The 67500-nt window shown below is 40.2% G+C and overlaps 5 protein-coding genes across 8 annotated transcripts in view; 2 read left to right on the forward strand and 3 right to left on the reverse strand.

The window, feature by feature from the left end:
- Positions 1 to 11415, forward strand: part of gng12b (guanine nucleotide binding protein (G protein), gamma 12b) — a 35847-nt gene extending 24432 nt beyond the window's left edge. Inside the window, exons 3-4 of the mRNA XM_068319618.1 lie at positions 9511 to 9625; positions 9717 to 11415. Coding sequence (XP_068175719.1) covers positions 9533 to 9625; positions 9717 to 9842 — 219 coding nt within the window. The 5' untranslated portion in view covers positions 9511 to 9532 and the 3' untranslated portion in view covers positions 9843 to 11415. The remainder of the gene's footprint in view (positions 1 to 9510; positions 9626 to 9716) is intronic.
- Positions 11416 to 14909: 3494 nt separating this feature from the next.
- gadd45ab (growth arrest and DNA-damage-inducible, alpha, b) lies at positions 14910 to 16835 on the reverse strand. Its single transcript, XM_068319271.1, has 4 exons — positions 16676 to 16835; positions 16169 to 16270; positions 15873 to 16080; positions 14910 to 15672 (listed from the first exon to the last, which is right to left on the reverse strand). Exons 1-4 carry the CDS (start codon positions 16723 to 16725, stop codon positions 15559 to 15561), a joined length of 474 nt encoding a protein of 157 aa, XP_068175372.1. The 5' UTR covers positions 16726 to 16835; the 3' UTR covers positions 14910 to 15558.
- Positions 16836 to 18671: 1836 nt separating this feature from the next.
- On the forward strand, positions 18672 to 29438 carry sec16b (SEC16 homolog B, endoplasmic reticulum export factor). Of its 4 annotated transcripts, XM_068320254.1 has the most exons (24): positions 18677 to 18952; positions 19183 to 19477; positions 19715 to 19809; positions 19919 to 20021; positions 20590 to 20774; positions 20862 to 21013; positions 21100 to 21161; positions 21771 to 21909; positions 21994 to 22209; positions 22584 to 22681; positions 23342 to 23423; positions 23513 to 23630; positions 23710 to 23821; positions 24928 to 25033; positions 25144 to 25281; positions 25374 to 25487; positions 25666 to 25747; positions 25895 to 26042; positions 26145 to 26305; positions 26406 to 26434; positions 27156 to 27248; positions 27332 to 27452; positions 27719 to 27757; positions 27835 to 29438. In XM_068320254.1, the coding sequence occupies exons 2-23, from the start codon at positions 19212 to 19214 to the stop codon at positions 27733 to 27735; spliced, it is 2637 nt and encodes an 878-aa protein (XP_068176355.1). In that variant the 5' UTR covers positions 18677 to 18952; positions 19183 to 19211; the 3' UTR covers positions 27736 to 27757; positions 27835 to 29438. The 4 variants fall into 4 exon arrangements, with proteins under 4 accessions (XP_068176359.1, XP_068176356.1, XP_068176355.1 ...); XM_068320256.1 differs by lacking the exons at positions 18677 to 18952; positions 19715 to 19809 and having other exon boundaries at positions 19220 to 19477; XM_068320255.1 differs by lacking the exons at positions 27156 to 27248; positions 27332 to 27452; positions 27719 to 27757; positions 27835 to 29438 and adding an exon at positions 26925 to 27149 and having other exon boundaries at positions 18674 to 19477.
- A 1787-nt stretch (positions 29439 to 31225) lies between these two features.
- Positions 31226 to 32629, reverse strand: znf648 (zinc finger protein 648). Its single transcript, XM_068319302.1, has one exon. The coding sequence runs from the start codon at positions 32627 to 32629 to the stop codon at positions 31226 to 31228; it is 1404 nt and encodes a 467-aa protein (XP_068175403.1).
- A 16678-nt stretch (positions 32630 to 49307) lies between these two features.
- On the reverse strand, positions 49308 to 52130 carry glulb (glutamate-ammonia ligase (glutamine synthase) b). Its single transcript, XM_068319338.1, has 7 exons — positions 51897 to 52130; positions 51311 to 51493; positions 50887 to 51048; positions 50657 to 50803; positions 50451 to 50578; positions 50156 to 50355; positions 49308 to 50074 (listed from the first exon to the last, which is right to left on the reverse strand). Exons 2-7 carry the CDS (start codon positions 51474 to 51476, stop codon positions 49756 to 49758), a joined length of 1122 nt encoding a protein of 373 aa, XP_068175439.1. The 5' UTR covers positions 51477 to 51493; positions 51897 to 52130; the 3' UTR covers positions 49308 to 49755.
- Positions 52131 to 67500: the final 15370 nt, after the last annotated feature.

Raw genomic sequence — 67500 nt, forward strand, 5'->3', positions numbered from 1 at the left:
GATGAGATGTTTGTGTTTATTCTGAAGCAACAGACTGTGTCGAGAAAGTGTTTGGCTTCTTGGATTACCATGTCAGTCAAGGTCCAACACCCTCCACAAAGCACTGTTCGCTTCCCATATAACTGATTTTAAACGTAATGTGAAGAAAGGTAAACATGAGCAGCGTATGTTGCCGTTTAAGGTGGAATGAGAGGAATTTTCTGCAGCCAGTTTGACGTTCCCTCGTAGTGTCCAAAGGGTGGTGAAATGCAATGAATTTCAGTCATTTCCCTGAATGTCAGGGTGGTGCATTTAGCTGTAGTATAAATGCTGGATCTTTGTAACAACGAGAGCTGTGATTTGGTTGTTTGGTGCCATGTGAAAGAAGCAGGCTAAAGGTGGTGTGAGAATGAGGGGCTGTGGGTTTACTGAATTCCTATCCGGTGAGCAGAGCGTTGGTTTCTGTCTAGACAAAGCTCAGTTGTCGGGGAGACCCATGCAGATCCAGGACAGCCCCGGGCTCCAGGAAGTATTGGTGGGAGAGATTTTTTTCTTCCTGCTCACTTTTCCCTCCTTCTGGGATTTCAGCAAATGCAGTCAGCTGCTGAGAGCGGGCTTTTTTTGTCATTGGTGGGAGTTTTTCTCCCATGATAGGGTGGAGACAGCTTGTGTGGAAATATCAACTTTATAAAACTCTCACTGCCTTTATGTCTTTGTCTGCTAGTCAGCAGAAGAAAACCGCCTGGCATACAAGCTATCATAACCACTGATGCTCACATTGCGACATGCACTCACTTGCTTGTGTAAGTCATAATGTAGGACCTATCTAATTTGAAACTTTGACACCAACCCTAAAACCCAGTTCTCTGAGCTGTTTATTTGTGGAGCCACTCCGTATGACTCCATTGTCTTTGAATGACTGTGTTCAGCAAGATAAGGTAAAGACAGGCAGCCTGACGGCTCTCACAGCATCGGACCAGGAGTCAGACGGGACGGACTGAGGGCTCATTGCTGAGGTGTGTCCTGAGGGCTTTTTCTTGGAGCCATATTTGCTGTTCCACTGGAGCCAAGATCGTTTAGTCTCTGCAGAAGATTTTGACTGATAGCAGCAACGTGTCATGAGTTTCATTGGCTAAGTGAAGAGTAGGAAAAAGACAGAAACTTCATGCAAGTACAAGTTCAATTTGGCAGTAAATGGCCTTCTAACATTTGAACGCTACAGTAATGCCTTTACAATAGACTGAAAACATAATGTCAAGGGTTGTTTTTGCTAAGGATGTGAGGCTCAAGCCAAAAATTAAGACCACAGGTGCTTACCGATGGCTTGACACAATGCAATCAGGCTGTCATCTCTTCACCAGGCCTTCAACCCTTCACTACAATTGTGAAATAATGTCCTAAAGGTAAAATCTAGTCTTGTTGGATGAACAGATTTTCTTACTTGTTTTCATGCTAGTACCTGGGCCTGTCTAGGACTGGCATGAACAAATGACTCGAGAAGATTTTTTACAAACTGAGTTTGTGGTGAAACAAGTTGATTCTTAAGTCGTCTTCAATATCAAGTAATTGTTTAGCAACCTTCCTCTTTTTGAATATAAATCCCAGAATGCAAGTGAGGTTGATCCACATCTTGAAATTAAGTGGTGGTCTCCTTTTTTGTTTCCTGATGCTGTTTGTTCACTTACTTTCCGGCCTAATTTGACTTCATGATCAGTTACCATGTAAGCCATGTAGCATTTACTACATTAGTATTCTCAATGCACATGCACTATTGGTATTTCTGTTGTTTCATGCACAGGAGCATGAACCCTAACTATACTTGTTTTGTCTAATAATAAGGCAAGAGCAATACACAGTATACGAACTATGGATATGCCCAATAACAGAAGAATTCTGGGATTCATTCCCTTACGAACACACGTTGCAAAATGATACTACCAGTTTGGATCACTTTTTAGCTCCCTGTCACAAATGGAGTGACTGTCAGGCTATTTGGAGGCACAATTTGGCTTTGGGTTCCGTGATGTCTAGAACATCTAACTGCCTCATCCCACTGGATAGACTCCAGCAACCCCCGTGATCCCTGAGAAAATAAAGCGGTACGGAGAATAAATGAATGAATGAATTAGGCTTTGAGCTAAATGCTATCATAGTTATCATAGTTACAATGCTAATATACCCTTCTTAAACAGACATGTTTTCCATTGCCATGGTCTTACTGTGGCATGCTAACATTCATAATCAAAGCCACCATAAAATTCCCTATTTGTGGATTTCAAAATCAAAATTTTGGACAAAATTGATGATGATGAAGTGTTGAGATATATTCCAGCAGATGTGGAAAGTCCACTAGTGAAGATAAATTGTGGAGCAGGAGAGACAATAGAATCTATCCTCTGAGGGCCATGAATGTCTGTTCAAGGTTTCATGGCTTTCCACTGAACATTGATGTTCCAGTCTGGACCAAAGAAGAAGACACCAGGGCCAACACTAACAATCCCATATTGCCTGAAAGCATGTGGTGCAACCTCGTCTATTTCCTTTCACTGGAAGAAGGAGATCTGGTCCTCCTGATCTATCTCCAGATAAGGTGAAGCATTTTCTATGTATCAGTTTTTCATTTATCCTTTGTGTGTCATCTCAGAGAAAGAACTGTGAACCCATTCAGCTTGATGTGTAGTTAGATGACTAGAGCAGCACCTGGCTCCAGGCTTTTTTTTAGGTGCTTCTACTGCTAAAAAAATGTGGCTTCAACTTCAAAGAGAGCTGTAATCCATGGACGTTTTTCCCTGTGCTCACTGAAGGATGTACATGAAGGGTGGTGGATCAACCTACTTCTTCTGGAAATCAAAAGCACATTACTTAAAGCTTTGAACGTTTTAATGGCAGTCTGCAAGCTGTGTGACTAGACACACACCAACGTGCCCTCAAAGGAACCGGTTCTTCAGCACATGAGGCCCAGTTCCTGAGTGAAGGGCAGAAACTGGTGTGGGAATCTGGTATCCAACGGTTGACCTCACCTTAAGCAAATGTGCTGCATGCTGCTGCAGAGCTCAGGTGAAAGGTGTACACCGCAGAGTGAAACTCATAGCCTGTGACTCAGCACGTTGTAACCCTCGTGTCTTGTGTTAGTCGGCAGTGTAATCACTAATCCTCTGTGTTCCTTTTGATGTCGGCTGACTTCACACAGAAGGCCCTCAGAACACTTGGATAGCACCCTCGACACCTTTAAAAATCTATCATCAAAGCAAGTAATTGATTATGTTACTGCACAAACAGGAATGTTTCAGCATTAGTCATATAGTTTGTCTCCTGCTGAAGCAAGAATTGAGTGATTGTGTCTGTTTGGGAGGCCCCTGTCTCTTTCCTTTGCATGCCTGATTGGACAGTCTGGCTCCTAGATAGCATCAGGCTGTCTGAGCTTATCGCTCATGAGGGCACAGTTAAACTTGTGAAACCTCCGCACTCCTGCTCCAGTGTCTCCGTTCCACACAATGCCAAATAGCCATAGTGAGTATGTCACAAAACTGATGGTCTGTGTGCATTGTCACCATGCCTCTCAAATGTGTCTAAGCTTCAGAGCTTATTGCAGAGGCAGCCGCAGACCCTGAACACGGAGGGGATGTGGAGGTGGCTGAGGCTGTTGCCAGGCAGTTTAGCAGCAGTGGACAGATAACGGAGCTGCTTAACATCCTGTGGCCCAACATTTTAGAAACTAAACAGCTGATAACTAATCACAAATGAGGCAGCAACGTGCTGCCTGTTAATCACACTCTAACTTTAAAATCTTTTGTTAAACTGGCTTTCATTGGGGAAGGGATGTCAGATGTACAGTGTATGCATAATATAGTAATTTAGAGGTTTAAGGTTTTTTTTAAAAAGATGACTTTAGTACTTATTTAAAAATATTTAGTCTTAATAAAATAAAGTCTTTATATGCTGTCTTTGTTCCTTCTCAGTCCTTGTTCCAATCTAATCAATAAAATGGCAGAAAATGCAGTGTTCAATTTGTAAAAGTATAAAAATGGAGCTCATCTACCTGGAGATTCTTTCTTAATCAATAACTAATAGTTTTCATTTTCTGTCAGTCAACTTTATCAGCAAGGAATAACTTATAGAATAGAAACATCTGCAAAATGCAGTGCTGTAAGAGTAAATTCCAGCATGAACACTGGCTCTCTAAGAATGTAGCTACCATTATTTCAATAAAATATTATTAGGATCACCTGGTTAAGTCGCTCGGTCATCACAGGAAAACATAGAAAGACAAACACTCATTCTAACCTTCATGCTTGGGGTAATAAATTGACATTCATCCCATGCTTTTGGGCTGTGAGAGGAAACCCGAGGAGCCATGACACAGAAAAGAACCAGTAGTCAGACAGATATGATTGAATTTGTTGGGCTTATTTATTGACAGATTGTGAAAATCTCAAAACATGTCCAATCTGACAATTTCATAGCAAATGAATCCTTTTCCATCTTGGTGAATCTCAAAAATAACCTAGCAATTCATCAGTCTGTTTAGATTTAAAATAGATTTTGACAAATATGTCAAACTAATAATTGAAGACTGAAAGTCCTTTCAAATTGACTTGATGTTTATTTTTGTCATAACAAAATTAATTTAAAAAGCATTTCTGAATACTGCACGTTGCTTGTTGCTTGTAAATCTACTCTGACAGTCAATGTAAATACTTTTTTTTAATTTTTCTCCATTGCAATCTACTTGTGTAGGTTTGAAAATGAATTAGAAGACATCAAAGTGACTGGTTAGCACACAAATGCACCAGTAATCCCTGTGAAACCCTTTTGAATCCACTTACTAATTGATTTGGGCAGCAGATCAAGCTCTCTTTGGAGTTTCTTTACATATGACCCTCTGGCTCGGTGGAGCTGGAGTCCACCTGTGTCAATCCCTGCAGCTACATGAAAGAAAGACATCAGCTCTGAGATTTCAGATACTTTTTTTTTTCAGTACTTTCTTTGAATCAGCCGCATGTTTACCATCACACATTAGTGGCTATACTGGATGCACAGACTCTACTACTCAAAGCATTACTCATACAGTATTCCTTTGACATGTCTGATTTTAAACATTTGCTTTCAAAGATCTAACAGATTTGCAAATTCTCTTCTCTTGTGTTTGTTTGACTGGAATTATGACTTTTCCACACATGCATCCTGTTTACTGAGTCATTGATTCAAAATGAACCACACAGCAATTGGACAATAGCTGGAGGTTTATTTTAGGTTGTCATTACACAGCTTTGGAGTTAGCATATTTCTTATTAAAATAACTGTAAAATCAGTCTATGTAGATCACTCTGGTCTGAGCTGCAGAGACATCTGCCTTCTCTCAAATATAATTAAAGCAGATGGCCTTTATGTGGTCAAAGAGTCCAGAAATACACTTGAATAACTCTACAGCTAAGCATCTTTCCAACAATAGTCACATGTTATGACCAGGAATGGTTCTGGGTTTTTTTCATTTGACAGAAGGAAGCCCACATCTAATCATGTAGAGACTAGTTAACTAGGTTAACTACACCAGCTAAATTTACAGCTCTGCTAAGGATCTTCTAATAGGTTGACGTGTTTGTATCTCATCCTGTCACAAGCATCTATCAGGAGGTGCTTGTTACCTTCTGGGTGGTGATAGGGTTTTGTTCGGCAGAGACTGAGATGAGATCATTGTTACCTACCTCATATCTATTTGCTTCATCGAAGCTAAATGAGGCTTGTAGACTGAAAAGTGCTGATAAATTAAAAAGTAATTAAAAAATTTTTTTTAATTAAAATTAAATTAAATTAAAAAATTTTTTAAATTAAATTAAATTAAAAATTAAATCTTCAACCTTTTGTTGATGTTATTTTTAAAGATTTATTGCCAGATATAAAAGGTGACAAGCATTTGGTTTCAAATCTTTTTGGATGCAGACTTTTCAAACTTTCAAAGAGCCAGGGGAGCTCTTCCCTCCCTTTTGGTTGTCTTTATAGTAAGGTAAGCTAACCAACTGTAGCTTCTTCTGTGTTTGATAAACTCTGCAAGTGCTGATGACTCAGCTTTAATCTTTGCTTAGTCAATATTAGTGGAGCTGAGACACAGAATCATCTAAGTGTAATAGTTTTAACATGGTTTCTGATTCCACTGCATTCAACTTGTAAAGAATGTCTCCTCTGCTGGCTCAGGCCCATGTCTCCAGAAAGAGGAAAGAAAATCAACCCAATCTGTATATATTACTGCATAAAAATAAATAGCATGAGTGAAAATATGAACTCCTTAACACAGGTATCATAAGACATAAAACTGAATAAGCACATGCCTCAAAATAATGAAGAATATATTAATTTATAAGATTTTAGTAGGCAAAGAAGGAAGATAGATGTGTGTGTGTGTGTGTGTGTGTGTGTGTGTGTGTGTGTGTGTGTGTGTGTGTGTGTGTGTGTGTGTGTGTGTGTGTGTGTGTGTGTGTGTGTGTGTGTGTGTGTGTGTGTGTGTGTGTGTGTGTGTGTGTGTTGGGGGGTACAAAGAGAGAAATGGGGGGGGGTTACATTGACAAGATGGATGAAGTCAGTAAGAATATTATAACCCCTTAGAGTTGCTGTAACGCTGTCACTACATTTCCCTGAAACAGAGTATTACTTGAAATTCAGCACATTTAAAGCTTAGGAACTTACTGGATCAGAAATCCGTGTGAGAAGAGCTGAGTGTACCCACACCAGGAAAAAGAACCAATCCCTACACAAATGTGTGAGCTCTAAACTGGTTCACCCCGCTGCTCCGACTACTGCAGAAGACAAACCACATCTGTGGCCTGACAGGAAGTCTTCCCGGATTACTGGTGGAGAATTCTGCAGCAGAACATTACCTATCTGTCTCATGTTCCTGCATCCATTCTTAAAAGGTATAATGTGAGCACACAGTTTATGGAAGTGTATGCATTTTATACACCTACATGATACAAAACAGGTTGTTTAATTCTAACTTTTAGGTTTTTGCTGCAGCAGGACTTTGCATACATGGTATTGGAGAGCAATACCATCAAGGCTCAGTGTGCATGCAAACTGCACAGCTACATGAAGAAGAAAGAAAGTAAATTAAAACTAGAACCATCTCTCATTTTCATCCCCTTTGCCGCTCGAGTAATGTGCCTTTTGTTTTATCTTTCTATCTGCAACGGTTGCGAAGGTATTTGGTGGACTAACAAATGGACGGACGAACACACGAACTCTGACAATTAAAATACGTACCTCACCACTTTGAAGCGGTGATGTAAAAAGAAAATTAAAAGAAGCTAAATGTATGTTTAGAACTGCATCTTAAATCTCTAATAAACACTGTATGTGTGTGTGTGTGTGTGTGTGTGTGTGCGTGCGTGCGTGTGTGTGTGTGTTTGTGTGTGTGTTTGTGTCTGTGTGTGTGTCTGTGTGTATACATATATGCATCTTTGTGAACAACAGAATCTATCCACTATGATCCAGTGCTGTCAGGTCAGTCTTCCACTCCAGCTTTGCTCTCTAGACAACAACAGTACAACAGTAGATGATGGAGCTGTAAAACAAAATTGCTTGTTTGAGTCTTTTTTTCAGCTCATGAAGCCTGTAGGACCTCCTCCTTACCGTAAAGACCTCTATAGGAGCAGCTGCGTCACACGGAGTCCTTGCAGACACTTGGGGTGGGAAGGAACTCCCCTGTGACGCATTTCTCCTTTTTCCTACCCATTCATGCTTGGCTGGAACATCTTAGAGCCTAAAAACTACAATTGTGTGGACAAGAGGGCCATGAGTGATAAATAATAAGTTCTCTGAAACAATGAGTTCACGGGTTAAGAAAGTAAAAAAAGCTACAAAACCAGCTCGAAGAAAAGTCCATCTGAGTCATGCTCCTTTTCTTAGAAGAGCTTCAGATATTCCCTCCGCAGCTACGTGTTGTGTTTCCTTGGTTGCTCAACTTTGTGTGGAGATTCTATTTTTAAAGCCTCCACCCCATATTTTATCATTTATGCTTTAGAGGCTGGCTGGTGATACAATTTCCTGTGGAGGAAGCGGAAGGGAGTGTGTGGGGGGATTAAAGGGGGTGCATGGTTTTGTCTTCCTTCTGTAGTTGGTTCTGTACTCCATGCTTTGTTTTTCTTGTCAATGTGTCCTCCTCTGTAATATTCTGCACTAAAGCACAGAGCAAACATTAACCACCACACATGTCAAAGATTATTTTAGCCAGTCCCTCAAAGCCACTTTCTGGTGTGTTTTCTTTGTGTGTTCAAGGAACAAGAGCTGCTAGCTATCAGTGCAGAACAATTGCTGGGTACACATTACATTTTTTTGCTCAACACCATGTTCACTAATATACCTTCAACACAAGGTGTTCTTCTTGCATGAGGAATCTGTGTAGCAAGTTGGGACTGTGCAGCCTCTCCTCCACCTAGTTGAGCGATTGACATCATGAGCTGATGAAAAAAACCCATCATGTCTTGTAAGCAGGAATTGTGAAACAAAAGTCAGGTTGGGCCAGAGCTTTTACGCACATCCAGTCAATTGTTGATTAAATCAACAGTCAGTACTGGGAAGTTGCGCAGCTATAGACATCAGACATCAAATAGGCTGTTAGCTAGCAGTCCTATAACTTATCATGCAGCTATTAGTTTAAAAAAATAAATAAAAATTTATTGTCCTGTGATATGGTGCAAAGAATGGTGATAACAGTTAGTCCAACACTTTGAGTCCAGAATCAAATAAAGTTGCATTATCAATCAATCAATCAATCAACTTTTATTTATAAAGCGCTTAATCACATCTGGAAATATTTCAAAGCTCTTAACAGACAGAAAGCCAACAATGCATTACTGTTATTTGAGTGTGCAAACTTTTGTGCTGTGAGACATCTACCAGAAAGATATAGGACTAAATTTTGACACTAAAATTCATATCCACTGCAAAATTAAAAAAAATTGGTAATGCTCTGACTTTTCAGTTAAAACAGTCTTCATGTTTAACTTGTATTTTGTCTAATATTTTAGTTTCAATGAGTCTGGCAACACACAAAATATAGTGCTTCATTCCTGTTTACAAGATCTTCTGCTATTTAACAAATTTGAACAGACTGCATCATTAAAAAGTAGAAATTAATATAATATTGTCATTTTGAAGAGAACGCATGAGAATTGTAAAACTCTACTTTTCAAGTTACAAAAATATCATGAATCTATATTTGATATTTATAATCACAGTATAAAAATTCTTTAGTATGAAGCACAATTTAAATTGGATGGATTCTAAACTTTATTTAGCTTACCTGCTAAATAAAGTTAATTTGATAAGTAGTTCGTTTTTTTAGGTAGGAGTGTTTTTAGCAGTGTCCTTTCCTTCCCTGCTTCTCTAAACATAAGGATCATGTTGCTGACAGGAATAGTTTCAATAGATTTACCATCATCAAGCCATGTTGTCTCCACTTCTGCAAACATGAACTGCGAGACGACATCACAATCTCTATTTTAATTGGATTAACAGTTTTTTTTCTCCCTTATCCAGGTTTGAGCACAGCTATCCGAAGATGTCATCCAAAATGCAGAACGCCAGTAGTATAGCTCAGGCCAGACGGACGGTGCATCAGCTGAGGATAGAAGCTGGCATTGAGAGAATAAAGGTACTGTTATAGTCATTCACATGCCACTGAGTCGTCTCCTATATACAGTATACGTCAAGATGCATCAGTGTGTGCACTGATTTCTTTGCAGGTGTCCAAAGCGTCCTCAGACCTGATGCGCTACTGTGGAGAGCATGCCAAGCATGACCCGCTGCTCATGGGCATCCCTGCCTCAGAAAACCCTTTCAAGGACAAGAAGCCGTGCACCGTTCTGTAGGTGAACGCCCTGACCTTCTGATTCCTACGTGGGAACAGGCTGATAGTAATGCTGTACGCCCCTAAACTTTTCACATATTTGCTGCAATCAAGGAATGTCTTTCAGTCAGATAGTCGTTACACCAAAGTGCAGGTAGAAATCGGCGGCTCCATAAAAGGTTCAGGTGGTGTCTCCTGCTTCTCTGCGTTGTTATCTCAAAAGATGCAGACCAAAAGCTCCCACCCTCTAATTATCATGGCGTCCTGACGAGCCTCTGCAATCATTGGTCAAATCAGATTTAGGCTTGTAGCTTTCACCTCTTACTTTCATCCAGCTTGCTTCAGGAAACAGTTGTTGTTGTTTGCGTTCCACTGATAATGAGCACCGACATAATGACATCCTGTCATTTGATGTGTCCATCACATGAAGACAAATGGAAGGAGCAGGGGCCTCACTGCCACTGACACACATCTCCTGCTTTATAATAGTTGTAGAGTCGCAGTCAGAATGAAGAGCAAATAAAGAATTGAAGAATCCAATTAAAATCTTGAGTGGATCATAGTGTCCTGACATGATGTAGCTGTTGCAAAGACCCAAATGTCCATTTTAGATATTTAGGATTTCTTTCACCGCTGTCAGGATGTAGTTTAGGTCTCCTTCACATTTCTTGGGATAAATTGCCCCTGAATTCTAAATTCCTGTAAATTTCTTTCATGTTATTTGCTTTTCTGCTACAATATAGACTTTCAGCATCTACTTTACATGAAGTTTCAATAACGGGGTGAATTCTTGTGGAATAACAGCCTGGAAGTCTAATTTTGTATTACGCTTCTTGTTTGCATTTGCCTTAAAAATGAATGCAAAACACTCATTCCAACTTTATGGCGTTGTGAAACACAAGTGTACCAGTATGAACTCTTGAGGTTAATTCATTATGCATGAGATATTCCTTGGTTTATACAACTAAATACGGTATTAATTATGATGCCATTATTATTGAAAAACATTCAATACCAATCTGTGCCATCTTATCAAATTAATATTACTATTAGACTTTTGTCTTCAAATCATTTTCTCTCCTCAGAACTGAGGCCTGTTCTTGTACTCTTCAGGCATTTTGAAACCTGTAAACAACAGATGACTGTTAAACTCTTGAATCTGAAACATTCCATGTTTACAGCCGCTCTTAAACATATTTAGTTTTTAATATGAGAATGTATTACTGGCTCAGAGTGGCTCTAACTTCATTATTTGTGTTTTGGTGCTCATGCAAGCAACTCATTTGGTAATTTTACCAGCCAGGGCCTTAAAATGAAGTTATCCAGCTTCAGACTCCACACTACCCTTTAGTCACATAAGTGCTGTTGTCTAATACTGTGAATAAGAAAGGGAGTATATCTTACATTTGGCTGTTGACTCTGTGTGTGTCATCATGTTTGGTAATGGATTGCTTTAGGATATGACTCATAAATCAATGAATAGTATGTTAGTGCTTTCTCCTAAGTGTAATGTAGTGTGTAGGATTGTACCAATTCAGTCAACCCTTAAATTTCTGTTTTAAGACATTAATTCATCTTAATGAATTAAAACCCAGTGTGTCATTTGTGTTTACAGTCTCTTTGTCTTCATTTTATTTATGTTTTTACTAAAAAAAAAAGTAACAATGCTGGTATATTAAAAAGTAATTTCTATTTCTTCAAATGTAAGATAAACGAAAATGTCCCAACAGTTGTGGGTCCTTTTTCTTCTAAACTACAGCATCTAGTGAGTTTAGAAGTATCTGAACAACACTGTCACATGAATGCATGATGTCATTTTTATTAATAAAAGGCATTTATAGGAACAAGGAATCAGGGATAAACACTTTAATACTAACAAGTGGCCATGTTACTTAAAAAAGTGTAATTAGGGTTAAAACTGAGGAGCTACTCAGCTCATCGTTTCAGTTTTACAGTACAGGTAGTCCTCACTCTACAAACACACATGATTCTAAGTGGCTGTTTGTAAGTCATTATTTATTCAATTTCAATCTACTGTATAATCTCCATTTGAAGTTATTTAAATATCATACGAAAGTATTATTCCCTAAGACTTACTAGAAATAACAGGACATAAAAACAATACATAATGAAATAAAATACTGTAGTCCTGTAATGTAACTTACCTTTGGACTCCAATCCCTGTTGTCCGGTATCGGTCTGTGGGCCAATTAGTACCGGGCCACACAGAAAGAATACATAGCACACATTATTTCTGTCATATTTATTTATGTAATTCTGAACAATGTTTTATTTTGAAAATTCTCTCCTCCACATCTGTCTATGAGTCACTCTTGATGCTTGTCAAGATGCTTGCCTCAGTCACATGACCACCGTCAAGAAGTGGCCGCTCCGGCCTGTAATACAATACATTACTGCTGAATTAAAACTCCCAAGCTAGAAAAGCCAACAGAAAACAAACGTCGATGGCAGAAAGGAGAACTACTGTAGTCGGATATGGCGGAGCGCGGTTGTTCGTATCTACAAATGTTCATAAGTTGGATGTACGTATCTTGAGGACTACCTGTATACAACTGTAGAATTCACTCCAGCTGCTTCCACGAACCTAACAACTGATTGTACATTATCTTACACACACCTTATGGTAGCCCGTTAGTGACTAGCTGGTGAATACATTAACATTTAGCGGTACAACAACCAGCTGTACACACACACACACACACACACACACACACACACACACACACACAAACACACACACACCACACATATTTAAAGCAACATTGTAAACATAACAAAGGTGACGTGGAAGCAGAGCTGAAAACTGATCTGAAAAATTCAAACGTAGTGTAAAAGCAGTATATTACAATAAAGGTACACAGTCACAAGTTAATCAGTTATTTTGGGCCCTGCGAATACAGAGCAAAAGGTGATTCAGAGTTCCTTTAGTCAGTCAGAATGATAGCTATAGGACTTTACCAGATAAAATCACAGAAAGGTCTTCAAACCTTTTCAAAGGTGCCGTCTCTCTAAGCATTGGCCAATACCCAGTCCATTCATACGTTTCTATTTGTGACTGACAAAGCCTGGTTCTTGGAATAGGAACACATGAGTAAAGGGTTGTTTGAACCTTCAGAATGGTTATGACATGCATATAACCCCACAATAAATTCAGCAAGTATTAATTGAGAGATCTTATGATCTATGTGGTTCCTTTAACCCAGTCATGTGACACTGTTATGAACATGATCACGACGTACAAAAACAACAGCAATATTTACCACAGATCCAGTCATGCATGGTCAGGGGGGTGATCATCATTTATCTACTGTATGGTGAGAATGCGATTGACGTGGAGGATTATTTGGCCTTAGTAAAGGTATGTTGAAAATTGATCTAGTCTTCGTTGTTGTGTAGTATTCAAGACATAAATAAGTCTAGTGTGAGAATGAGAGATGTGTACACATTTAATGACTCTCATTAGCCTTCAGGCTAACAGCTTGCCAAGCCCAAACAGCTGCTTGAGTTATCTCAGGTATCACGTCAGGAATCCATAAACATTTGTTGTTGCTCTAGTTTCTCCTGCGCCCTGAGATGCGCCAGCCTGTTATGTAATATGTCTGAGCAGCTCTCGCTATCCTGACTCCTTTCTCTCCTCAGGTGTTATCCATAATCGGGTCAGGCCATAATTGTTGGCCCACACTGACGTAACCCCCACATAGAGTGAGGTGGTGAATGAGGAGGCTTTGTAGCATCGGTATTCACAGTGATTGCGTTACCTTGTGGAGAAGCTCAAGGTAATCAATCCAGGATCTCCAGTATCTCTTCTGCTTTCAGTGACCCCTCCCTGTTTAGTAGGAAGGATTGTTCTAGGGAAATATGTGGTTCTAGCTTCTAATGATCAAATTCACCTGCAAGTGTTACTTTATGCTCATTCTCTGGTATTTTTATTGCTCCATTTTGTGAGTGAAAACCAAAGATTTGCTCCATTTTTCCTCTCATTTTAGGAAGTATGGTGCATTTAGAACTAAAACTATTCCAGGTTTGTTTTTTGGCAGCTTCACTGAAGAACTACAGCATCCAGATCTCAATGTCACTGGAACTGAACGACTAGAATGTTCTGTCCATGGAGGGGAGATCTGTCTGTTCCAACCACAGCACATTTTGTCACATTTCGTTTAACATGGTCAAAAATCCTCCAGCAACCCAGACACACCCCACACACTTTTCCAGTCAGTCTTGCATTTTGACCTAGTTTTATTTCGCTCCCTATGTGCTATCCACCACCTGAGACGATCACCAAAGGGAATTGTTGTCCGCCACACTCGATGGCTGTGCACCGTCATCTCTGCAGCAGATCACCCTGCCTGTGTGTTCTGCCTGTTAATTACAAGTGCTACTATTGTCAGTGGTCGGGGGGGGGGGGTCGGTTCTATTCAGAGGGGTATTTTTTGCCATGAGGCTGAAGTGCTGTATAGCTACTAATGGAGCCCTGAATAGCCCTGACTCATGCATCCTTTGTCTTGTGACGCTCTGTGCAGCAGGCTTTGTCCCTCCTCAATTTGCGCAAGCACCAATAATTTCTCTTTTTGCAGTCTTACCCCAGTGCTATTTTTAATTCAGTCAGCAGTAAATTTAACTCTGATGGCGTATGTTCATGTGATTTTCCAGAACGAGGTCCTGCCCACGCAGTCAAGCCACAATGGGAGTTATCCTCCCCTCAATGTAACCAGATCCTCAAAATGTGCAAAAGGTCATATTTTACTAGAGGTCTCAGGCAGGAGCAATGTTGACTTCATGGAACTGCCTGCCAGCAGAAAATGTAGCACATAAAAGGTTACAAATTTAAGCTGGAACAAAACAAGACTTTAAACTCCATGTTGCAGAAAAGATTAGAAAAGTGTTAAGAAAACAATTAATCCTGCACAGAGCAGGGCAGGAATCCAAACCCTGTGAGGCAACATAGTGAGCGTCATACTGAATGTCATGCAGGCATGAGAGGTATGCACTCTTTCTCAGAAGGCCATGTGACTCTGTACAACTCTGAACCTGTAGTACTAAGAAATCATGGAGGCAGAACGAACCTGTGAACTGTTAGCTGTTTATTTCATTCAACATAACAAGGCAGAATTCCATGAAATATGCACAATAAATATAATTCATTAAATTAATTACATAAAACCATCAGTTAGTGGGCATGTCTAAACATTGCTTTGCCCTTCAAATAATTATTATAATATCAAACAGTGAAACTTTCCCTTTTGAGTTATCAAAGTGACAAATCTTAAATACTATTAAATAAATGTGCTGTTAAACTAAAGCTCGAATTTGGTGGACTCTCCCGAGCACTCCACCCGGTAGGACAACCTCGGAGTAGTCCAGTTCTGGTCATGTTGTCATCTGAGGATCTCTGACTGATTTCCCCCGTGCTGTGCTTGTGCTCACCACCACGTGTGTGTGTCCGCTCACACTCACATGATTCAGTTTCCCGTATATGCTTCTTTCTCAGCAGAGAGAGGCGCAGTCATTCACTGGAGATCCTGGAACCCAGACGGCTGAGTCACACTTCCTTGGCCCAGGAGTTCACTCCGATAAATTTGTTGGAACTTTTTTCTGCCCCTCCTGTCTCTCTCGTTCTCTCTGTGGTACTTTCCAAAGAAGTCCAGCGCAGACATTAAGACAGGCCTTGTGCAGTTTCTTCTCCCAATGCACACCAAACATGAACATTCCAGGCAGTTTCATCGGTCGGGCAGATTGATAACAGGCACCCACTGATCCAGACAGCGACTGTCTCTGCAGAACCTGTTCACCTTATTCAGCGCAGGGTCCTTCAACAAAGATGACTGAGGATTCTGCAGGAAAAGGAACAAATCAGTCCCCATCGTCTGATTCCTGACATGCAAACACATGTTAGCAAATCCATGCAAGTATTATGAACGACCTAGGCACGAAATGTAAAACTTGGTTTGGTGAAGGCAAAATAACACCGTCCCATGAAGAACCAGCAACATGCAGCCCGTGACGGTAAGCAGATATGAGTAATGACACTTACGGTAACCAGGACACAGTGCAGGTCCATGGGCTCCCCTCCAGGTTTCACCCCTCCCAGTATTTCTGCCAGGCGCCTCATGTTGCTCACACGCAGGATGTTGATGTCGTTCTCGCAGCAGAAAGCTTGGATTAAGGTGAAATGAATCTGGAGCGCCACATCCTCTTCATCATCTGTGGCCAGTAGACACAACACCACATTGTCTGGATCCCTAAAAGCAGCAACAAGGCAGAGATGTCAGACACACGCACACGGGTCCGGTTTAGCACAGCTGGTGTCACAGTAGAAGCACTACTTACGCATTTAGAGACTTTGCTGCCTCATACACTCCAGCAGTGATGCAACCCTGAGGCAACGCAGAGCTCAGGACCTCCTCTAATGCTGTGGCCACCGATTCCATCCTGAGGGAAGAGATCATTACACATTTTTACTGAAACATCCACAGAAAACACACAAACAGACGTCTGGCATTTCACACATGCACATTGTAGTCATCCACTAACTTTGTTCACAATGCAAACGATGACGTCAGAGGACTGATACACATTTATGATTATCACACATGCACATGTGATCAGGAACAATGAACACGTAATGTGACTGCATGACAAAATGATCTGCAGCTCGTTTGTGTTAACTTCACGTGAAAAAGCATCGAATGATGCTCAGCATAAAGAGCCATAAAAATGTTACCAGCCATTATTAAAAGCAGTTGACGATCAAAGCAAAATCAGCCAGAAATATGCACAAAAAAACAAACAAAAAAAAAAAGTGGGGAAAAACAAAAACAAAACACTCATACAAACCTTTCTGAAGAATTATCTCCACTGGTTTCTTCAAAAGTCATATTGCACATCCGAGAGATTTGTTGGTGAATATCCAGAGCGGAGTGTGACTGTGTGTGTGTGAGCTTCTGGGGTTGACTGTGTGTGTGCCGGTAAATCCAACGTATTCACCAGTAAAACTCTCCGTCCACAGACCGATTAGCATAAACCGGTCCCACCGGTCACATGGACGCGGGGACGTTCCGGTGTCGGTGAGGAAACAGCGACTCGTGGCGGCAATTAGGGGGTACTGCAACTAGGAGTAAATACCTGCAACAGGGCACAGGTCAGTGTGCAATGACTGACCACAAAAGTGTTTAATGTCATCAACAGGACAAAACAGTTAAATGTTTGGAGACATCTTCCCATTCAACAGATGAAGACGCGTCTAAAGGTAGCGCCATAAAAACAGGATAGTAATGTAATTTTAATAAACTATCTACAAGACAAGGCAAAAGTCAAAATACAAAATAATCGTTAAAATTAGGATAAACATACCTTGCATAAAATATATTTAATACACCATTAAAAACATTGCAGAAAGGCTTTGCAATGCTCGAATTTATCAAAACATTTTTGTTTGCTATGATGATGGACAGGATGACAGACGAGGGTAGACAAGAATCTCCATGGACTATGATGTTTACAGATGACATTGTGATCTGTAGTGAGAGCAGGGAACAGGTGGAGGAGAAGCTAGAGAGGTGGAGGTTTGTCCTGGAAAGGGGAGGAATGAAGGTTAAGACAGAGAACATGTGTGTGAATGAGAGGGACCCAAGTGGAAGAGTGAGGTTACAGGGAGAAGAGATCAAGAAGGTGGAGGATTTTAAGTACTTAGGGTCAACAGTCCAGAGCAATGGAGAGTATGGTAAAGAGGTGAAGAAGCGTGTACAGACAGGATGGAACGAGTAGAGGAAAGTGTCAGGTGTGATGTGTGATAGAAGAGTTTCAGCTAAAATGAAAGGAAAGGTGTACAAAACTGTGGTGAGACCAGCGATGTTGTTTGGTGTAGAGACAGTGTCACTGAGGAAAAGACAGGAGACAGAGCTGGAGGTAGCAGAGATGAAGATGCTGAGGTTCTCTTTGGGAGTGACCAGGAAGGATAGGATCAGGAATGAGTACATCAGAGGGACAGCACATGTTAGAGGTTTTGGAGATAAAGTCAGAGAGGCCAGACTGAGATGGTTTGGACATGTCCAGAGGAGAGATAGTGAAGATATTGGTAGAAGGATGCTGAGTTTTGAACTGCTAGTCAGGAGACCTAAAAGAAGACCAAAGAGGAGGTTTATGGATGTAGTGAAAGAGGACATGAAGGTAGTTGGTGTGAGAGAAGAGGATGCAGAAGAAAGGGTTAGATGGAGGCAACTGATTTGCTGTGGAGACCCCTGAAGGGAAAAGCTGAAAGGAGACTAATAATAATTGTGAGCTAACTATTATCTAAATGCTAGAGCCTTGTAATTATGATCATGACTTTTTAATTATAATAAAAGTGAATTTAGACTTGTGCTGTACTGTCCGTCGTACTGCCTGTGTTGTACTACCTATTGTACTGCCTGTTGTACTGCCTGTTTACCGTGGGTCAGAGAGGACTGCAATTTCATCTGTGCTGTATGTCGTGCATATATGGTACACTTGACAATAAAGCTGACTTTGACTTTGAATGTCTAGTTAAAAAAAAAGTGTGTAGGAGATTCTGGATGTAAACGGACTGCAGAAGTGGTTTTGATCTATCCTGGAAAGAAAGATTAAAACGTACTTGTATTTGCTAACGTCACAGGAAAATGAATGAATGAATGTTTTATAATTAGAAAATAACCTGAAACGACACAGTCAAACTGCAGACGACAGTTTGCTCAGAGCGCCTCCGGTGGAAGCTAAAACAAAAAGAAAAGGAGAGAGAAAAGAAAAAAGGAGAACACCCCTGGAAGTCTTTCCCTGCTGACTTGGGACCACCTTCCCTGCGCCGCCTCTCACAGAATCTTCCCTCTGACTGACCGGAGATCAGCCCAACATAACGACCGTGACGCGCCTCCGTATCTTCCCACCGGCAACGTGGCAGCACTCAACCTAGATTTGCACTTTTTTTCTGGAGTTAAATACAAGCGGCGGATACGGCCAGTGACGTCAGAATGGAACCCAGAGGTGGATGGACGTGATTTGTTGTCTTGCAGGACTGCAGCTGTCAAACTCCTCAGGGCTGCTCCAGTGTTTACTGTCATCTGTCAGGCAGGAGAAGACATGATCTGAATGCTGTAACCGGTGAGTTTGATGTCTGTCCGTTGGATTTCTGCATTAAAGCTACTCTGTGAACTTTATCCTCCTGTTATCTGGCTGCTATCAGCTCAGACTGTGACTTTCCTGTGAAATGATGTGGCAGTTATGGATGTACTTTGACTGTGTTGAACATGAATGAGCTGTACAGACCAAAACAAAACTAGATCACAGATTTTGCTCTGAAACTCCTTCCCCTAACCTCCTCGGGTGTTGAGGTGGACTGGGCTGGTGTGAAGGGATCATCATGGATCACAGACGTCCGCCTTGGCCCAACTCTGCCCATCAGTCCTACAGAGTGAAAGACAGAGAGGACTACTACAGATGTTCTCAGCAGGACAGGGAACAGAACTACCCTCCACCGAAGCCTCGTGAAAAGGAACGGCACTGGGCTCACCCTGATGACTGCTACAGACCTTATTACACCAGTCCTCCAGCCAGACTGGACCAGTACCTTTACAACACACAGCAGTATCCTTACGGACATCCAGAACCCCACAGACCCCAGCCCAGGTGTGTACTCTCACGGGACAGTGCACGGTTGTTCTTTATCATGGTAGTAAAGAATATCAGGAAGAAGGTAATGAGTCTAGTATGTATAATAGTGTAGTGTAGGATAAACACTCATGATGGATTCACTGTAGACTGTAGAATGTTTTCAACCCATTCCACCTTCAGGATGATGGAATTCAAGCAGAAGAAAAAAATATAAGAGAGGACTGAAAAACACTGATGGATTTTTTTTTGTAGGCATGGGTATGACTACCCTCCTTATAGCCACTGGAGCTACAGAGGCAACTATAGTTGTTATGAGCAGGACTATAGAGGTCAGCATAGAAAACAAGGTACGGTCAAATAGCACGACCTTCATCATAATCATTATCATCATCATTATCAGCGTACTCTCTGTGTCAAAAATAAATAAGACTCTACTGTCCTGTTCCTCTGATCAAGACGGCAGCCAGTGGGATCCACAAGACTCCTGGAGGACGGACTGTTACCCTGACAGAGCGTACAAGCAGGAGCATTCAGGAAGTTCCAACACCGAAGAGTACAGGTGAGCTGCTAAACCCCCCATCCCTAAACCCAAAGACCAGATCATTCGCTATTAGAAGAGTGGAAAGAACTGATAAATGTAAGGGTTGCTTCTATTGCCCAGACCATATTAACATATTAAATGCATGCTACTGCTAAGAATAATTGTATCATGATAATAGTGCCAATAATTACTTTGTCACTTTTAAATCTATGCTTTGTAATTACTGTAAACAGCAGAGTGGAAGGCTATATTGATAATACCAGAGATGAGAAAGGAATAAAATAACTCAACATTTGTTATATTTCTTCATGTTGTGTGTGTGTGTGTGTGTGTGTGTGTGTGTGTGTGTGTGTGTGTGTGTGTGTGTGTGTGTGTGTGTGTGTGTGTGTGTGTGTGTGTGTGTGTGTGTGTGTGTGTGTGGCTGTGTGTGTGTGAGGGGGGTTAATAGGATTGTCCTCAAAGACTAGAGAGCATGGGACCTGTTTCAAAATGTAAAAACACTGCTGAAAAAAAAGGCATGCATTGTCCTGAGCGATCGATCGATCGATTGATCGATTTAATAGTACTCTACAACTCTATTCCTCAGGTATGACCCAGGCAGAGATGACTTCCAGTGTCAAAACATTCCCTCCAGAGACAATGAGGAAGTTTCCTCTTATCAAGGGAATCTAGAAAGTTCCAAAAACTCGGGATTATCGTCCAGCAGCTACGAGCTGAGTCAGTACATTGATGGAGCTGAGAACTGTGAGCTGCTCCTCACCTCTGATGCAGGTTGGTGTCCAGGTAGAGCTCTCCTCTCCTCTCATCTCTGTCAGTGTGGACCGTGACACCCACTCTCTTGTTCTTTCCTCCTGTCAGAGTGTGGGCCTTCGCATTTCACGGAAGCTCCTCTGAAGTATTCGATCCCTCATGCAGTCGTCAGCTTCGGGCCGGCAGGCCAGCTGATACGGGTAATTCCTGGCATGTCCACGCAAGAGAACATCAACCAGCTGGAGATTCACAGTCTGGAGGTCAGCCAGCGCCAGCCTGCGTTGATAGGATATTTTTCACCACGTGGGCATCCGTAGAGAGATGGTTTCTGTTTTTGTCCAAACAGATCATTCTTAGTGACACGAGGGAGCAGCAGGAGATGAGAACCTTCCCAGGACCTTTAACCAGGTCTGTCACCATCTCAGACCACCAGAGCTGCAGGAGGTTATGTGTTATGAGTTGATCATGATGCAAATGTGGATTATTGATTACCTCGCTAGTTGTTTGTTTTTTTTACATTTTACCAATGCTATGAGATATAAATAAGAACAAGGAATGAAAGGCTGATTAAACTACATTTCCCAGCATGAACAAGTGATGATGGTCCATTAGTATGGACATTTGGATCCAGATCTGTTCCATTAAGACATTTATTTGGAGGACTTGAACATTTATGGCATCACAGTACAGCAGCAGAGACAGGTAAAGACATGACCTGCTACCGGCCTGTAGCTGAGATCATGCAGATTCACTCATTCAAGTGGATTTTACATACTGTAGGTTAAGAAGTTGTATGGATTGTAATCCATAGTATTTCTGATAATTATTTAAGTACAGTGCAGATGAAAAAACATTCAGATGCAACGAGGTTTCCCCCCTCTGCATCAATGAGACAGGTGATGTCACTTAATTTGGCATGAGGGAGACAAGGGTAAAAGTTCTTTATTCATTTTATTTCACTTTAAAAGTATTTAGTTGTTTGTGTTCGATGTTTTTGTTTTTCCATTTTTTTTGAAGGAATGATTTGCACAAAGTGGATGCCATAGAGTTTGCCCACTGGATGGCAGATGCCTGTGTGAAAGATGGTCAACTTCATGACAGAAGCTCTGCTGCCCTCTTGTGGAATCTACTGATCCTGCTCTGCCGACAGAATGGAGTCAGTGTTCAGTGAAAGCAGAATACTTTGGGTTTAAAATACCAGGTTCTATATAATATCCTCATTTAATTTCCTTTCTTTCAGCAAATCGTGGGTTCTGACATTGCAGAGCTGCTGCTGCAGGGCTCTCATTCAAATGAAAGCTGGGAGTCGGATGCTGCCACACTCATTGACTTCAGTGAGGGCTCAGCCTCTGAAGCCTCGCCTGTGAAAGGAGATGATCTTCTCACAGGAAGCTGTGAGACCTCTGAGAAAGCCCTACAGAGCTACACTCAACTGCTGCTTGGTGGGAGAAAGAAGGTTTTCATCACATGGTTTTTTTAATTTATTTAACTAATTGGGTGATTTAAAAGATTCATTGGGAACAAATTCAGGTGCAAATAAAAGCCCTGCAGCTAAGATCTTACTTAAAGGAACATTTCTGTTCATCCCTTTTTAGTCATCAAAACATGTTCAGGTATTCAAAGCAGAACAGTTGTGCACTATCTCCCCACCACAAGGGTCACATAAGACTTCATGAAATAGATTATCAGAAAGCTTGACTAAGAAGAATTCTATCGTCTATTTTTCTGGAAATCAGCTTTGCTCTGCATCTTTGTCTTAAATGCCGTGTTTGTCTTACTGTGGTGGGATCTGACTTGTTTGTTTTCTCAAATCCTCCCATGTGTTTCCAGGAGGCCTTGGAGTCAGCGATGAGCAGCGGCCTGTGGGGTCACGCACTCTTTCTGGCCAGTAAAATGGACAGTAGGGCTTATACCACTGTGCTGAACAGGTGAGGCAAACTGAATCGCCTTTGTCACCTGACCTGACAAATCAGGAGAAAACGTTATTTCTGTAATTTCTAAAAATCAATAAAAATATCAACAAAATAGGACATAAATATTGAATTACGCTGGAGTATCAGGTCAAAGATCATTTAGTTGCTATTCCAGCTGCATGAGCCTGAAAGAGCCAATAGTTAAAGACGCCGACAGGTAATGCTAGTTACCAGTTGAATCCTGAATGCTATTGAGTGTGACTATTGTATCATTTTATCGATTACACCTGAAAGAACTGTTATTAGTTTCTATCTGATCACCTCCTCTATCCATCCTCTGTGTTCATCTATATAAAGTGAGGACTACGTGTTCCTTCAATTATTCATCACTATCACTTCATTTCACACAAATTATTAAATCCCCCTGATTCCTCCAGTAATTTGTTAACCTTTTAAACTCTGTGGTGGCCACACAGGACCGATGGGTTGTCAGCAGGAGAAATGTGCAGTGAGAGCTCTTTCTCATTGTGTTACCCAATCCATTTCTAACTTGACTATGTTGGCATCACCACCATATGTCCTCTGAATTAGAATTGATAGGAGGGGTATGCACCAAGTAGCAGCCAGGTTGGGTCAGTGTTTAAGACGGGGAATGATTCTGGCGTTTGTTGGCAGGTTTACAGGCCAACTAGTGGTCAGCGATCCCCTCCAGACCATCTTCCAGCTGCTGTCTGGGAGAACGCCCGCTGTAGCTACGGTACATGGAACCTATCCAAAAGTCAATTGTCACATGTTTACATTGTCAGCCTGTAAGAGTTTTGATGCTTTTTTTTTTTTTTTGCTCAGTGCTATGGAATTGAAAAATGGGGAGACTGGAGGCCTCATCTCGCTGTGATGCTCTCCAACGAGACCGGAGATCCCTCCGTCCAGCGGCGGGCCGTCGTCACCATGGGAGACACTCTCGGTACAGACAAGCCGACTGATAGGTGGGTTGATTCCGCTCAGGGATTTAATATGATTGTTCTGCGCTGTTCTTTGTTCAGCCTCCAAAGGCCTCCTACATGCCGCCCATGTGTGCTACCTGACCGCCGACGTTCCCTTTGGAGTGTTCACTCAGAAGGCAGAGAGGCTGGTGCTTCTTGGAAGCAACCACAGGTGAGCCGCATCCACAGCTGCCATCTTTGTAGTCCTGGGTCTGATGGAGGGGGTGCTTCTCTGTCTATAAAACAGCAAAAGAGCAAGAATTTACCTTTAGGAAACAACTTTTTGTTGTTTTATTTAACCTTTATTTCATCAAGAATTTTTGCATTGAGATGCAAAATCTCTTAGATTAGGATTAGGATTAGGATACGGCTAAAGGGATTAACATTAGAAAACGGCAGGCAAGACAACAAAACAACAACAACATAAACAGCATGATTAGAAAACACTCAAGAGTGCACCTACCTCCTCTAACTTCTTCATCATTAAAACTGGAGAATTCAAATCAATACACAATAAAAGTTTCTAATATGTCAGTAACTAAACTAAATCCATAATACTGACGAATCATTTACGCACATTGCATGAATTATATTGTAGCATATAAAAGTAAACATCAAAATGCATATACAAAAGGGAAATCTTGTTCATATATAATGAAAATATTTACAAATTTTAATAATGAATCAGGGCGGCACGGTGGCGCAGTGGGCATCTCTGTCGCCACACAGTGAGGGGGTTCCGGGTTCGAATCCAGCTGTGTGCGGGGGTTTGCATGTTCTCCTTGTGTGTAGTGTAACAATGCCAGAGATTAGAATACACAATTTCATCAATGTGTGATTTATTTTTAAATATGTTATCACATCTCAATAAACCCGATCAGCTCTTCTTCATCCTTGTCTCATCCCACCACAAATTGTCATAGACATTTGATGGCATTTCAAAAAATATTACTACACAAAAAGACCAACAAACATTTGATGACGTAACCTCTGAGGAACATGTAAAGACAAAAAACAGTGAAGCAACAGTTTGGTAACAGGATATGTTTGTTCAGTGTTTAAATAATTTAGTTGTATAATTTCTAAATGAGGCAGCAGAGAGTATAAATAAACTAGCATCACCTTTTCGTTGTACTAAATAAAGGAATACTTGTTGCTATAATAGAAAACAAACTGGTTTTTGTTGGTTCTTATTTTATTTCCGGTACTTTTGGCTGTTGAGTTTGGTGAGAAGATCTTGCTGACGTTCTATCTGGTGCTTCCTCTCCTCTTCTTCAGGCGACCCTTCGGGTGTTTTGCCACAAACTCTGCCATCCAGTGCACCGAGTTGTACGAGTACTGCCAGACACTGGGGGGCAAGTCCTTCTCGGTGGCATCTTTTCAGGTAGCTCCATTAGCAGCAGATGTCCCACCAGTTGTCCACCACCAGTTTTAGAAGAAGCACAATGCAGCAGCTACATGAGTCATGTGACGATGTTGCCGCGGTGTGTTCAGGTGTATAAACTCCTGTACGCCAGTCGCCTGCTAGACTGTGGGCTCTCGTCTCAGGCCTTCCATTACTGTGAGGTGTTGGGACAGACCATCCTCAGACAGGGGGAGCCTCTGTTGGAGCTGACTGGAGAAGTGATCAAGGTCTCACTGACACACACCTCCTCTACGTATTACACCCCACACACCTGTCTATTGTGATTGTGCCGCATGTGACTGTCTTTACTTCTCTGCAGCTGTCAGACAGGCTGAGACACACCGAGGGTCAGTTCAATGCAGCAGGGGTCAGTGGGGCCATGCAGGAACCTGATTGGCTGAAACAGCTTCGTGTGCGGTACCATGGTTTACAGGTGAGCGCTCTGGGCCGGTTGATGTATCTATCGATGTTTCCTCCTGGTTTTGGTGATCTCTCCTGTAGCAGATTTTCAGTGGAACTTTTATGTTATTTGCTTTGCCACTATTATTCCTGATAGTTTTGTTCATCTTATCGTATAACTAAAGTGTAAATGTGTTACTTTTGTTTTTCAGGCGGGTTATGAGTGCAGAGAAACACATCAACCACTACCTGAGGAGAGCATGTTGGTCCAGGAGGACAGACAAGTGTGTTTTGGTAACGTCTAATCGTCTCATGAGTTCAGGGGAATGAACTTCTTCTTTTTGTAGTTCTGATGATAAATTCTTTAAAATGTTGTTGTTACGTAGAGGCTGTCTGGAAATGGATAATTAGATCTTGTTGTTATTTTTGATTTCCCCACAGAATCAGATGTGGACGCCCAGAGTCCAGAGCCTGAGCTCCTTTATTACAGACGAGCTGAGAATAAAGAAAACCTCTTGGAGTATATCCCTGAAGGAAATGCAGAGGAGTCGATAGCGTTGTCTTGGGACTCAGGAGTCCCTCAGCACTGGTAGAAAACATTCAACAACATTCTTCACTCAGCTCATCCCTCAGCGGTCTCCTGTCCCATTGGGTCCTGTGGTCACTGCTGTCTCTCTGCTGCTCTGTTTAGGCTACATGCTGCTAACACACTGCCAGGAACACTGGCTAATACTCCCCCAGCACCCTCATTGGCTGCGAGTCAAGACTTCAGTTATCATAACACAGATAGCGCTGAAGTCAGACAAGCCTCACCACATTGTCCAGGGAGTGATGTGTCATCAGCAGCTGAGGGTGAGAGACCCCCATGTTGGACAGCAGTCATTCCTTTCTCTGTTCAGTTATTTACTATGGCCTGTGGGGGTGTGACATTTTGATTTTATTGCTTCTGCAGGGGCTGGGTCATCCTCTGGTACCACCACAGTGAGTACAGTAATGCAAATCACATTCTGTTCTGACTCCAAGACTCCTGGCTGTCTGTGTAGATTCTCAGTTACCAGGTCATGGTTATTCAAAGCTGTTGGAACTCAATCCACTGGATTTTAAGATATTTTCTTGAAGATGTTTCACCTCTCATCCAAGAGGCTTCTTCAGTTCTAGTTGTGGTTGTTCTTGTCCCAGCTTATTAAACCTGTGATGTGTGGTCAGTCTAACAACCACTGACTGGCTCCTCAACAATGGTTGATGAGGGTGCCAGGGGGTGTCAAAGGAGGGTTGTTGAAATGCGAGTTTCACCAAGCCTTTGTTTGCTAATAATAGCATGAGACACTTCACCTTGGCTAATCAGCTGAGTTGTTGTATATAGGTGAAAATGTCGCAGACCACCCCTCCCCTTGTTCAGAGATGGCTTCTTTCACTCCTCTCTCAAACCATTTGTTCTCTCTGTCCAAAATCTGTACATTGGTGTCCTTAGGCAGACTGCTGAGTCCCCCCGTCCTGATGAGTTGGCTCTTCTCTGTTGATCCATGCGCTTGTGGAGCAGTTGTTTAGGTTCCCCTGTGTAGATATCTGAGCATCCAGAAATGCAATGAAAACGTGGCAGGAAGCCCATTCATTTGGACGCCGTCAGTGAACCAGTAGACTTGGTGATGAAGTAGCGGCAGCACTGTAGATGGAATGAGGTTCCATTATCTGTTTCATGCAGAGCACCAAAGAGGGATGGTTCAGTCGTTGGTTCAAATCCAAACCCAACAACTTTACCAAAGAGATTCCAGAGCAGGGACGTCCTCCTCCGACAGTAAGTCAGCTTAACGTACCTCACACTGTTGTTGTTGTTTTTTACGTTTTCCCTTTGGTGATGTAAGGTTGCTGTTTTCCCAGGAATTACCCCCCACTAAAGCCGTCTGCCCTCCTCCTCCTCCTCCACCTGCCATCACCTCTCCTGGCCCATTTCCTTCCCAGCCACCCTCTGTGGGGATTAATCCCTTTTCAAGGAAAGCAGGTGAATACTTCAGACCATGTTTACTACGCCTGTGTCTAAAATCATTATGTTGGGTTTCTGAGCTGCTCCCCTCCAGAGGACCTGTGTCCCCTCTGTGTTGCTGCACACAGCTACTGACCACATGTACATTCTCATATTTTGGCTGAAGCAAATGATGTGAAGCTTATGTTTTTTTTAATATTGAAATTTAAAACATTGGCAATGGTGGGTGCTGACATTAAATTATTCAGAAAAACCATCTATAAATATCCCTGCCCTCATCGTAGGTCAGCAGCTGGGGTAGACGCTACAAGCACGTTTCACAGGTAAGTTACATGAATATTTCTGTATCATGTTTACATTTTTAATGAATTCATATTCATTCCTAATATGCTCTTTTTAGGATGTGTTAAAACCAAAGTGGGGACATCTACTACCAACATCACCTTTATGTGTAATGAGATTTTCACCTGAGCTTGGATGAGCACCAGTCAGATATATATTCCTCCCCACAGCCCGTTTCTTTTTTAAGGATCCCCATCATGTTGCGTATTGGATACAGATATACTCTGGATGCTCTGGCATTCAAGAGGCTGTGACTGAAACAGCTGAGGTGTGCTTCCTGAAACCTGACAGCAGGCAACTCACCAGTGGACGCAGGACATATTTGGGGAAAGGGATATCTTAATTGACCCCGATAACCATTTATGTATGAGGGAACTGAGACGGAACTTTAGTAGCAGGGCGGAAAGGTGTGGAACTGCAACTCACCTCAGATCAACCTGAATACGGTATGGCATCCGATATTCAGGCTCAGGTCAGATTAACTATGATGTATGAATGGGAACAGGAATATAGGCACAGTTAAATTGTAACAAGCTCATTTCTGAAACAATATGATTAAAATGCTCGCTGTCTGCTGTTCGTTAAAACTTTGAAAATAGTTATCAATTTTTAAAATTATGATGCTTCATTTTCATTGGATTCTGGCCTCTGAATATGTCTCTGACACATGTGCTCTGGTTTATCATATGTACAGGACTTTTTATTAGATTCCTTGTATGGCTGACTTTGCTGCATACAAGGATTAGAGGCACTTTAGAGGAGGTCAAAGGTCATGGATCATGGAAACAGTCAAACGCTGGAGCCTTAAACGTGAATGAGAGTCACGCTCAAATGTAATCCAACACTGTGCTAATTTATTTAGCCTTACTGATGCTGGTTTTGAGTTGAGTTGGCTTTAATTCTAGAAAGAACTAATTCAGGACCAGAAAAATTGGACAACTGTGTTGTGGTGCTTATGTGCTGCCAAGACGGATGGGACCACATGGGAGTGGTAGTGGGAGTCTTCCTGTAGGGGGGGGGGGCTCTGGCAGACATACAGATACACTGCCTGCACCCCCGTCCAAACTGTATATGTGCTAATGGTATTCCAAGGAAGGGCTTTATTAATAGTTCTGTGATGACAAAACCAGTGTAGGCTGCTCAAAATGTATGTAAAAGTGGACAGGGTGTCGATTGGACTTGAGATGTATTTTAATCGTGTGGTTTTTTTTTGTTTTTTGTACGTTGTCAATACTTATTTGTTCCTCTGTAATCGCACACAAAATGTAATAATTGCTATTTAATGATATCTTTGGACCAGAAATAGCTGGGATTCCAAATGGGGTCTCTCATTTTGACGGAGTGACAACATGGCAGGTGTCGTCTTCTTTTACCATTAGTCTGCAGTTGCCAAGTGTGAGTGGAACGCTTGGAATGAAGCGCATTCGCACAACCAGGATTATCACAAACCACTGCTTACTGCCTGCCAGTAACATATCAGAGCATAAACACATTCAGGACAGCAGCTTCAAACGGCCCGTCCGGCTTTTGGCTGATCTAAACCTTCTTATCAAGTGATTATCCTAATTTATTCAAAGTTTGTTGCTGCATAAAGTTGACATGTCTCTATCATGATTCATCAGGTTGAACATTATTATTAGGATGAAAATAAAAACAACAACCCAAAAGCTCTAATGGTGTTTTGTTTTTTTCTGTTAAAAGTATTTTATTGAGCTTCATCCCAAACAGCTCTATAATTCTGTTTGAGCTCCAACACAATATGTTCATGCTCGTGGGTGGAAACGTTGTTAAAAAGAATCGTGTCTGCTGCTGTTCAGGAAAAAAAAATACATTGGAGTACATGTGTGCATTCAGAGAAATAGTATTCTGTATACCAGTAAATACTGTTTGTGTACTCTATTAAGAGATTATCACCTGAACTAATTACACAGCAGCAGCTGCTGCAGTAACTCATCTGTGCAGCCTCTTGGCTTCCTTCCACAGTAATAACAGCTTCCCTAAAGAAGGCAATACAAACTGGTCAGCAAAATATTGTGAAATAAATTATATTCAAAATCAAAATGATCAGATCATCCAGCATGGAAACTACCATTCAGTCAAATAAACCACAACACAGTCTCGGCCATATTAGTGCATGTTTTTATTGAAACCTGTGCATGGAATAGCAACACATCTAAAGTCCCTGAAATACACAATAAAAAGCATCTGCACCTGAGAATGAACAAGTTATTAGTGATACTTGTATGTGTGTGACAAGCAGGTTAAAACATTAAGCTGTCCTTCACCTCACAAGACAATAAAATCCAGAACACTGGTCATCACAGCTGTGTGATGTCATTAATTTTGAAGTTGGATATTTAAATTATTCTGCATCTATAAATATCAGGATGATGAAGTAATGAGGCTTCTGTTCATTAATCAACGCTATCCATACTAGAATTGAGTCGTCACTTCCCACCAGTGATGTGGTAGCACATCAGGGGTGGCTGTTCATCATGATTAACTGCCTACATGTTCTTATCAAAGAGGTGATGTCCATACTGTTTAAACCAATGTTGTGTGCTCTTAAATATTACACCACTGAACTGTCAGCTCCAGGGCTGAAGTTGTGCTGGCTTCATCCCAAACATTCTCATGACAACACAGTGCCAAAGGGAAAGAGGGTGTGTTTAAATCCATCCATCGTTCCATTTTCTACTGCTTAATCCGCTGACGCAGGTCACGGGGACCTGGAGCCTACCCCAGTTGGCTTAGGGCGTGAGGCAGGGGAAACTCCGGGTGCAACGCCAGTGCGCCGCAGAGCCACACAGACACAGACAACCACGCATGCACACACTCACGCCTACGGTCAATTTCATTACGAGCTTAGAGTAATGAAATTACGATGATACTACCTTGAGATACAAGTTTAACACGCTCCATGAGTTAATTTCCCCATTCCCCAACATTTCCCCATTTAAAATAAATAAAATAATTTTAATCACCTAATATGTGTGCGTAATTAATTGTAGATAAGTTACATAAACAATGTTAAAGTATGAAAAAAAGGCAAAAATCTCAAGAACACACAAGATACGTCTTCACTCTACAAACGAGAATCAGATCTGGTCTCAGCTGATGTCGTGTCCATCCACCAACTTGTGGTGTCCTGAGCACGGCTCGTATCCCAGATTTCACTCATGTGCCAAACTAAAATATAGAGAGAGACAGCTTGTATCTGAAATAACTCGTTCGTTGAGCATCTAGTATCTTGAAGGACTACTGTACCTCTACAAAACCTTTCAGCTGAACCATTCAGAAAGTGCCCAGTTTCCTGTTGACAAATACCCGGTTGGTACATGCTCTGCAGAGGTAAAACATACAGCTAAGTTTTTATATAAAGTTACAGTGGTGCTCCTTGTAGCTAACTAGCTGTGGTGGATGTTTGCAGCAAATGTGCACAACCGTAATCAGACATCCTTGTCTCTGTGGTTCAGCATGTGCTGTGAAAGCTTTGCAGCACACTGGAAAGATTTGCCACAGTCCATACAGACAAAGATTCTTCCAGCACAGGCTTGCTCCTGGTGGAGCTTCAAGGTGGCTACGTGGCTGAACCTCTTGCTGCAGCCTGAGCAGCTGTGGGGTTTCTCTTTACTGTGGACGTACTGGTGACGGACGAGGCGGGAAGCCATGGCGAAGGCCACGCCGCATTCTTTACACTTATGGGGCCGCAGCCCACTGTGAATGGCCTCGTGTTCAATCAAGTTGGAGGACTTGGTGAAGCACTTGGAGCAAACCGAACAGGTGAACGGACGCACCCCTGCGTGGATCTTCTTGTGCTCTGCCATTCGACTGGCCAGAGCAAAAGCCTTCCCACAGTCAGAGCAAGAGAAAGGTCTTTCTCCAAAATGCTTCCGCTCGTGGCGCTTCAGGGAGAGGGGCTTGTTGAAGGTCTTGCCACAGTGCGTGCATGGGAAAGGCTTGTTATTGGTATGCATGTTTCGCTCATGCTTTCGCAGGTCAGAGGAACGAATGAAATCCTTGCCGCAAGTGTTGCAGATGTAAGGCTTTTCACCTGTGTGAGTGCGGATATGCTTACGGTAATCTGAGGACCAGATATAGGTCTTGACACAGAAAGGGCACTGATATGGCCTTTCTCCTGTGTGGAGACGCTTGTGCTGCTGCAGCGTTCCCTGATGGGAGTAAGCCTTTCCACATATGTCACACACATGTGGCTTGAGGCCAGTGTGTGTTTGTAAATGACTCTGTAGGTTACATAATTTCTTAAAAGCCCAGTGGCAGTGGGAACACTTGAAGGGACGCTGCTCACTGTCAGGTCCACTGCGCTTCTTCATTGCAGCCAAAAGTTGAGGGATCTTGATGTCGTCGTGTTTTTTTGATGTTTGATTTATGAGCAGGATATTTCCAATCTTCTTTTTGGTTTTAGTTCCACGGACACCTGGACAATCCTCTTCTGCATTCCGCTCTTTGTGCTTTGGTGTTTTCTGTTTGGCTGAGGCATTTTTTTGTGTCTTATGGTATTTAGAGAAGTTCCTTTCCTCCTTCTGCAATAGCACTTCATTAGATCCACGTGTTATTTCACTGTTGGCGCATGGTGACAATTCTTCACTTCCAGGATCTTGATCACTGAGTCCAGTGTGATCTCCTGGTGAAAACTCAGCAAACTCCTCCACACGAGACCTGTTCTGTGGTTGGGGATTCAAATAAAGGATTCCTTTCTGGCCTATACTGCCAAAAGAAGGGGCAGGCTTCATATAGGGAGTGTTCATTAGGACGTGTCCCGATGGGAGAGGGGGATGTCTCATTTCATCTCTCCTTTGACTTTCTGTTTCACCAGATGTTAAATCTTCCATGTTCTCTTGAGCAAAGAGACATGAACTCATCTGCCTGAGTTTAAACTGTTCAGGGAATTCCTAACATTCTTCCTAAGGATACCTGAAGATGCAAGAAACAGAATACATTATCAGCACCCTCATTATCATCCTTAGTATCAAGTTCTTTGTGAAAATAAATAAAGCATGTTTGGATGTTTTTCTTCAAAGAATCATTCAGACATGCAGCCATGACAGCACTGACATATGTTCCCCCTGAGGTTCAATCAATGAATTCAAGCTGAACAAATTGAAATCCTCTACGGAGCTACTCACCCTGTCGTCTTCTTCCAAGCAGGTGGAGTGCAGGAGAATCAGCAGATATGCTAACTCTGGGTCCAGTATAACTCTATGGGGGACGTCCTTTGGTGTTAACAGCAGAGTTTGGCAACAGCTGTCTGTGTCAGCAGCATCTATCCTGCTAGTCAGCACAGCTATGATATCCTGACAGCCTGGCTCAGCTTTCTGGTCTCTGACTTATAGCTCACCACCCATTTGTACATAGCACAGAGACTGAGAACTTCACATTTCTCTTGTCTAAAGACAGAATGTAATTAAAGTTAGTCTGTACATATTACTGTTTCCAATATGATAACTTATGTTATTTAAAACAGTGTTTATTCTGCAGGTAAAAATGCCCACATCTGTCTTTTTGGCTCCATTAGGATTTATGTGGGGTTTTTTTCAACTCACATGGAGCCTGATGTTTCTGAATCAGAGTCCATAAACTTTCATATGTGGTCGTAAATCTGATTTCTGTTGATTAGGCAGTGTGAAGAGTGAGAACTGAATTCATTTGATTGTTCTTTCATTGACCAGGCTCTGTTACAACTGTTATGGATTAAAAATCAGCAATTACGGAGACAAGCCAAGCTGGAAGATCACAGATGAAGACAGATAGAAATTTAATACGACAATGTGAAAATAGCTATTTTTTCCTTCTTGCCCTAAGCCTCAAATAGGTGCTAGAGTGTGAATATGCTACAGGTACCTCGAACGAGTAAAAGAAATATCTAATTTTATTTAAGGCCAATGATATCTGCCAATGTTTATGAGCCTGCCTGCAGTAAAAGTGTCACATGCTCAAATTTGAGAAAAGAATTGTGTCACTTTCAATTACAGTGTGGATGTATTCTTACAACAGGTGTCAAGTGAATTTATTATATTCTTGAGTTTTCTAAAGCCTGAATTACTAAACCATTCACAAAGAAACAGTTTAAGTAAAACATGTTCAAGGTTTTGAAACAAATGCCATCTTTACAGACATCTTCTAAAAAACAGTTTTCAGGTTGGTTGTCAAATGTCTAGAAAATAATATTATCTGCTAGTTAAATTTTAATTTCTTTGGATTTCATTGTCATTTTCATACATATAAAGTTCACTAATGGTGTATTTAAGATCACCACAGGTTCAATCGTTATGTGCGTTTTCTCGAAATTACCTCTAGATGTCGCTGTTTTAAAATCATCTACACAGGAAACCGTTTCCCAGAATTCCTCTTACTACTGTCAACACGTGAGTACAAAACCATGATTTATTGTCTGTTTTTTGACTAAAAAACGTGTTTATCAGCATTTTTACTCCTGCCGTGGAAAAAATGTTTCTGTTGTAAACTTAAAACCCAGGGTGATTTGCATTAAAAGGGGAATGATATGAATTTGGTGTAACTTTGGTTTTAAGAGCACAATGTGAGACTCTTTTTCAGATTTGGTGGTTTCAGTCATTTCTTGTTGATCCATATAATTCTACTCCAATGGGAGCAGAATCTGGACTCCAGCTGGCAGTGAGAACCAACGAAGCCTCAAGAATGAGAGATGAAACATCTTCAACCAACATGAAGTCCAGTTTATTGTTGTTCTTAATTTACCTCAGTTATTGAGAACTTTCACAGATAATAACATATTTTCTATGCAGGAAGGTACCCTGGCATCATGGGTACCACTTTGATGGTCCTTTAGTGATGATGTGGTCAACATTGGTTAATATTACCTTGTTGGTTGCAGATAAATACGGTTTTCCCTTGAAATGTGATGATGGTTACTCAGAAACTGCTACTGTTCTTTTTTCTAAAAGCTGATGAGTCAGATAGAGGTGAGATGATAGTGATTGGTCTGATTTACTACATATGTATAACCTTTAACCCTAAACACTGAAGTGGGACATATCAGTGTTTGGGCTTCCCACGCTGTGCCTGATTAGAAAGCCACCAAAGTTCCTCTGTTAACTTGAGTAAGCATGTTTTTTTTGATTGACACATTTTGGAGACTGTTCAATGTGTTTTATACATTAGTCAACTTAAATGAACAAGGAACATCTGTGGTGAGTTCTGGATTTGATATATCACTCTTAAGATGTTCCCACACACACAGACATTGGGTATAGAATCGACAAGTTCTTAAGACCTCTTCATATTTGCTGAGTATCTACCTATTTGTCTTTTTGTATTGTCAATAATATTTTTGACTGCATGATTTAATTTGATAAATAAATATTTGTACTATTGTAAAAAATAAATGTGAATCCTAGCCACGGGTTGACAGTCACATCCCTGTCCCCTGTGTTAGCTCATGCCTACATCAGAATGATACAAAGCTCACTTTAGGAGTGTGTTCTGTAAATAAACTACATTCTGTCCTTAAAAAAAGACAACCATGACATCACATGGTTTGGTGAATTTGACAGTGAACCAGAAGATTAGAAAATTTGTGTCCAAGGAAAAGGACTAATTCAGCACTGGAAAAACTCAATATATATATATCAATATAAAACAATACCTCCACATTCATATATCATGGCAGCTCAATTTTTTCACATTTAATCTATTAAGCTGTGGATACACAACTCTCTCATTGTGCATGCATGTTGCACAATAAATATTTCCAGTCTGTGAGGACTTTCATGGATCTCCATCTGAAGCTATTAAAAATACCCCCAGTCAGGTTCCAAGTTTGCAGACAAGTTCAAGATTCACAGAATGACACATTTTCATTTTAAATCATATACATTTACAAAAAAAATTAAGACTATAAGGTAAAATAGAACAAAAACTGGTCACAGAACTTTTAAATGAGAATAACTTTGTTTGTCACCAGAAAGCTGTCACAACAAAGCTGTGGATGTCCTCCATAGTGACGCAATACATAGACCCTGATGCTGAAGCTGTACCAACAACCATATTGAGAAGTATCACCAAGGAAGTCCCTGTTGGGATTGTGGTTTGTTAGCTTTTGGGTGTTTGTATTTGTTCTAGACCCCCAGCAAAGACTGATTTTCCCACATGGTTGCTTCAAAGAAATGAAGTAGAAAACAGATGTAGGCTTTTGAATTCACATGCATTTAAGATCCATATATGCTTTTGCTAGAAAGCTGAGCATACCTCATTGACATGTAACATAAATAACTCCAGCATACAGTAGGTGCACAGAAAACATGCCGAGTCATGCAGAGGATGGTTGTGTTTTTCATAGAGACCCATAATTAAGAACATACCACACAGATCTGGAACTAAACTCTGTCCCTGGTTGGGGCTTATCAGACCTCCACCAATACTATTCCACTTCATGCAAACTTCATGCTGTTTATAATCTTTCTGTTTAGATTTAAAGTTTGTGTTGTTTTGTGTAGTGTCATAGCCAAATTCTAATACATCATTATTTCTTTCATTCCTTCTAATTTTCTTTTATAATTTTTCAAATTTTTGCAGTGCACCGGCATCGGGTTTGGAGTGTCCTCACAAAAGTGGAATAAGCGGTCAAGTAAATGAATGAATGAATGAATGATGGAATGAATGAATGAATGAATGAATGAATGAATTGTACACTGTATCTATTTTAATCTTAATATTCTAATTTATTCAAATAATAAGAGTCAGACTTCAGCCCCATTCTCCCACATTATCAAACACAGTTAGAGTTAAATATAGTTAAACTCTACAATGTGAAGTGACTGTGTCAGCAATTATAAGCTGGAAACATTTCTTCTCATATGATGTCCATCGTGACATCTTCAAACTGCAGAACCCTGTGTGAACTGATGGCATTAGTGTGTAGTACAAGTATAAAAGCTACTCCAGAGGAACAGGTTTCAGATTAGCGACATTAATACTCTGCTCTCAGAGGAATGCTGCGTTTAAGGACACAGGATCTGGTGATTCCAGTTGATTTAAGTAATCCTTTTCAGCTCCACTTCGATGTCTTTCTTGATGTTTTGTCCTAAATTACTGTAACTCTTGGATAATGATAAGAAGTGGTACCATGAAATTTTATTTTTTCCCTATCTACCTTCAAACTAAATCTGCAAGTATAATTATGCAGTCTATTGTCCCCAGTCTTCTGTCTTCAGTTACTGTCATACCCCCGACATGTAGATCAGGTTACACAGGATGGTGTCCTTCACTCTTGTAATTATTGCTCATGCAGTATTTTTCTTTAACAGATATGAATGTAAAACTGTTAAGTATCTGATATACTTTTATTACCAACAGTGTCTTATGATATATTGGTTTTTATTTCCTAAAAATAAATGTTTTAAAGTCAAATATTTCTACCAATCACAACACCTTTGGTCTAAACAAACAGAAAATACATCTCCTATACTATATTCTTAAAGTCCAATCAAAACAATTCACATTCAGAAAAAGTGGAGCAAATCGCTAGTAGCACTTTAGTATAATGGGGTGACATGTGAGTCACTGCTGGATGAGACCCCAAACAACAACAGCTACAATCAGTGAGTTCATTCTATCCTTTCATTTTGTCTTCTTCTACTAGTTCTACATTGTTTAAACTAAACATGTATTTAACCTCTTTACTGGGGATGAGCGAGCACACTACTATCTGGATCTGTATCTGTTCAACCATTTAAATTTATGAATCCGTATATATACTCGGAGTGGGCGGGGCTTAAACCGGAAATGCGTGTAGTTTGACCGGAAATGGGCGGTGCTTATATCTGTACAATATTTTAAGCCTGAAATTGATATGGATTGATCAGAAGTTGCTATATTTATTGTTTATTTTAAAACTATGTACAGAACAGCCTCAAAATTGAGATTCAAATCAATGTTTTTTATCACAAAAGTAAGAGAACTATTTACAGATCAAGTTTTTTATGAACTCAGAACATGAATATTCTTAAGGTTTTTTTTTATTTATTTAAGTGTATGAGTGAATATTTACAGAACAGCCTCAGAATTGAGATTCAATGCTTTTGATCACAATAGTAAAGGAACTATCTACAGAACAAGTATTTATGAACTCAGAACATGAATTGCGTTAATGAATACAGAACATTCAATAGGAAACAAGGCAGTCAGACTGCAACATCTCGCAACACCCCTGAATTCAAAATTTTACCCTATGGTCTTACTCACACTGGCCTTTTCGGTAGTCTTTCTATCTTATGTACAAAATGTACAAAAGTTGAAATTTGACCTTGACCTAGTTTTCTCATGGTCATTGTCATAATCTCATTTTCATCCCTTTTGCCGCCCGAGTAATGTGCTTTTTGTTTCATCTTTCTACCTGCAACGGTTGCGAAGATATTTGGTGGACATACAAAGGAACGGATGGACGAACGAACACACGAACACTGACAATTACAATACATCACCGCTTTGAAGCGGTCTAAAATGTTTTATTTTGAAAAGTGATGTCTTTGCAGAATGACACACAGATGAATGCGTGCGTCTATCCTGCTTGACAGGTCTCGGTCACATGACAAGTTACCAGCCATCACCCCTAAATTAAGCACCCACAACTGTGCCAGTGTTCTTGATTAAAGTCAAGGCAGATTATCCTGAGATCGTCCAAAAGGTATCGAAAAGCCTGCTTCCATTTCCAACCTCCTGTTTTTCTGCAGTGACCGTAAAGAAAACCAAACTGCGGAGTAGACCAGATGTCCAGAACACACTTCGGGTGTCATTGTCTCCCGTTACCCCTAGATCAGCGGTCCCCAACCACTAATTCTCATTATTGTAATTATTATTATTTGATTGACTTGTTCACCCTTTTATTGGAAATGATCAGAATTTCTCCTACGTTGAATGCACTGATTGTAAGTTGCTGTATTTAAAAATAAACCTCATCAGTGCCGTCACTTGAATCGAGTTTTTAAAATAATTGTTTCTTACAATTATTTAATTTACAGAGATGTTGATTATCAATTCATGAAAAAAAGGTTGTTTATTGTCTGTTGATGTCTGCATTTTACCTAAAACCACTGTGGATTATTTATTAGACCACAGCTGTCCTGACATCATTAACGATTATCGAGCAAATGAAGACCAATCTGTGAAAATATTGTCTTAGATGAAACAGGTCCGTGGCGCAAAAAAAGTTGGGGACCGCTGTTTATGAAGATTTTCCTTCAGCACGAGCACGAGTATTGATGATTTTTACTCGTATCGTGCTTGTACTCATCCTTTTCAAAATGCTTTATCTGTACCGGATACTCGTCTGAAACTAGTACCCGGCTCAACCCTACTCTTTACTTTGAGAAAGTGCAGCTGAAGTCTTGTTATGAAGCATTGCCAACAGCCAACATTTTCTCAGGACTCGGTCCCACAGAGGAAGCACTGAATTGTCCTGTCTGAAACTGACCTCATAGTTGAAGGCAAAGAGGAACGTCCTTTATTTACCCATGGCTAGTTTTCTTAGCACAAATAGGATGTTTTAAAGAAGGTTCAGTGTGTAGAGCGTAGCTCCAACATTTATCATCCATAAGACTTTAATGGCCACAAGGAAAAAGAATGCTAAAATGTAGCATACAATAAAAAATCCATCATATTACAAAATGTTTGTCTGTGAAAAACCTTGTGTGGAAGTTCAGGTACACAGCTCTGTTTCCCAGAACTGCGGATTGGGGTATTTTGTTGTTAACCTCCTTGGGTTGGGCCTGAGGCAGGCTCTCCATGCTCACTCCTGTGACCTTTGGAGTGATTTTGCTTTAATGGCTCCTGAAGGTCATGGTACGAGAGACCCTAAACTGCAGGATGGAATTTGACAGTGGGGGAGGAGTACACTCCACCAGAGGTCTGCTGGGAGGGACAGCCCTCAGAGAAAGCTTTAGGAGATAAAGTAAAACTTGCTAGCTTAGCAGTAAATCATGATTCAATATATATATACTGAAGAAAATTCAAGGTGTCATAGACACAAAGGTATGACACAAATAAAGAAATGAATGCAGAACTGTAGAATTATTTTGCAGATTTGTAATTATAATAATTATAGTAATATGATCAAGAAATTAACAGGAATGACAAATTACACCAGAGGGAAAAGCTCTGACGCCACTGAAGCCAAACAAACATGATAGAGTGTTTGAGGTTCTGCCGCAGGAATAATGTGGTTTCGCAAGAGGATGACAAGTTCAGCCGGTGTGCGTAATGACAAGGGATCCGGCTGCAAGCAGAGGTGGAGCAGCGACCACACCTACAGCACAGACTCAGAGGAACTGGTTGTTTCCCAGAACACACCTCCCTGTTCCCATTCTGACAGGTGACAGCCACTTGGATCGCGCTCACAGCTGACTGAAGGACCTGTCAAACATCCCTCTATTTTATTAACCGGAGATTTACAAATGAACAAATTGTTTCTAGACTAAAGAAAGATGTGTTTGATCTTAAATAATGTGACCTTTAAGTTCTGTGACAGGATACTTACAAGGCAGCTGCGTAAAACTTCTTCCACATCAAACATCTTTGTATATAGGTCGGCGAGTTAACTTTGAAGGGAAACCCACTTTCGGGGTAATTGGTTTGGGATGGAGCTTATGTGAAAACCCTTTGCTGTGTTGGGGGGGCACCACCCTTATTTACTGTAAGCCAGTTTGCCTTGCAAGGCAATAAACTGAATGTTCTGACGTTGCCACAAAAACCCGAGAGAACATCTAGGACAAAGTCCTTTCAGGAATGGAAGTACACCAAAACAATGTGCACTCCAGTCACAGATGTGTTCAGGAGTTTAAAAAAAACCCTCTTGCATACCAATATGTGAAAACACATAATGAAACCTGAGCCCCGCCCCCCAATAAAAGAAAAGAAGAATTTGTCTTAGCTGTGAGTTAGTAACTTGACACCACAGGGTTCAACAAAACAGGACCTGAGGAGGAAAAGCTTTCATGGAGGACGTGTCTTGCCTTGTCTTGTTGGCCAGACAAAGAGACAAACAGATGACGCTGTGACTCATATACAGTATACAGCGTGTCATGTTCAAGTGTAACAGATATAATGCTGTATGCTTTTTAATCATGAAGTAAACACATATAAACAAACAGAACCAAATTCCAAATCCATCATCAGTTTGTCAGACTTCTGGCTATGTTTATACATCTTCATTGTCTCTTCAGTGGCTCTTCAGTAGGTGCAAATAAAAACATTCACACCCGTCAGGTTTGGTTTCTGTTTGCTAGTTTCTAGCAAAAAAATGAGAAACATGCACAAAATTTGAGAAGAAAAGGAACTTAAAGCTTGTGAAATGCTTCCTTCATAAAGCAAGATGAGTTCACTTGTCAATAAATTAGAATAAGTGTGCCAGTCTGGACATACTGTGTGTTTAGCCTAAACCACACAAAAAAAGCAACCAAAAAAAAAAAAAAATGCTGTACTCCCATGTACTCCCACCAGATCTGAAATGTTTGTGCCACAAGCAATGTAGATCTTTAATATCAAGTTGGAATAACAACCTGGGAATGTAGTGAACCTGTCACATGATCACAGATGCACACATACTTCTTCACTTAGATGTAATTTGTCATTAGGTGTTTGTGAATTATTTCTTTATTCATTGAGTGAGCAACATTAGATATAATAGCTATTTATTCCATTAGTATTGACAACCTATTAGGGGAGATTGTAGAGAAATATTCTCCAAGCTGTTCTGTACTTGTTATTGTTTGTTTATTTCCACTGGTATTTATTTATTTCTACATGGATCTTAATTTATGACTTCCCGCATGGATACATAATTTCGTTCAACAAAATTCCCTGTTTTTTTTTTGCTTGTATTATTTCTACTAACCATCCTGGGCTTGCACTAGCCATTCGCCACGTCGCCATAGGTGTGTCAATTCCAGATTGGCTACAAGGTTTTTAGCCTGTGTAGCCACAGTGGTGTTCTTATTTTTAGGAAAAAAAAGGCCAAAAATCACAACTCTTTTGGACTTATGAAAATCCCTGAGCGATAACAAACTTTTTCTCTCGCTAATGCCGCTATTTCCGTCGGCGCATGGACGAAAATAGCGGCCGACGGAAATAGCCGAAGCATGCCGACGGAAATAGCCGAAGTGACCCGAACGCTCCCGATAATTACATATGCACTCGGGTCATGAGCTCCTCTCGTCCAATGAAAAACAAAAGGATTCTATTTTTACCAGCTAAACCGGCGAATTGGTGTACAAGGCGATCAATCAAAAGAAAATGAGAATCCAGTGTTTTTTTAGTAGATTTTGCGTTAAAGTCCTCATTAATAAACAAATGGTGAATGCTGAGAGGGGGTAGGAGTGGTGACAGACCAATCAGAAGGTAAATGAAAGACATTATCAATACTTTTTTGTAGTATTAGACTTTTGATCCCTATGACCGGCAGGAATAACCAGCGATACATGTAAATGTGTATTCACCTCGTTTGCTATTATTTATGCCTTTTTAAATTTAAATGAAAAATCATGTTATCAAATTAAATAACAAACAAACAACTAAACTATGGCATACCAATGGTGTTGGTGTTGGTGGTGGTGGTGGTCAAAGTTAAAATGTCTTCTAGTCCAAGTAAAACTTACAAGTAAACATTGAGTAATATTTTGTATGACTGTATCTTCACATAGTGAATGCAAGTTTTCAATTGTTGAATCTCACATTTATACCTGCATAAAGTAGGATAGAAATAAAGATAGTTCAGCTTGAACTGTTGACTTTAGTGTATTTTTGTTGGTAAACTGAACAGAAGATTTTGCCCTCAGAATGCACTAGAATGCAGGAAAACAACCCCATTTTCTAAAACATTTTCCAGGGGAGGGCCCCTGGACCTGCCCTGGTGGGGGTATCCCCCGCGATGAGCATTGGTCGTCTGCGCGCTGCACCACTGTCTTGGACACAGAGTGTGGCTTTTTGTGGCTTGCTCAATTCTTTTACAAGGAGCCACAGTGGCTTAGTCATACTAACTCCTAATGCAAGCCCAGCTATTTATACACAATGTGTTTTGTAATTTCAACATTTTTCTGCCAACATGACCTAAAAGCTCATGAACAACCCAGTGAAAAAGGAGCAGCAGCAGCATGTGATGAACGTTAACATCTTCTCCAGTCTCTATGCTAAATAAAAGAAGATATATCTCTTTTCTCTCTATGTACACTGTAACAAAGTTGATTTAATTTCTCTGTGAGTGTAAGGTGTGTCTGTTTACACAGTGTCTATTATGGTTATTGTGTGATGAACTTATTCTCAGGGCTGTGTCTTGACTTTCTGCTCTCTCATGTTTCCTATCACTGGGTCAGCTGTGGTGCTCGTGCAGCAGCACGACCAAATGATAGGACACGTGCAAAAGCACACAATGAGTCTCCTTGTTCTGTTTTATAGGCTGTTTTATGTCAACGTTAGATTTCACCTAAATTCAAACCTTACCGTGTTTCATTATCCATGAAGGAAATACTGCGGAATAACAATACAGTACATAGGCAGCTAGGCTTAGAAAATAAGATGTCTATTTCAGATTGGATTGGAACATCCATCCATCTCACCATCCATTTTCTTGTAGACGTGATGACTGTGATTGTCTCGTCTTCACCCAATTTTCCTCTTTGCTGGTCACGGTTGACACTGAAACCTATCCCAGCAGGCTATTGGCAAGAGGCGAGGTACACCCAGGACGCGTTGCCAGTGCATCGTGAGGCTAGACAGAAGACGAATAACCACTCACGCACATACTCACACCTACGGAACACTTAAAATGATCAATTCACCTCAGCTGCATGATTCTGGAGGTGGGAGGAAGCCTGAGAACCCGGAGAGAACTCATATATACACGGGTAGAGCATAAAAACTCCACACAGGAAGGACTCAAACCTAGAGTCTTCCTGATGTGAGGTGACAGCGCTACCCACTGCAACACCCTGCCACCCACCTCAATCATGTAATTAATCTTAATGTACAGTACATCATTTATCAACCTAGTTGAATAACTGTGACCTTTGCTCATGAAATTATTTTATGTACAGTCTAACTCTGCTTTAAAGGTTAATTCACTGTTAAACTAGTACGTATAATGGAGTCGGATCTATGGAGTAAAGTTATGACATATCCTCTTGTGTTTAACTCTGAATGCCCTGTTCCTCACACAATCAATGTCTGGATGATAAAATATTATATATTATATATTATATACATAATATACTATATGTAATTCTTCAATGTCACTGAGATCAGACCAAATAGCAGAAACCCTCGAGTAGACAGTCAAAAGTTGCCAGTGTTATTCTGACATCTTTGCCTTATGCCGTTTCAAATACCTGCCAGAGTATCTGAGGACTGGAGAGTTCTGTTCTGCTCATTCGTGACATGTGCAACCATCATGTGATCCTTTAACGTGCTGATGACGTTTGTGACAAATTGGCGATTGTCTGATCTCGGTCCATGCTGCCCTGTCCAGGGTTCTCTAACCTCTCTGTCTTGCTGTGCAGCTTTGCTTTAACAGCTGCTCAAGTTTCCGGCCATCAAACCAACCACGTTGTGACAGTTCTCACTGAATGTCCCCAAACTCATCGCCATGGGGGAGGACTATCGTGGAGAGGCTGAGAAGGGGGATGGGTGTAACAGAAAAGAAGTCTGTCACTAGTGATAGTGCTGAGACGTCTGTTTAGAGGACCTCCACAGCAGAGGAGACTGAAGTTATGTGAAATGATTAGACACTCAAGCAACAAAGGATGGCGCTTATTTGTTGATTTGGACTGAAGATATGTCTGGAGCCTCTGATTGAAATGTCATCCCACTGGCTCTTCATTTGTTATGCATGATGGGATTTTGATGATAGGGACTATTATACCATTCTGGGTTCTCTGATGATGGTGATGATGATGATGATGATGATGATGACAGTTGTTTCGACATTGCGCCCTTTGTTGAATGCAGTCTACATGTTATTGACATTCTGGTTCTTATGTAACCGACTTAAGGCCCTACCCCCACCTCTCCTCTACACAGCATAGTGTCTGAGATCTGACTCTGGCTGCCATGGAAACAAGGCAAAAGGTGTTATTTTTCCATGAGTGGACAAAGACCTTGCCTGTCTGTTATAATAATAATAATAATAATAATAATAATAATAATAATAATAATAATAATAATAATAATAATAATAATAATAATAAAATTATTATTATTATTATTACTTATTATTATTATCATCATCACAATTATTATCATTATTATCATTAGTAGTAGCAGTATGATTATTAATATTGCTGTTGTTGATCTGGTATATACAGTACAGTATATACAGATGGATTGCCAATTAAAAATATTGTTTCAAATTATAGCAAATAAAATTTTGAATAAAATACTAAATATCAATACAAACACATACGATTGATTGGAAAACTTTCAATGTAATTGGTAATAGATAATCACATTAGTGTGAGCTGACAGTGGGAGGTGTCAGCTGACATCCTGAGCACTGCCATTGAGCAAGGCGCCGTCCCCTTTTGCTCATTAGGGCGCACCACGAAGGAGCTGCCCGCCACTCTACCTCCCCCTCTACTGCATGCCTACAAGCCACTTGTGTGTGTGTGTGTGTGTGTCTTTGTGGGCCTGTACACACTAATTAATGCATGGGATTAACTAACAGTGTGTGCTAGAGTGTGTTGACAATTTACCTACAGGGATTAATAAAGTATATTACATTACAAGTTCTGTGACCCCCCTCCCCACTAAAATAGGAAATCTATCTGGCTTATCTTCCAATCTCATTCTCTCTTTCTCCCTCTTCCTCTCTCTCTCTTCCTAGATGGTCAGAGACTCGACCATCTATCCCTGTTTTTAGAGCGAATATTTCTCTCATACGGTCTGAAACGTAGAAATTTTTTTTATAAGTATTAGAAGATTCTAAATTTCTTTCTGTGCCAAGCAAAGATGGCGATTTATCTAAGCAGGAGGACAGAGGTTGAAGGTTCGTCTGACTGCAGTGCAGAAGCCATTTTAAAAAGAATGTGTCAAACATGAGTCAAATTGTATTTAAACTATTTCAGAGCTATGAATGATTCAGATACTTTTACAAACCTATGGTGTGTCTAAGGTGTGCTATGGTCTGTGTTAAATGAGGAACTTATGTTCAGTCACTGTTTGATTAAATTCAAGTATATTTTGCCCACATTTCATATGTTGTGTTTTTTCCTGTTTTCAGTGACTCTCTCTTGGATGTTGTTAACGTAACTATCTTGTAATATCGACTTCACAAATAAATGTGATTTAAAAATCAAAATAGAATATCTCTCTCTCTCTCTCTCCCTCTCTCTCCCTCTCTCTCTCTCACTCTTTCTCTCTCTCTCTCTCTCTCTCAAACCAGATTCATACTGACCCTTTCCCTATAGAGAGTTTGTCTCTTTGCTTTAACACCTCCGTATCAGCCTCAGTGACAGTAAATGGGAAAAATATGTATAAATTGATGGTAAAGATTTTAAACAGTAAACAACTTAAAGATCGGGATGACACACCATGGAGGGTTGACCTTGGTCTGGCGGTGGATGTGAACTTTTCATGGGAGTTTTTCTACAAGCCACCGTTAACAAAAAAGGTGTCTTATGTTTCGTGTTAAGTGAGGAACTTGTGTTAAGTCATTCACATATATTTTGCTTATGTTCCTACATTTCACGTACAGTGTGCCCTCGTGCATTTGAACATCAAACTTGCAACTTCACCTCATCGTGGATTTTTTGTGGGCAGTCACGTGATACTGTACACGCATTCTATTGGCTGACGGCATCCGCAAGTGCGCTATGTTCTGTGAGTCTCGGATTTATGTGAGACACAAAAGTGCTTTTAACAGTCAATAAGAGTGTGGGAAAAGGTAATACATCTAGAGGGTGGTTTAATATGGGAAGTATGGGGAGGGTCATAAACATTTAAATTACCGTAAATAATAAGATAAATAGTTGCTTGCTCTATCACGGAATTTGTTAATTGAGTTTGGTTTCTGGAACCCATTAGCCACGAGGAACGAGGACTCACTGTAATGTTTTTGAAGTTTGAGTGCCTGTGTGCGTGAATCTGGATTTTGTGTCCATGTGATTTTCTTGCAATATCAACTTGATGAATAAATGTTATTTTAAAAATCAAATCTCTCTTTCTCTCTCTCTTTCTTTCTCTTACCTTTCTCTATCCTCATTTTATTTCTTTTCCACCCAACCAGTCAATGCGGATGATCGCCCTCCTGGGTCTGGGTCATGCCTAGAGTTTGTTCCTCAATGAGAGTTTTTCCCCACCGCTGTCGCTTATGCGTGCTCAGGAGGGTTCTGTTGGATTTTTCAAGTGCTTTGAAATGTCTGATGATGTTGATTAAGCACTTTGTAAGTAAAAGCTGATTGATTGATTGATTGATTGATTGATTGATTGATTGATTGATTGATTGATTGATCAATTGATTGATTGAAAAGGCAAAAAATTGTTAAGGGTATAGTCTTTTGTAAAAGTCTCTTTTAAAGAGCCGTCTGATCGACATTGGAAGTCTGGGTGGAAGACTGTTCCAAAGCCACGAGACAGAGGTTATTTATATGTTCGATTTTGGTTGCTGGGTGATTTGTGCCGCGGCTGGCTGTGGGGTTTAAAGCTCTTAAATATGGGACCTAGATCTTGGGTGGCTCCATAGCTATTTAAGGCCATTCACAGTATCATTTACGTTTGATTAGCAAAGAGTGCAGTGATGCTAAAAATGGAGTGACTTTTAAGTACATAACGTGGTGTGAATGAATAGTAAATTTAGTGCAGAGCTGATCTGTGTCATTTCTTTACATTTTTACTGATTCTTCACTGTTAAAAACAAGTTTTGTTTGCTACTCAAACAATAAGTGGCTCTGTAAATATATGCCCTGGACTTATTATTACACTGGAGGAGGTTAGCTAACATCTAGTTATTGATGTGTGAGTATCGTATCCTGTAGCACAAGGCCAAACCAGTGTGAAGCCACAAAGTAGCATTTGTCATATGGAAAAAAGTTCACCCTACAGTTGTTTATTATGCCTCCAACTAATAATCAGACTGATGATAATCTATCTAAGGTCATCTATCCTACATCTCAAAGAGGACAACAGGGAGCGGTATTAAAACTGTCTTTTGAAATAAAACTTCAAGCTATGATAAATGACTACGCCAGATGAACTCAGGTCTTGATGTGTTGTTTACTTCCCCAGCCTGTTTTAAGAACCAATGAATAGCTTATCAATGCTCGAATGAAAACAAGCCATAGTTACAATGAGCAAGCACTAAGCAGCGAGCAAAGTCAGCACAATTACATGGACTTATACAGTGGGTGATAAACCTGTGGAAACTTTTTGACCAGTCTTACTGTAGTTGTATTTGAGGCGACCAAGCCTCCGTTTTGCTGTTTGAATAAGGGGGATGTGAATGGTCCCGTGTCTTCATTAGTCACCATTTGCTAACCATTACCGTGCATTTCCTCCTAATGCTGGTCATGTTTCAGCTATTCATATCAGCTGATTGTGTGAATTAGGCAGACAGATTCGTGCCAACAGAGCTGGGGAGTGGTCAACAACAATGGGATTGAGCTACTTCATGAACTAAAAGCTTGCTAGTAATTTAAGTAGTCATATTTGCATAGTGATTCAGGTTAAAATCCCATGTCAGCCCTCTCTGTTTTGTAAATGACTGAAACTATTGTTTGACCAGATGCCTTTCACCACTGCGGATTTGGAGATATGCAATTTCAAGGCACCAGTTTGTGTCAAGTACTGCTTCTAGCTTTGTATAGTTCCTCTTAATAATGTTCCTTCTAAATGTAAATAGGAATGTGGCTTTAGTACTTTTAAATTGGCAATTTAGGCAATTAGTTTACATACTGTAGATATGTCCCTACAGTAAACAGAACAACAATACTGATCCAGTTACAGAACAGACGATGGAGAATCAGAGGAAGGCAAAGAAGTTATTGCAGCTTATGATACAATAAAGTTTCAAAGTGTCCAAGTTTTCAAAAAACACGGTATTAATTGGTTACTATTATTTTAAGAACCGATTCTGTTCCAGAAGTTTTGTTTTCCTGGCAAAATTCAGTTTCTGGTTTTTGTTTCCGTTCCATAAACCGGTTCAGATCCCCAATTTTAACACAAACTGTTATCTTTCGCTGTCACATGAGTACCTAAGATATTAAAGTTATCTATTCCTTATTGCCTATTAAGAAATGGGTACCTTCTGACTGTTCACCAATACGTCTGTTTTGCGTCACAGTTTATGAAGTTTGTGTAACATGTATGATCAAGGTGGAACAACTTTTAAAAGCTGAACTAGTTTTTCTCAGGACATTTAGTTCCACAAACTAGACTGACCACTTAACTGTTGAAAGAATCTTTCCCAAAAGTGGTTATCAGAAGATGACATCAGGCAAAACAGAAATGTTTAAATAAAATAACACTCAGACAGATGTTAAAATGTTAGCAGTTTATTTTTTCTTCATGTGACAAAGTGGAAAAAACCCCACATTATTAAAAACATACAAAATAAGACATATGACCTCATCTATCAACATGATAAAATCGCCAATAACGAAAGCCAGTCCTGTAAAACATTCAAATGCCTTTCGGATCCTTTGGATTTGAGTAACATCTACAGCAAAACCCTGCTGCACTAGGGACAGATTTATATTAATACAAGTGAAATACATTATACGACTTGTAATCCTATGGAAATAATTAGCAATCATAGCTAAAAGTCTTGGTCACAAGGCAGTGTTTGTGACAGAATTGCTGAATAAAACTGGATTTAAAAGAATTCAGGAATGCTATATTTTAAAGCTGTCGAACAAAAACTTCAGAAGGTAAACATCAATCCATCGAGTCTTGAAACAGACAAGGTTAGACACAGTATAATGGATATGAAGATTATTTTTGTTCATTTGCTATAATCTTTGGGCTCCTTTCCCTCCTCTTTCAGCAAACATGTGCGCACAAGAGCTTCCGTGACTATGTAAGGATCGCAGTTGGCTGACGGACGGCGGTCCTCGAAGTAGCCCTTCTTTTCTTGCCCAACTGCACGAGGGATACGGATGCTGGCACCACGATTGGCCACGCCAGCGGAGAACTCATCAATGCTTGAGGTTTCGTGGCGACCAGTTAGACGCCTGGCATTGTCAAGTCCACCTTTAGGATCATAGGCCCGGATGTGATACATGTGTCTCTTAGCAAGCCTCTCAATCGACTCCTCTATGACTCTGTGAAGATAAGAGGTTGTCAGGAACCCACAACAAATCACAGAACAGACCAACCTGGAAACGGCGGAGACTCGTTCTTACTTCAGTCCATTTTCCTCTCGCATCTCCTTTGTGCTAAAGTTTGTATGACAGCCTGCTCCGTTCCAGTTCCCTGGGATTGGTTTGGGGTCAAAGGATGCGACAACACCGAAATCTTCACACACTCTGTGAAGGATGAAGCGAGCTACCCACAGATGGTCCCCCATGCTTATACCTTCACATGGCCCGACTTGAAACTCCCACTGAAACAGACATTACAAACACTATTAAATGACTGTAGACTAGCATTTAACAGTTTGACTAACTATAACCAAGATGAATGACATCTAGACAGTACCTGAGCTGGCATGACTTCTGCATTAGTGCCGCAAATCATGACCCCGGCATACAGACAGGCTCTATAATGTGCTTCCACTATGTCTCGTCCAAATGCCTTATCTGCTCCCACTCCACAGTAATACGGCCCTGATACGTTAGACATAAAATTAACATTAACAAAGAGCGTGTCTATATGAATGTTAACACATTGTGTTCATAAATAACCTTGTGGACCCGGGAAACCGTTGGAAGGCCATCCGAAGGGATGTCCATCGGTAGCTAGGAGTGTGTACTCCTGCTCCATACCAAACCAAGGGTGGTTATTCTCCACCATGCTCATGATCTGTTTACAGGTGTGGCGGAGATTGGTCTCTGTTGTAACAACAATGGTGATTAGATGAAATACAAAAACAATCTGGCTGCAACACCTTTCATATGTGCTTTGGTCTGCATACCTGCTGGCTTGCGGTTGTACTTGAGCACTTCGCAGAGCACCAGCTTGTTGGGATCCTTTCTGAACGGGTCCCTGAACATTGCTGCTGGGATCAGGAACATGTCGCTGTTGGAGCCCTCAGACTGGTATGTGCTTGAGCCATCAAAGTTCCACTCGGGAAGATCTGACACAATGAAAAACAATTCAATGACTTTATCCTATCTAAATACACACTTTTTGCCCCAATCCATTGTACTATATTTGTTCAGCAATCTTTTAGCATGTCTAGTTTCATTACAGAGATTCCAATTCATTTATCTGCTATTTAAACAAAACAGAACAAACAGATACCCAATAACCTGTTTTTCTGTTGTGTATTTTGCATATGCTGCACTTAAGGTTTAAACACTCAACTCTTGTCAATATCCTTTGGACCAACATCTTACCGTCAATCGTTTTGGGCTCAAAATCCAAAGTTCGAGTCTTGCAGCGAAGTCCTTCTCCAGAGCCATCGATCCAAACGTACATGGCCTGAACCATGTCTCCCTGAGGGAGGTCCATGTACTGCTGCTTCACAGCTTTGTTCAGTTTTGAACTTGTTGAGGTCGCCATTTTCTTGACCCCAATTCCTACAGAATGGAAGAGGCAGATGTATGAGTTCCACAGGTATTATGTCTAAACGTGTAAAATGGTGCTTAAAGCTGGACAGGATGTCATGAAAAGGCACGTAAGGCTACTTAGAGATCAGTCACATGGTTCTTATACAGGAAAAGGCAACTTCATTACAACTGATTGCATAACAGCGCCATCAGTGATTGAGCCTACAACCTGCACCATCATCCGTTGCTCTCAAACACTAAAATACTACCTATGACAGAAAAGGGTTTGTAACACATAGCTCATTTATCCTACACTTAAATTAGGATAAAGTTATCACATAAACAATCAAATCCCAGAAAACCACAGAGCATCATGTACAACCATGTAGAAGTCAATCCAGCAGATGTGTGCTGCTGCTTGTCTCCCTCTTACCTTATGTTAGGTGTGGGAAAAGATCACGAGAGTCACAGAGTGTGTGCACGAGTCTCCTGCTCCCAGGTTTCTATTGTTTCTCATTCCTGCTCCTCTCACTGCCTTCACGTTGGATTTATAGCCCAGCAGACAATCATACGCGCCTCTGATTGGCTGAAAGACAACGTGATCAGCCCGTGATAAGGAGATGCGGGAGAGTGGTGACAAACAAAGGGACAAGCTGAAAAGACGGACATGTATGTTAATGTTACATGAATTATATACAACACGAGAATACAATGAGAGGGAATAAAAATGTTATGGTGTGACATGCAAATAGAGGGAGCAGCAGCTACTCCCTCCATTTGCATGTCACACTGTCGATAGTTATTGGCTGTAAACAGATGCGCCCTCTAGTGGCGACTAAGCGGTAAAACGGCTCTGAAATGACAAGAACGGAATGCAGCTCTTAGTCTCCCCACCTATATATTTGAATACACTCACTTGAAAGTCTCGCCGTCACACTGTCACCAACTCCACCCACTACCTGTCAATCACGGCGCCCAACCTATCAGCTGCCAAAAGGAACCACGTGACTAATATGGCACTAGGCATCTGCTTTGTTAGGAGAAATAACTATACACGGACTTCCCTGTTAACATAATTTTAGAGTGTCATAACTGTTCCAACAATTGTCAAGTTTTTGTGCAGAGAGTCCAAACAGCAGGAACGAGACAGACAACGGCAACGAATTCTGAGTCAAACTCCGACTGAAAGAGAGGAAAGGATTGCGTCACAAAAAGACAAGTGCTACTTAGCCAGAGCCAATGAATGTGTGGTGTACAAAAAGTATGTCTGTTTACACAATGACTCTGTGTGTGTGTGTGTGTATAGAAAAAATAGAGACTGCAGTTACACATGATGATCTTGTGAACATTAAAACTGACATCCCAGCGCAGATCACTGTGTCATATAAATGCTCCAAATCTTATTGATTACATCCCGCTTCAAAGCGGTGGTGTATTGTAATTGTCAGCGTTTGTCCGTCCGTCAGTCCACCAGCGGCAAAGGGGATGAAAATGAGATGATGACCTTGACCTTGAGAAAACTAGGGCAAGGTCAAATTTTAACTTTTGTACACTCAAGAACTGGATAAGATAGAAAGACGAGGGAGAAGGCCAGCCTGAGTAAGACCGTAGATCAAAGCTACTGCTTTGATCTATGAAAGAAGTCCAGAGCACTAGCTTTGATCTTTTGACCTATGAAAGTAGGTCAGGGTAAATTCAGGGATGTTGCTGGACATTGCAGTCTCTGACTGCAACGTTGTAGTTTTAGTTGCTTTTCTCAGATGTCAACAGGTACATATAATAAGGATATTACATCAAACGACATATTAAAACTTAAAAGAAAGATCAAAGGAGAAGTACAGTAGGTCAGTCTAGCTTGACATACAGCAGATAGGTAGGTTATCAAAATAGGAATCAAAATCTGAAGGTGAGATCAAAGAAGGATTTTGATCTCACCTTGATTTTGCAGCAGCTTCATGTCCGTGAGCTCTAAATGTTTTTGTTCTGTAGGGAACAGCAGAAGGACCAGCGGATCTGAGGGGAATCCATGCATCAAACTAACACATATATAACAAGTAGCCACTTTACAGACTTAAAAACAGGTATCACGTCGGATCTGCCTTTGTGTTTAACTGATTGTTGTTGGTTTATTGTTGTTTTTGTTGACTCTTGTATTAAGTGTGCTAAGTTCTATACAGCTCAGAGAATCAAATGAAGATGTGATGTGACAAAATTCTGTTTTTGAGCCTTGACATTAAATCAATATTCCAGATTTAAGTTGGGTGAGAAAGAGAGAGAAAAGTTTGGGTAGATTTGTTGACAGTGGAGAGAAAAGAGATTTTTTTCTTTTGATTTTTGCAAAAACACTTTAAGCACATTCAAACATTTTACAATTTTACATTAGATGAAGCACTGAAGTGCTTCAGAAGAAGATTTTTTGTAAAAAAAACTTCAATCACATTTAACATTTAGAACATTTAGAACATTTTACAATTTTTCATTAATGAAACTTAAAAAACACTAAACACTCAAAAACACTAAACACCAAGAAACAAAGGGAAATACAATATAAACATTAGTACATTATAACAGGAAGTTTGCAAAAGTGAGGTGGTCATCAACTAAAGTGCATAGGACATTTTTGTAACACCAGATGTTCCTAAAGTTATTCAGGTCTTTTTTCAATTTATAGAAACCAAATTCTAGTTTTAAGCGACATCTGATGTTACAGCAAAAAACAGTAGCTGCTTCTTGAACAGTATTGTTTTCAATTCTCCTCTTCCTTGTCACATAAATTGCAAGAGGGTAGATATGGAAAGATAGAGAACAATATGACAAAGACAATCACAATAATAAGCAGCTATTATAATGATCCAGTTACAATCTGCAGTATTTGTAGTCATAATAATTAATTACAATAATCAATACAATATAAAAAATGTTGTTGACTCAGTTGGTTTCTGTAAGAGAACGACTGTCCCTGCTATACCTGGACAGTGCCTTAAGATAAAAGTTTTTTGGTTGTTTCCTGTGGTGCTGTGACTTACTGTGTCAGTCTTTTGTCCCAAGGGGATGTGCTACAGGTACAGTATCGGTGAGACATGAGACATGAGACATGACATGCTTAGAGACATGTCAAGACAAGACACCTTCGACAAGGTTTTCATGAATTTCCCAAGCAAAATGTGTGGGCATTGCATTCATAGACCGAATGCTGAAAGAGTTGGATTTATGTGCACAGATGGTGAAAGGTTTCAGCTCATTTTTCAACTTTATTTCCCATGTGCTGTATAAAGTTTCACATTTTTCAGATGACTGAAATCTGAGTCCAACTGATAGAGAGAAGGAGATGCAAAGGGAGTGAGGAATGTGAAACAACAGTAAAGGTAGATTGTTTTGTAACAGAAAGATGACTGCAGTTTCAGTAACTGCCGCAACGATACTGATGCTTTGTGGTCCGACAGCGACATCTACTGGCTGAAAGCAGAAGCACCTTGAGCCCGGTCCCAGTTTCACTTCAGATGTGAAACTTATTTTACAGAAATTTTCACACTTGGCTTTCTGAAGAATTATTCACACATGTCAGTCTACTTTAAGGCCTACAGTGGTTTGAAGAAGTATTTGCCTCTTCCTGAGTTATTTTTTCACTGGAGTCCCAAACCTTTGCAACTTTTTCCAGACCAATAGATCACAATAACTTCCTTCTCCTTTGCTCTTGAATCAGGCAGGGGTTTATAGGATTTCTTGATAGAGACCAGGTGTGTCAATGATCCGGCCTGGGTGGCAAACACTTTATTACACAGAGCCGTGTAGGTTTTTTGTGGATTTTTTTCACCTATAATACTAAAAATTAATTAAAAACTTCTTTTTAGAAACTCCTTTTTGTATTTACTTGTATTATCTTCGTCTTACATTTAAATATTTTTTGACAATCTGAAATGGTGTGACAAATATGCAGAAAATAAAAATCAGGAAGGGATGAACACTTTTTCCACATCACTGTACTTTACATATTATGACAACACACAGAGACAACAAGACAGAAATATATATAATTTAGATGCAGAAAAGGCATGTGACTGGGTCAGTTTATTAAAGATTTTAGTTTTTCTAACTCTCCCTAGCACAAATAAAAGAAACAGTTGACAGAATGAGACAAACTGTATCAAGATTTATGTGGTAGGAAAAAGAGCCCATGTACACTATATATCATTACAGCTACCGAGAAAAGGTGTGTAGAGTTTGAATCAGAATTTACCCAACTTCTGTTAAGGGTTTGAAGATGATCAAGTGACTACCAAGAGGCTTCTTCACTTCTTACTGACTGGTTGGAGATGTTGGCACTCCTGAGAGGTTGTTCTTCTTATAAACATGTTGATCAATGCGCTTATGCAACTACGTGTGGACGGAGATTTTTTTGAAAACGCTGTCGTGTGGACGCAATTTTTTTCTATGCGGGGTGAGGCATGGCCTCACCTGCCATCATGAAAGAAAAAATTGAAAAATAGAATAAATAAATTTAATGGTTGTATTTATCCAGCGATGCGTATTATAAAGTTATTTTCTGTTTAATGTCACCAATTTTACGTTATTTTTACTCAAAATTGCTGAATTTTCACATTTACCACACGTCAATGGACCTTACCGACTCAGTGTGTTTGCAAATTGAGGAGAACTAGCTGACCTCCACACCCGTCAGAACTGAAGGACACATCTTCAACCTCTAAATAGAAGACCAGTTGTTTCAGATTTAAGCTTGAAAGATTACCTTGACCCGATGAATATTGATAATCTATACAAACAGCTTCATATGGGTATACACAGATCACATCAGTATGGTATTAGTCTGTTTACTCTAACAAATTTTTGCACAACAGAAAGTTTTTGGATGCAGAATAATATCTGTCTGACTCTCTCTATCAAGAGAGGATGGATATTTACAAAGTTACTCCAGTAGCAAACCAGATTGTGGTAAAATAATACTGAAGATAACACTGAAGAAATCCTCTTAATCATTATTTATGTTGATCATCTACCCTTTTGGGTACAGAAAGGGGTCAAAATGGCATTTATACAGGATATTTAAGGAAACCCCAGCTGTCTAACACTTCTGGTAAAAAGGACAGGATAGATATTAATCCAGAATAATGATCTAACTTGTCAACCATTGACAATGCCTTCCTCTACGTTTTGAATGTAGAAGAAGGTATGTGTTTTGTTTTTACAGCCCAAAGACTGCGGTCTACAGGGTGATAAATGTGACGTTGACGTACACAACACAGATCCCAGTAGTCCATGGTCCAGAGATGTAGCGTATTCTGAAGTCAGAGGAAACAACAAACAAAGAATGCTTGTAACAGGGAATGTATGAAAAAACAGGCGTGAACAAAAGAAACGAGTTGGCTACAAATCCTACACTTCTTTTTCATCAGAAGTTGACATGTGATCTAAGAATAGATGGAATACAGAGAGATGATAACCCGACACACTTAAACTCCAGAGGTTCAGTCCCCTGTAATAAACTATTCATGCTACCATAGCTTCATTCTGTGAAAGAACTCAGCGCAGGTCTGTCCATATGTGCAGTGTCACAGCACTCTTTTAATAAAGTTATGGATTTCCACAATTCAAAATATGTTAGAAATGTTGATGTGGCGGTAAGTTGCATGTGTACCAACTGTAAACTATCTCCCTTGACCCAACAGTGAAGCCCAGCTGTTTCAGGAAAACTGAAAGTATGCATTAAGTTCAAAGGTCATCAGCAGTTCTGGAAACATGGAATATGTGCAGGACTAGAGGAAGTCAAAGAGAGTCATCCAGTAGTGCTGGGCAGATCAATAGTATCGATACCAAGTCAGTATCAGAACGATCCTAGCCTGAGACTGATTCTTTACTTTAAGTTTAAGCTCTAGTTTGCCCCACTGTAGTTCCTGTCAGGCAAGACCTCCCCCTACCCCCCCACCACAAGAGTCACGTGAAACAAAAACAAACAAGGACGCTTCCTGCTCAGGTTCATCAGCGCAGGTACAGGTACACTGAGGAAGGCCAGTTCTGTGGGATCAGGAAATAAAAAAATGATCATATGATACTGTTCTTGAACCAAAAGTGTGACCAAAACCTTTGCTCTGCACAAAGTAACTAAAGGCTTTGAGGGGTTTTAAGTTATTTACATGTTATTTATATTTTAACCAGTTGTTGTTTTTGTTGTTGAGAATGTCAATTTAATTTTTGTATTAAAGTTTTTCACCAGTACTTTTTTGTTTTAATTTGTTTACTGGTTTGCATGGACTTTTTATTTAAGATTTTTATGAAAAAGTTTATGGTCAAGCATTTCTATTTAATTACTAACTTTGTCCTAATTCTGTCCTGGTTTTTAACTATTTAATAATAACAAAAGGAACATCACAAAAAACACTTACGATCATAAAAAATAATTGAGATTTAGAAGTTCAATGACACATCTACGTTGTTTTATATTAAAAAAGTATGGATATCGACAATACCGGCCTGTATTTACTTGTTACTGGATCGATACCAAGATATGTAGTATTGCACACCACTGTCATCAGCAGTCTCACAGATGATCGTGAAAGTGACAGAGTTTTGCCACCATAAACAGTCATACCTTGAGATGCGAGTTTAATCTGTTCCCTGACTGTCAACATTTCTCTATTTCAAACAAATACAATGGGAAAGAATGAGATCCAGTCTCAGCTGATGTTGTATCCATCCATCCCTTAAAGTGCACCATTTTACCAGAGATGTGTGCAAAATTTGTCGCAGGTTGAAAAATGATAAAGAACTTAGACACAAAACATTCCAAGCAACCTCTGCCAGTCATTCACCTTACTGGGATAAGGTACAGGTGTAGATTATTAGAATATCAAGGAAAAGTTTAATATTTTTGTCAGTAATCCCAGAAATTGAAAGTTCGGTGGGTTGATTCAAACAACTTTGGATAACCATGACCTGGATGAATGAGAATCTTCACAAACATGTTTCAGACATTCAAGTTGGCTGCAGAAATCATTCAAAAACTGCAAAAAAGGAAATGCAATATATTGATTTTATCATGTTGAACATTTTGGCAGAAAATTGCCAAAATAATTCCATGCTTTAGACAAAGAGCATAGGGGATAGATTTACCAGAAAATGCATGCGAGCAGCTCGTGGGTTCACATCATGTTGATCAGACTCCTGAACACGGAGGGCAGGACCATTATCACGACAGGTGGAATCACTAACATGACTTCAAGCAAAACAGGCAAAAGACAATCTCAATGATTTCACAGAAATTAGAAAATCCAACTGAGGGACAGAAATTCCAGAAAGAGATTCCACTTCAGACAACCTGGGGAACACCGACAGAGGTGAGAAAGATATGAGCAACACAGAAAAGATTGACTGTAAAGTCGGTCCTAATGAAGCTGGGATGTCTAGCTTACTGGTCATCGGGAATGGTTTTAGCCAGCTGTGTTATGGTGTTGTGGACTTGGTGGCCAGAGGTTAGAGAATTGGACTAGTAGGGCCAAAGTGTAGTCCAGTGAGAAGTTTCCCCCCTCGCCAATATCTCTATCTATCTATCTATCTATCTATCTATCTATCTATCTATCTATCTATCTATCTATCTATCTATCTATCTATCTATCTATCTATCTATCTATCTATCTATCTATCTATCTATCTATCTATCTATCTATCTATCTATCTATCTATCTATCTATCTATCTATCTATCTATCTATCTATCTATCTATCTATCTATCTATCTATCTATCTATCTATCTATCTATCTATCTATCTATCTATTTTTATAGAAAACATATATTCCTAATCTTTTTTCTGTTGGCATCTTGAAGATATATTTCAGCAAATTTCATATTAGGACTTCACAGCAGGAAGGTTCCGGGTTTCATTCCTTCTGAGTTTGTTTGCTCTCCCTGTGTCTGGGAGGATTGTCTACTGGTTCTCTGTCTTCATGCAGCTGAAGTGAACTGATCAATTCTAAATTGATCGTAGGTGTGAGTGTGTGTTTGTCTTTCATGTAGCCCTGCGATAAGCTGGCGTCTCATTTGGGATGTACCCAAAAAATCATGCTGACATATTTGTCCCTTCAAGTAGAGGAGAGTAGAGTAGAGAGAACTTTATTGATCCCTTAAGGAGGTTCCGTCAGGGAAATTAATTTCTCTGTCGCACAACACACAGCACAGTGAGTACACAAAAACACAGAAAAAGCACACAGAAAGCACACAGAAAGCACTGTGTTTTGTTGCTGTGTTTTTGAATCCAAAAACACCGCAAAGGAGGGGGCGCCTCAGAAGATTTTTTTCTCCCGATCATCGGCAAGATCTCATTCCTTCAAACAACAGTATTCACTGACATCTAGATAATATCTGTTCAGTCATGCAGTGTCAAGTGGCAGGCCGCTGGAGCAGTGCATAGTGTTGATAGGACCTGGGACTCTTCTGTGTGGAGTTAACATGCTCCACATCTGTGCAGGGTACCTCACTAGGTGACCTGCATTTGACCACAGCTGTGAGGCCCCCGAGATGAACTGGCGACTTGTCCAGGGTACATCCAGTGTTGGCTGCATGGTTTTTCCCCTGCATAACCCTGTAGAGAATGTGGCTACACATACACAGAAGTGAATTACAGCTCATTCCAGGAATATCATCACTGTCTCTCATTCATATATCACTTTTATTAGTACAGTACTGTGATAACCAGAACAATAACGTGCTTTAAGTGCTTAAATCTTTGTAAAGGAGCCATTAAAAATAAACACATTTCAAATTTTAAACAGAAAATCCAGAAGAAACAGAGAGTGACATCACCAGAATTACTTTTTTTTTATTCACTCAATGCACTAAATTCTGTCAAAACAAGTCTCTCAAAAACTGAAGGAGCTGCGCAGACATTTGGACACATGTGAAAAGCTCAGAGAAACAAAGTGTGCTGGCTGGATTTGTTCAGCGACTCTCAATTATTTCTACATGTTGTACTCACTCAGACCACAGGGTGGCGTAATCACTCCACCCCGTCAGACGCGGTAGGCTTTCTCTGAGATACTGATCACCACAGCTTTAGTTCTTTTGTGTCTTATCAGTCAAAGTGTAGTGAACAAAAAGCTGATCCGTGAACTGAGATATTCAGAAAAATCTTGGTGCCTCCTGTGATACGAAACACGAATTTGTCATGCGCATGAAAATATTTATGTTTTACAACAAGCCTACAAATATGTGTTGAGATGATTTATTTTTGAAGACACGTTTGTCAGCCTCTCGATCTCCTTGGTTTTAAAATGCAAAATATTTTTATTTAAATGAAACCATTAAGTGAGCTACAAGAACAACCGTGGTCATTTCACCCCTCAAAAAGAAATAGTAATAGACTAATTTCTGTTCTAACGTGTGCCATAAAAGCCCTGCCAGCCCATTTAATTACACCTCCATGAAAAGACTTGCTTCATACAATAAGAAACTGGTGTCAATTAGTATGCAGAACAATGTTTAACATATCAGAAAATTAATCTACACAGCACTTTGAATTAAAAGTTTCTTTCTGGAATAACTAGGGCAGGCCAGCTGAGAGTGCTTTTGTATGTGGTCTAAATGACTCCTTTGTTAGAGAGTTGAAAAGCAATTATAACAGGATTTTGAGTGCGGTCCTATTCTCCACAAATCTGTCAGTGGTATATACTAGAATACACTTGAAATAATAAAAAAAAAGCTCTGTGTCTTGTATATGTTCAAGCTGAAGCTGAAGCTCATTTATGTCCAGGCTTTACGTGAACTGGATTCTGAAAGGGTAAAGAATGGAGGCTATAACTGAGAGACGAGGACCATTCTTCTGAAGGTAGTCCTGTTTACTCTTGGTATTATCACGAAAAAGCTTATCTGATATATCTGCTCTTATTGATGATGAGAAACTACGCGGGTGGAATTTAAAAGCTGCCTCAAGCTATATTTTTATGACGCTGGACCATATTTCTCTTCCGCAAATCATCCAGATGTTTCATGGCTTTATACTGCATCATTCTTCCATATTTAACACACTTTTATTGTGCCAACGAGCAACTTCATTGAATGCTCATATTGTTTTACTGAATTTAACTCTCCATATTGGTTGTGACAATCAAATTATGATGCTTAATGAGGTGTGCATGGCCAAAAACAATGCAATTCCCACCAAAGTCAGCCAACTTCTCCATCATACATGGCAGCAGCCTGATTCCCTATGAGAACCACCCTAGAGGCCATTAATAGAAGCTCATTTCCCTAAAACACACTCTTTTAATTAAACAAACGAACGTAATAAAGGAAAGAAAACGAAAAGGAGATGCTTCTGCTATCCCCGAGTGAGGAGAATTTCATTAATATTTAGAGACCCTGTGGGCTTCCAGACATTTTCCACAGCTCTGCTCGGCCTTTTGCCAGTAATAAGGCAGTAAGGTACAGGCAGCATGCTGGTGCTGTGGTGCTTAAATGACTGTAGGCTACAGCTTGTTAGAGATAGAATCACTGCACACATAATAAAAAGACTGGATCATCCCACAAGCACTTGGTGCTGCGCTTCTCACATCCGAATATTTACTTTTTTCTTGAGAAAATTATTATAATGCATCTTTTAATCTGGATGTCAATGATTGATTATCTTGGCACAGAGACCAGAAAAAAATCCACTGATATTAGAAAATCAATCTATAATTTTGGTAATCATGATACTGTCCAGCATTGTGCTGGCTGTAAAATATCATCTTATTTTGTTTTTTTTACAGACAAATAAAAGAGAACTGTCCCCAAGCTAATCTGCGTGTTAAAAGACTTTCAAGAAGGAAACAGCAATATCAAAGCATTTTGTCAAGTCATCATAAAATGTAATCGATAGGTTTCATGTACACGAGCACAAACTCTCAAGAAGTTACTATTTCTGCCGATGTAGGTCCATCCTAAAAGTTAAATCGCATCAGCTTTTCATTCATGAAACAATCTTTTCCTCACCAAAGTATTTTTTTTTTTTCTATCCTGGATTCTGGTCATGGTTGCTGTAGACCTACTGTACTATCCTCCCCAACACCTGCCCACTGGTATTTCTACCCCAAACCCAAAAGATGATGGAGGGAAATATGCACGTAACTGCCATCATGAGTTGTGAATGATAGAACAGCCTAAGAAATAAAGTGTAGCCTCTGTGCTAAATTCTAGTTTCTGACTGGACTCATGCTAAGAGTCAAGAAACATTCCAGACTCCAGTACGTTTGTGAATCCAAACTTTGGGAGTTTTTGATTTGAAAACATGTTTAACTGTCTCAGAGCTCCAATGTCATATTTAATGGAAAGACCTTTATCAATATATAATAATCTCTCAGCTGGAACAGGTTAAATGTAACCATTAAAATTTATTAGCTTTGTTCTGAAACATTAATCTTGCAACTGTATGGGTTCCAATAAAGTTAATTACAATACTGAAATGATTAATTATTTCAAAGCCTGTGGCTTTATGTCGCCCTGGAAATACTGTTAAAACAAAAGAAAAAAGCACAAGCATGGCATGAAAACTCAGGTTTGGGGCGAAGCTCAGGAACGTTTCTCTGCTTTCACACTTGCAGATTCCTGAAAGTCGTCACTGTAACCCACCATTCATCCTGGGACGTCCTCACTCTGTATTGTGTGTATTTCTCCCAACCACAACACGAATGCTCCTTTCGGTGACTGCTGCCGTCTCAAGGTGGTTCAACCCTTTAGCTGCTTATCTTCTGCAGACGTGGTGCACCAGCTTCAGGCAGCGTTCCTAAGGAATCTTAGCCCATTCCTTACAGATAGCCATAATTCTTCAAACCCTTTTAGACTTACTAAAGGGAATTTTTTTAGCGCCCCAGAAGTGACAGTTGGTGTCATTTGTCCACTGAACAGCTTCCAAGAACTATTGTCTCTTATAGAAAAGATGTGATCTACTTGAACCGACTTTTGTTGAAGTGGGAAATGTCTTGGTGTTCAGGCGCAGAGCGCTGCAGGCCTTAAAGGGAAAACTTTGGAACTAAGCTGACAATCAATTCATTTATTTCCTTTAGTATTCAAATTATTGCATTTGGAAGCTACAGTATTTTGTTCAGTTGTTGGTTCCAGGTCAATCAGGTTTAATCTCAAGTGAGCTCACAGAGAATAAGAAATATTTTTGTGTAATTTGACGATTAAACATTGAAATATTTATGGGAAATGATTCTAAAAATGACGTGAAGCATTTCAGATGCATTTGATACTTCTTTGACTGCTCCTCAGGCCCTCGATGCTACGTTTGAAAATACGTGCAGCGAGTCTGACTTCGATCTCAAAGACAACTGGGTGGACGTTCCATACTGTGAGCTTGCTGTCATTGTAGTCATGTTGTTACTCGTATTTGAACTGACATAGATATTAGACCTGAATATTATGGATCGTGGGTGTTATCTCCAGTCTAGCATCCCCTCAGTGTGCCACACAACTCATTCCTCACTTTGGTTTCAGGGGCTTGGAGCGTCTCTCTTTCTTACAGCCCTCAGAACTCAGGTGGCCCTCAGCCATTCCAGCTGTCTGTCGGGTGTCATCGTGAATCAGTGTCATACAGCGGTGTAAAAGCCAATCATACAGTTTTACATGCTACATTTACCTTTAATCGTGGGGAAATTGTGTGCAGAGTCGAGCCCCCAAACAGAAATCTCCAGCAACACTTCTATGCATGCATAATTAGGACAGTAAATCTCCTAATTAGCTTGTTGCGTTGTTAGTGTTTTATGGCAGCAGTCGGATGGGGTGGTTGATGGAGGGTCTGGGGTGTGGTGGTGATGGTGCTACAGTGGTGGTGGTGGTGGTGGGTGGGTGGGGGGGTGGGGGGATCCAGCAGATGGCTGCATGCTGTCTCGCAGGCACAGATTCGAGGAGTGGAGAGGCTGAAGAGACGCTCTTCTGTCAGGAGCCTCCCCGACCCCCCCCCCCCCCACTGTCTTCATGCCCTAACCCTGCTCTGCTCCACCCCAGCAGCCAGAGAAGCAGGAGTTAAGAATAGAGGAAGTCTTGTCACATTGCATGTAAAGGCCTCTTGAAGGGTGATACACACTGGAAACAAACAATCGGCACTCGCCTGTGAAACCCTGATGTTTGTTTTCTTCCCCTAGTTATTAGTCGCTTTCGGTCAGATCCTGTCACAGATCCTCAGACGAACTCGGGCCTCAAGTCGACATAATCCAAAGGAGATGCTACTGTTGGTTACTTTTATTAAATGCAGTCAGAGTATACCCCTGACTTACAGCAGTTAATTTAGGATTTCATGCTGAATCTTCCGTTTTCAGCTTCCTTCTTTTTTTATGCTGCCTTTATCAGGGAAGGAGGATGAACATTTTAATGAGATGAATGCAGCAAACACCAGGGATATCTTTTTAGAGGTGCTCCAGTTTAATGGTTACAAACAGAAATTGTAGTTGTGTGAGCAGAGACAGTAACTCCTCTCTTCGCTGCAGCTTATCTAGGACGAATCACTGCAGCTGCCCTCAGTCATGCCTCGGCCGTCTGAAATCTGTTCTGACACGGAGAACAAAAGCAGTTTCGGGGACTTCTTCCTCCTCCAGATGTTGAAATTGATTTGAAAAGAAAAGGTGGTTTTGAGGGGGATGGGAACAAAGGGAGAGGGGGCAGGGATGGCACAACAGCTGCTGCTGCAAAAAACAGCAGAGGGGCTGGAGCATTTGTGTGCCATGCCAAAAGGTGAGACAAGAACACAAAACATTTCACAATGGTGGTGCACTTTGTCACATGTTGTTCGGTTTGATGGATTTCCTGCTCTGCCATATTATTTTTCTTTTAATGACGGTCTTGCTGTCTTCATATACTGTATAGAGCAGCCTCACAAAATGTCTGGAGACAACTGGAGAGATTGCTTCACATTGATTGATATCAAATAACATATACAGCAGTTGTTGATGAAGTCAGAGCAAACATACAGATGAATTTATGTATTTATGAAAGTTCTATTCCTGGTAACAGAATGAGGTCAAATCATGATTTAATTGTTCCTTTTACCGCAATTATAACAAAAACAATGTTGAATCTGAAAAAGCTTGTAATGGTGAAGTCAGTGGATGGTTGTGACTCTGGGTGTCCCTCAGGGATCCACTTATTTCCCCTTTACATGTAGTGACTGGTTCACACAGTTCACACTCTATATTTAAGTGTAAGAGCCATGAATCAACTTTTCATCAAACTCTAAGCTTTGAGAGCAACTTTCAAGTTTTTTTTTACACAGACACACACACACACACACACACACACATACACACACACACACACACACACACACACACACACACACACACACACACACACACACACACACACACACACACACACACACACACACACACATACATACATGCTCCAAACATAAGTATATAAATATATGTGCGCAAAAATAAGAATATATGTACTGTATACACATATATGTGTGTGTGTGTGTGTGTGTGTGTGTGTGTGTGTGTCTGTATACACACATATATATGTATACTGTATATAAATACAGTAAACATACATACATTTATATATGTATGTATGTATACTGTATGAAAATTAAACTAATATTGTGGTTATTTTATTACGTGCTAATGTTGGACATGCTTAATAATAACCATAACAACAATAATATTAATAATAATAACAATAATAATAATAAGTAATGAGCTCTAGAGTCATATGGAATAATTACTCTAGATTTAAAAATCTAGAAACACATGGTTTTTAATAATGAATGAAAGTAGTGAAGTACCATCAGTGAGTAAATATGTTATTATGCTACTGGGTATTTTATTAACATTCCTATTTTAAGACAGTTAATTTAATGACAAGTTTGATGTGAATATTATTTTTTCAGATATTAGTTTGCCGAAGGCACAAATATTCTAAAGTGCAAAGTGTCATAAAATGAATACAATTTGACAAGCACAGTGTCCTATATATCTCACATAGTTTAATTAACTGACACCCAGAGATTGGAAAAGATATAGTTTCAATTAAAGAGCTTTAATTGAAAAAGGTCATTTCAAAAACGAAATGTTCTATTAGAAATTCAATTACCTCGCAGAGAAAAGGAATATCATATAACTCTTTATAATGGACCTTGGAACGTAATAAGTCAACCAATTAACTATTTTTATTTGATTTAGGTAGATTTTTATGATCTTTGTTCACAATATCAATTACATGGAGAGCTTTGTGTAGACAACGTTCATAATGGCTGTAAGTGGTAGCGGAGGAAAGAACCCTTGACTAATTAATGCATCCCTAACCAGCTTTCAATTATAACACAAATTATGCACTAACACACTTCTAGGTCATGGTTTTCTTTGTTCAACATCAAGTTTGAACAGAAACTTGTCGTTTTATTATAACCAAAGCCATATTTTACATGAAGCACCACATGTATGCTGTGTCACTTCAGGGTCCTGTCCAGAGGCTGCAGCGCTGCTTTTAAAGGCTGTCAGGTGAATCTTTGCTTGTTTGGCTCTTTAGACTTTTGACAGATATCAATCAATACTCTGATGTAGTCAGCTGTTTCACTGTGCTCACACTGCATCCTGGGAAATGAATATTCAGCAATTTGATGATAAGGTTCTGCTGTTTATGCACACAGAACACTTTAATTTGCTGGCACTGTTGCTTTTTCTCCTCAGCACATTTAATACATGCTATGCAGTATTAAATGGTGGGCTATTTTTTTAAAAAGAAAAAAAATTTATTATGACTAAATGAGGTCATGTTCCTCATCTACCCTGGATGGTCTGCTCTTTTAAAGCTACACTCTGCTCCATAGCACAAGCTGTTATGTACAGTAAAGAGGAACGGCACCGCAGATATAAAAAACTAAGATTTGTTCAACCCTTCTGATCAGACAACCTCCAAACACTTCTGTAAAGATATGTCAGACATTATGACCTCGGTGTTCCCCACCATTATTAAATCTACATTTCCACACTTTTGATAGTTAAGTTCCATTTTCTGACTCTTGCTTTACTTAAATGCTGAATGCAGGACTTAC

This window comes from Antennarius striatus, chromosome 7, assembly GCF_040054535.1.
Source record: "Antennarius striatus isolate MH-2024 chromosome 7, ASM4005453v1, whole genome shotgun sequence".
In the NCBI taxonomy this organism is placed as follows: domain Eukaryota; kingdom Metazoa; phylum Chordata; class Actinopteri; order Lophiiformes; family Antennariidae; genus Antennarius; species Antennarius striatus.

Coding starts and splice junctions, on each gene's coding strand:
- gadd45ab (XM_068319271.1), bottom strand. CDS start 16,725: ATGTGCAATATGACTTTTGAAGAAACCAGTGGAGATAATTCTTCAGAA. Junction 16,271..16,675: donor GGAGATAATTCTTCAGAAAG/GTTTGTATGAGT, acceptor CTCTTCCCTCAG/GATGGAATCGGTGGCCACAG. Junction 15,673..15,872: donor TGCACTGTGTCCTGGTTACC/GTAAGTGTCATT, acceptor CTTTTCCTGCAG/AATCCTCAGTCATCTTTGTT.
- sec16b (XM_068320254.1), top strand. CDS start 19,212: ATGGATCACAGACGTCCGCCTTGGCCCAACTCTGCCCATCAGTCCTAC. Junction 23,424..23,512: donor GAACGCCCGCTGTAGCTACG/GTACATGGAACC, acceptor TTTTTTGCTCAG/TGCTATGGAATTGAAAAATG. Junction 26,306..26,405: donor TGTGTCATCAGCAGCTGAGG/GTGAGAGACCCC, acceptor TTGCTTCTGCAG/GGGCTGGGTCATCCTCTGGT.
- znf648 (XM_068319302.1), bottom strand. CDS start 32,629: ATGGAAGATTTAACATCTGGTGAAACAGAAAGTCAAAGGAGAGATGAA.
- glulb (XM_068319338.1), bottom strand. CDS start 51,476: ATGGCGACCTCAACAAGTTCAAAACTGAACAAAGCTGTGAAGCAGCAG. Junction 50,579..50,656: donor CGGTTTCCCGGGTCCACAAG/GTTATTTATGAA, acceptor CTAACGTATCAG/GGCCGTATTACTGTGGAGTG. Junction 50,356..50,450: donor CAGAAGTCATGCCAGCTCAG/GTACTGTCTAGA, acceptor TGTCTGTTTCAG/TGGGAGTTTCAAGTCGGGCC.